This window comes from Phyllobates terribilis, unplaced genomic scaffold (genome assembly GCF_046119375.1).
Source record: "Phyllobates terribilis strain yellow unplaced genomic scaffold, ASM4611937v1 Scaffold_11__3_contigs__length_659146591, whole genome shotgun sequence".
NCBI classification, from domain to species: Eukaryota; Metazoa; Chordata; class Amphibia; order Anura; family Dendrobatidae; genus Phyllobates; species Phyllobates terribilis.
Genome location: NW_027362771.1, coordinates 226,773,842 through 226,845,930, shown reverse-complemented (window position 1 = coordinate 226,845,930; position 72,089 = coordinate 226,773,842).

The following is a 72,089-nucleotide window of genomic DNA, read 5'->3' as shown; positions in this document are numbered from 1 at the left end:
GCTCTGAAAAAATATTTGGCCTTCTAGCAGTGTGTGGGACTTTCTCTATTAGTCCATCTATACTGACCTCCATCAGGTTGCAAACTGAATATTTTTTTTTTCTGCATCTACCTCTGAAAAAATATTGGGCTTCTAGCTGTGTGTGGGACTTGTTCTATTAATCCATCTATACAGACCTCCATCAGGTTGCAAACTGAATATAATTTTTTTCTGCATCTACCTCTGAAAAAATATTTGGGCTTCTAGCTGTGTGTGGGACTTGTTCTATTAATCCATCTATACAGACCTCCATCAGGTTGCAAACTGAATATAATTTTTTTCTGCATCTACCTCTGAAAAAATATTTGGGCTTCTAGCTGTGTGTAGGACTTGTTCTATTAGTCCATCTATACTGACCTCCATCAGGTTGCAAACTGAATACAATTTTTTTCTGCATCTACCTCTGAAAAAATATTTGGGCTTCTAGCTGTGTGTGGGACTTGTTCTATTAATCCATCTATACAGACCTCCATCAGGTTGCAAACTGAATATAATTTTTTTCTGCATCTACCTCTGAAAAAATATTTGGGCTTCTAGCTGTGTGTAGGACTTGTTCTATTAGTCCATCTATACTGACCTCCATCAGGTTGCAAACTGAATACAATTTTTTTCTGCATCTACCTCTGAAAAAATATTTGGGCTTCTAGCTGTGTGTGGGACTTGTTCTATTAGTCCATCTATACTGACCTCCATCAGGTTGCAAATTGAATATAATTTTTTTCTGCATCTAACACAGCCAATAGTTTTGGCCTAATACCACAGTTTGGCCACTCAGCTCTGCTCGGTTCCCATCCATTGTTTTTTTGTGCAAACAACTCCAGAGTTGTGAATTAGTTAACCACCAAAATGAGTGGAAAAAGGCCTGCTGCTGGTGGAAAGGGGAATAGGCATGTTGGAAAGGGGAAAAAAGGTTGTGTCCGTGGGGTAGGTGTTAAAGCAACAGTAACATCTGCAGAAGAAAGACCATCTTCCAGCCAAACTAAAATGTCTACTTCTTTTAGCGGACAATGTGATAAGATCCCTTTCTTACGGCCACGCCAATCGCTACAAATTCCAGATGAGGCACAAAAACAGCAGGTGCTTCAACGGATATCAAGTGCTCCTTTAAATGGGCTCTCCTCCACATCAACTTCAACATCACAAATACTCCAGTCCTCAAAGGTGTCACCCCAATCGCACTTGCTTCCTCACAGCTCCCAAATCTCCAGCTGCCCGTCTGAGTATGAGGTAGAACAGATGGTTGAGTCTGCAGAGCTGTTTACTCATACTATAGCCTGGGAATCAGAGGTCGACTCCAGCGCTTCTGTGAATCCAGACAAGGAAATGATCTGCACTGATGCCCAGAATCTTTATGAGTCGGATCCAGGACCAGACGCAGAAGGTTCTGACCATAATGTAGACCCTCATTCCCAAACTGTAACTCCTGTTGGTGGAGACAATGAGGAAGACGATGATGAGACTCAAATACCTGATTGGAGCGAAAACTTTAGTTTTTTGTCAGGGCAGGAACAGGTTGGCTCTGAGGACGACGGGTGTGATAATGCACAGGGTGATGATGATGAGGTTGGAGATCCCACTTACTGTCAACCCACAGTCAGCCAAGAGATGAGGTCAGCAGAGGAGGTGGAGGAAGATGCTAGTGACGACGAGGTCAGGTTGCGCCATCTTGGACAGAGACGTAGTACTGGAAGCACGTCAACAACTGCATCCTCAAACACAACTCTGCCTCTCACCACAAGTCGTGGTGGCTCTTCAGGTCGCATGGGTGCTAAGCCTTGCATAGCCTGGGCATTTTTTCAGATCGATAAAGATGACCCAACTCGTGTTATCTGTAACATTTGTCAGCAAAAGCTAAGTAGAGGCCAAAAAATACATAGTTTGAGTACTTCATGCATGAACCGGCACATGGACATGAAGCATAAGTTGCAGTGGGAAGCTCAGTGTGCTACAATGCGGCCTAGCCGGCCGGGCCAACCACCGTCTGCCATATCTTGTGCATCCGCAGCCTCTTCATCCTCTGTGACTGGGGGGACAGCAGTCACACCTGTTTTGGGGCGCAGACCTGCCACCTCTTTACCCACAACAGCCAGCGTGATTGGCATGTCATCATTTTCTTTGGAGGTGGTAACACCAGCTAGTGTTGAGCGCTGTCCGACATCGATAGCACCACCTTTGGATCAAGGCAACCTAACATGTCCGCCTGCATCTTCCTCACAGACCGGCAGTTTGCCGGGGACACCCTTATCAACCCCGTCTAAGCACAATAGCCAGCCCTCGGTCCCTCAGATGTGGACAAGTAAAAGACCATTTCCTCCTAGCCATGAGAAAGCTAAGAGGTTGAATTTCACCATCTGCAAGCTCTTGGCTACAGAAATTCTGCCTTTCGCCTGGTGGACACAGAGGATTTTCGAGACCTTATGTCCGTCGCAGTGCCCCAGTACCAGATGCCCAGTCGGCACTACTTCTCAAAGAAAGGTGTGCCTGCGCTCCACCAGCATGTCGCACACAACATCACCGCTTCTTTGAGAAACTCTGTGTGTGACAGGGTGCATTTCACCACAGACACTTGGACGAGTAGGCATGGACAGGGGCGTTACATGTTGCTGACTGGGCACTGGGTAACTATGGTGACAGCAGGACAAGGGGCTGCTGTCCAAGTCTTGCCGTCCCCACGAGTTGTGCGTCAATCCTCTTTATGTCAAAGTTCCTCCACTGCTTCTTTCTCCTCAACCTCCTCTCGGTCTTCCACCTGCACCGAAAGCCTGTCTGGTCATGCCACAAGCTTTCTAACTGCGCAGAAGGGATCCTGCACACCTCCTTACTATGCTGGCAGTAGGGCTCAACGTCATCAGGCGGTTTTTACTTTGAAATGTCTGGGAAATGTGAGTCACACAGCTGAGGAGTTGTGGTCAGCTCTGGAGAACCAATTTCATGAATGGTTGTCTCCACTGGACCTGAAACCAGGGAAGGCCGTTTGCGACAATGCTGCAAACCTGGGTGCGGCCCTTCGCCGGGGCAATGTCACACACGTGCCTTGTATGGCTCACATGTTGAACCTGGTTGTCCAGCAATTTTTAGCCCACTATCCCAGACTAGATGGCCTTCTGCAGAGGGCACGGTCGCTGTGTGCTCACTTCCGCCGTTCACATCCCGCAGCTCAGTGACTTACATCTCTACAGAAGTCGTTGGGCCTGCCACTTCACCGGCTAAAATGCGATGTGCCTACCCGGTGGAATTCAACTCTGCACATGTTGCAGCGACTGTGGCAGCACCGACAAGCCCTGGTGCAATACGTTCTGACGTATAGCCTGGGCCAACGAGATCCAGAGGTGGGGCAAATCACGCTGGAGGAGTGGTCTCAGATCAGGGACCTATGCACCCTTCTGCACAGTTTTGAAATGGCGAGGAAGATGTTTAGTGCTGACGATGCCATTATCAGCATGACTATTCCGGTGATTTACATGCTGGAGCACATGTTAAACAGAATTCGGAGTCAGGTGGTGGCACAAGAGGAGGTGGAGGAAGTAGAGGAGGAGGAGTTGTATGCAGAAGGGCTAACATCTGCAAGGTCCAGACGGTCGGCAGCACCAAGGCGGCAGGCATGTGAGGGTGGGGGAGATGGTTTTACCAGGGCGCATGGTAGCAGCCAAACTAGTGAGGAAGGTGCAGGAGCCCAGGAAGAAGTGGAGGACGAACTGATGGAAGACTCATCAGATGAGGGAGACCTTGATCACATTTCTGTTGTGCGAGGTTGCGGGGAGAGGACAGAGGAAGGAAGCAAGATTGTTACCTCGCCACCAACACAACAGGGACTTGGTGCTCCTGGATGCGCAACACACATGAGTGCCTTCTTGCTGCACTACCTGCAACATGACCCTCGAATTGTGAGAATTAGAAATAATCCTGACTACTGGGTTGCCACACTGTTAGATCCCCGGTACAAAAGTAAATTTGCAGAAATTATTCCTGCCATAGAAAGGGATGCACGCATGCAGGAGTATCAGCAGACACTGTTGCAGAATCTTACATGTGCTTTTCCACAAAACAGCAGTGGTGCACGTAGTGAATCTCACAGTTCCAACTTGCCAACCATGGGACCGTCAAGTGTTCAGCACTCAAACCGTAACAGAACCACAGTATCTGCTGGCAACATCAATTTTGCGGAATCATTTCACCACTTTTTTAGCCCATCCTTTGCAAGGCCACAGGAGACAAGAAGTCTGACACATAGTCAACGCCTAGAGACGATGGTACAGGAGTATCTCCAAGTAAACATTGAAGCCATGACTGTGTCACTGGACCCTTGCTCTTTTTGGGCTTCCAATCTGGATAAATGGCCGGAGCTAGCCACTTACGCCTTGGAGATCTTGTCATGCCCCGCAGCCAGCGTTCTGTCTGAACGTGTGTTCAGCACTGCTGGTGGTGTGCTGACAGATAAGCGCACGCGGCTCTCCACTGATAATGTAGACAGACTCACGTTCATAAAGATGAACAAATCATGGATCCAAAATGACTTTTCTACCCCTGTGTCATCCTGGGGAGAGTAAAAGCTTGATAATTGGTTAAAATCACCCTACCAACCATTTTAAGCTTTCAAATTACTAATCATGTTTATCTGTATCTTGGCTGGAAAATAATTTGGGCTTTGTAGCAGTGTGCAGCACTGATTCTATTAGGACATCTATAATAAGCTCCACCAGATTTAAAATTACTAATCATGTTTATCTGTATCTTGACTGGAAAATAATTTGGGCTTTGTAGCAGTGTGCAGCACTGATCCTATTAGGCCATCTATACTAAGCTCCACCAGATTTAAAATTAATAATAATTTTTAGCTGCATCTAGCCCGGAAAATAATTTTGGGGCTCCGAGATGCGCAAGACACATAAGTGCCTTCTTGCTGCACTACCTGCAACATGACCCTCATATTGTCAGAATTCGAAGTAATCATGATTACTGGGTTTCCACACTTTTAGATCCCCCAAACTTTTCGATCAACCTTTTCATTTTAATAAAGACCAAAAAAATGGTCATTTTTGAAATTATAAGCATTAGCAGGTTATTAGAAACTGAAATCAAACAGTTTTCAACTCAAAACTTTATTCTAGGTGATGTTACATTTTCACATAGGACCCCTTGTTCGAAAGGAGCTTCTGAACTCTCTCGTCCATTGAATTTGTCAGGTTTTGGATGGTTTCTGCTTCAATTGTTTTGCATGAGGACAGAATACCCTCCCAGAGCTGTTGCTTAGATGTGAACTGCCTCCCGCCATCATAGACACTCCTTTTGATGATGCTCCAGAGGTTCTGAATGGGGTAGAGGTCAGGGGAGCATGGGGGTCACACCATAAGTTTGTCCCCTTTTATGCCCATATCAGCCAGAGATGCAGATGTTTTATGTGCAGCATGAGATGGTGCATTATCATGCAAAAAAATGATCTTGCTGTGAAATACACGGTTCTTCTTCTTGAACCATGGCAGGAAGTGCTGTTTGAGAAAATCCACATACATTATGGAGTTCATCTTTAGCGCCTTCAGGGATCCTAAAGGGGCCGACAATCTCTCTCCCCATGATTCCAGCCCAAAACATTACTCCACCTCCTCCTTGTTGGCGCTGTAGCCGTGTTTGCGTGGGGTGTCCATCAACCAGCCATCCTCCACTCCATCCATCTGGACCATCGAGCGCTGCACGGCACTCATCCGTGAACAAAACAGTTTTGAAATCAGTCTTCATGTAATGTTTGGCCCACTGGAGCCGTTTCTGCTTGTGTGAAGTGGATAGAGGAGGTCGACAGGATGGCGTATGCACAGCTGCAAACCTCTGAAGGACCCTGCATCTTGTTGTTCGGGGGACGTTGGAGGCACCAGCAGCTTCAAAAACTTGTCTGCTGCTATGACAAGGCTTTTTTGCCGCTGCTCTTTTAACCTGACGTAATTGCCTGTAGGAAAGAGTCCTCAATTTGCCCTTATCAGCACGCACACGTGTGTACTGTGAATCAGCTACATACTTATTGATTGCCAAGACACTTCATCATGATCATCGCACAATGTTGATTGTAGTCATGCCTTGACCTAAACACTCCACAATTTGTTGCTTCTCAGCAGCCGACACATCCTTTTTCTTTCCCATTTTGGCAGAAAATGTAGGCTGCTTAATAATGTGAGACAGCCTTCTTAAGTAGTCTTGCCTTTCATTGGACACACCTGCCAAACTAATTAGCACAAGTGTCTTCAATTGCTTACAGTGATATAAAGAGCCCTGACACACATCACCATCAATGAGTTTAACTGACAAACAAACAAATTCTTCCCTTATCACTCCTAAACACTTTTTGCATAATAATTTGGAAAACAGTGTACATGTGCTTTTCCACAAAACACCAGTGGTTCACGTAGTGAATCTTACAGTTCTAACTTGCCAACCGTGGTCTGTATGGAGTTGTTCAATAAAGGGCCCAAAATTAAGATAACATAGATGGGAGAGGTCTCTATGAATAGGAATTCCTAAGTATTTGATACCCTGTGAGGGCCAGGCAAAGGGAAAGTTGGACTGGATGGAATCCTATATGGATTTGGGGAGGGAGACATCGAGGGCCTCAGACTTCGCTGCATTGATTTTAAAATTTGACCATGTTACAAAGTGATCTATTTCAGCCATAACAGCATGGATGGATATATGTGATTGAGTGATATATACTAGGACATCATCAGCAAATAGAGAGCACTTGTACTCGGTGCCTCCCACCTCAATCCACCTAATATTGGGGTTATGGCGAATTGATGAGAGCAGGTGCTCCGTCACTAGGATGTATAAGAGAGGGGACAGAGGACATCACTGCCTTGTCCCATTGGTGATTGTGAAAGGTGATGAAAATGTTCTGATGCACCCCCTGGGCCTTGGGACACCCGGAGCCGGACCCTTTTTGGTGGATGCTGGTGGTTGTAGTCTTCGTGGCGGCGACCCGGTTCCGTGTCTCAGGGTGGTCAAACCAGTGGCGGAACTATTTATGTTTTTGATGTTTAAATGTCCGACTACGCCACCCGTGGATTGCGGTCAGAGTGAACCGCCGCTGCAGGGCAGACCGCTGAGGCTGGTGTTGTGGGTGCAGCAGAGCGTAGCATAACTCCCCACGGGAGGAGTATAGCCTCAGGGCAGTGTATGCGGAGGATGGGGGTGATGGTGCAGGGCAGCAGCAGTAGCGACACGGAGTCAGTGATGCAGTCCAGGGCCTTTACTCACAGTTCTTATTATCCAGACCACGTCTGCAGGTAACGGCTGCCCACGTCGTACTGTGCTCACCAGGTGAGGGGCTCAGACAACTCCCAGATAACTGTGGAGCGCTTCACAGGACCCCCTTTGTGTGTCCTTTGTCTGGCCTTTCTTACCAACCCTTCTGTCCGGCTGCCTCGGGCCTCCTCTTGGTAAACTTGGCGCCAGTTTCCCTGACCCTATGTGGTGCCTTCCTAGCGGGTGTAGCGAGGGGCTGCGCCACATAAAATGTCACAGCCTCCGGTTTCTAGCGGAGGGTCGTTTCCTGCCTCCACTAGTTTCGGGGACAGGTCTCCCCCTTTGGCCTGACCCCTCCACGCAGGTGGATTCGGGTGTGCGGTGGCGACTCGCCCGTCCGCACCCCTGGGATCCCTTCATTCCTCGTTCCTGGAGCCTTCTCCGCTCCTCTTCCTTACTTCTCCCTCTTCCAGGCCTGGGCCTCTGTTACTAGGCCCGCCTCCGGAGCAGAACTCATGCGGAGCCCCTGCTCCCTGCCACTTCTGCTCAGACTTCTCTGCACTGAACTAAGATGGTGCCCACCTTTTATACTCCCTTCTCAATGCACCCAGGAACTGCTTCCTCCCTGCTCCTGCACTACAGGGTTCCCCTTCCTCAGTGTTCCCTCCCCCCACTCCAGCCAGGGACAGGGACTGTCGTGCCCATCTCAGAGGCATATTGGTCGCCCTGCCCCACGGCAATGTGGTGTAATGCATGCAGGTGTCGGGTCCTGATCCACACTCCATCCTTACCTGAGAGTGAGATATCACACCTCTGGGTGAGCTGCAATACCTCTGTAGCAACCGAGCCCTCAGGGTGCTACAGTTCCATTTATCTTCAGCCTAGGTGACGTATTGTGATACAGGGCCGTGATTTTGGCTATAAAAGGGTCCCCTAGACCCCTACCCCAAGCTTTTTAAGAGAATCATATATGGCGTGCCAGGAGACTCTATGGAATGCTTTCTCAGCATCCAACGAGAGTATCTAATTAAAACATTTTAACTGCATCTAGCCCAGGAAATACTTTGTGCCTAGTAGCAGTGTCTGCTAGTCAGCGGATTATCCCGGCTGTTAAGCAAGCTACACCACCTGTAGTTTGGACACTTAATTTTTTCAAAGGAAATGCTTCGGGACCACGGGATACTCAGTGAAGAGCATCAGGAGGCACCCCAAGGCATAGGGGCTGGGACTGGCAGTAGGATGCCTTGTGGTGGACAGCCGAGCTCGATCCTTATAAAAGCTTTTTAACTGCAGCAGCTTTAGTTGACGCTACTGGAGCTGGAATTACGCGGCTGCTGGCATGAGACTTGCCCTCCAATAGATCCTTGTAAATGGATTTAAAGTGTATTCATTCAAATTAGAGAGACAATTTAAATTAAAAAGCTTAGAGCTGCCTCCACCACAGGGGGGCTCGCTCGACCCACCAGCGGACAGGCACTAGTATTGGGAGAGGGGGGCTGGCCGTCAGGGTTCACCGCGGCTCTGGCACAAACCCGGCGACACGGAGGTGGCACGGGCAGGAGCGGACTGAACGTGTCGGCTTCTCACTTTTTGGATTTTAGAAGGGCATGACATGACTATATCTGTGTCTCCCCCTCCTCTTACTCCTCCACCTCTTTTCTTTTCGCATGACTATATGTACTTGTCACTTTTCCATGTGTTAGTTGTGTCTTCTGAGCAGTTTGTCAGCTTTTGGACACCTTTGAAGGTGTTTTCTATGTGTTTCTATGTGTTTTTGTTTGCCTGCCATTGGTTTTAACGGTGTTCGAAGGTGTTCGACGAACAGTTCGACGAACAGTTCGGCGAACACACGGGTGTTCGACGAACCGAACCGAACTCGAACACTATGGGGGTGGCTCAACACTAAACATAACTCGAGGAAGTACATTTACACATCCTCTTACAGGCAAAAGGTTCCCAGTCAAGGGTTACTTAACATGTGAATCTTCATTCGTAGTGCATTTGATCAAGTGTCCATGCGGTCTAGGGTACGTTGGCGAAACAACACAGCACATCAGAGATAGGATCAGCAAACATAAATCCACTATTCGATGTAAGTACAATTTATTACCCATCCCTAACCATTTCCTTGCCCACCATCACTCTATCGCACAATTACGCTTCCTGGTAATTGATCATGTCCCACCAGGCAGGAGAGGGGGAAACAGGATCCAGAGGCTCAAAGAAAGGGAGGCCTTCTGGATCTTCACCTTAAAGACATTGGAACCTCATGGCCTTAGCAGGGAATATGAGGTTCACGTTTGAGATACCACCTTATTTGAAAGTTTATCAGTGATGATCCTTTGTTCTTCCTTATGTAAATACAAATACATAGGGCAATATGCATATTGCCCATTATTATCGCTTTGTTCTGTATTTCTTATATTATGTTTTTACTTTTTTCACAGACCCTACATATATGAACCGGATATATCCTTTGTGTCACCCTATATAATACTTTCTATGTTACACTGAATTGCTTATAATGTTTTGCGGATGCTATATTACATGTACTCTATATAATATATATTTCCCCTGCCTCTCCCCTCTCACATGGATATGTATGTGTGTCTATTTATCAATCATCCCCCCTGTCTTTCCCCTTCTCCCTGCATGTACCATCATATACTATCTGTATATGTTTCCCCAGCCTTTCCCCTCTTATGTATATGTTTATTCATTTTTTCTTTTTCTCCTTCCCCCAGGCATACATTAACATTTCCCCAATATGGTCCTCCCCTTCATCTTTATTACCCTCATCCATTTTTAGCTACCACTCACTTAGCTCCTAATGGCTTTCTTTAGGTTCACTCAGCTCCACAGTACGCATCCTGCGCACGCGCTGTTGTGTTTTTTTCCCTCTATGTATATCTCACCCATTGTGTCGCGCACATGCGCTGTCATGCGTTCCACGCAACCGGAATTTGCGTTCCACGAGACCGGTTGTTGCGTCATCGCACTCCGGAAGCAGGAAGTCACACAGCGCTATTTAAACACCGTCACCGCTCCTGACACCACACCACCACCGGCAGGATACACTTTCCAAGAGGCACATAGGTAAGAGCCTTCTGGGCTGATCATCTCTATCCCCTATGACCCCATGTAGACTTTGGTATTTACCCACTTTTTCTGGTCTCAGGTCTATTCCCATACCCCGTAGGCATACCTCCTCGGCCATTACCACTATTATTGCTTAAGGCAAGTATTTTCTTGCCTTGATACAGGTTATATCTGGGTACTGGTGACTCATTTTACCTTTGCTGTCTACCACAGCTACTATTGCCGGCTGACATTTTTCCCTTACCACAACAACGACTGGTTCTCTTTATTGTAATTTATCCTGAGCTTCTCTACAGTCACATGGATAGATCCCCAGATATTAAGCAGTACATAGCAACTAGGTATCTTGAAAATCTTTCACTTTACAACGGTCCGCTCCTTTTGTTTTGAGTGTATAACGCTCCCTTTTCTCTCTACTCCCGTTGTTCTCCCTAACACTTCCCCTTTTTTCTCCCTTCCCATCCTTTTCCTCCCCCTAGCCCCCTCCCCCCCCTTCTTTTTTTCCCCCTCGTCTTGTTCCATCAACTTGTACCTATTTTGGTATATATTACTCATTGTATTATCTACTATATTGTATCTCACTTATGTCTTTATTTTTGTTTATGCTCTGGTTTTTAAGCTCTTCTGAAGCCCCTGAGGAAAACCCCGTTGGGGTTGAAACGTTGGGCAACTGTATACTGACCACGATTTGAACCAGTTGATATTGGAGAAACAAAGCATCTACTATTTTATCACCTATATGAGACTTTTCTATATTATTTGGTGTGCCGGAATCTTTATCTACACGGATGCATGTGTTGTATTCCTGGCACCCTTCTTTTTCAATAGTTGAGCTTGGTCTTTATTAATTATTGGGTTTTTATGATTGACAGCTGTCACACACTAAACGAGGCATTTTTTTGCAAAGACTAGTTTTTGCATTGCCATATTTTGAGAGCTATAATTTTTCCTTATTTTGCCTGACAGAGTCATGTGATGGCTTGTTTTTTGCAGGACAAGTTGACGTTTTTATTGGTACCATTTTCGGGCATGTGACATTTTTTGATCGCTTTCTATACTGATTTTTAGAAGGCAGAATAAACAAAAACCAACAATTCAGGAATTTTTTTTTCTTTTTTTTTTATGCCGTTCTGCGTGTGGTAAAATTGATAAGGTAGCTTTATTCTTCGGGTCAGTATGTTTACAGCGGTGCCACATTTATATATTTTTTTATATTTTGGCGCTTTTACACAATAAAAACTATTTTATAGAAAAAAGAATTGTTTTTGCATCACTTTATTTTGAGAGCTATAACTTTTTTATTTTTCGGCCACTGGAGCTGTATGGCAGTTTGTTTTTTGTGGCACAAGATGACGTTTTCAGCGGTACCATTTTTATTTATATTCGTATTTTTGATCGCATTTTATTCCACACTTTGTTTGGCTGTATGATGATAAAACATAGTTTTATGTTTCGTTTTTTTTTTTTTTTTTTTACCGTGTTCACTAAAGGGGTTAACTAGTGGGACAGTTTTATAGGTCAGGTCGTTCCGGACGCGGCGATACCAAATATGTGTACTTTTATTGTTTTATTTTTTTTTCATAAGATTATTTATTTATGGGTACAATATATATATATATATATATTTTTTTTATTATGTTTTTCATTTTTTTTTATATTTTTACGATTTTTTTTTTTTCACTTTATGACATTTTTATGACTTTTACATTTTGTCCCACTATGGGACTTTCACTTTTTGCAGCCTGATCGGATGCTGAGCCATCCCTGTCCTATGTAGCCTGTCAGCGCTGCACAGGGAGAAGTTACTTTGGTCGTGCACTGCGCATGACCAAAGCAACTTCCTGCCTCCTGGTGACCCAGATGTTGTCATTTTGTCATCGGGTCACCATGGCAACATCTGGGACCGGACTTAGACGCCGCGGGACGCTGGCAGAGAAGGTAAGTATTACGCTTACCTCCTCTTGCCACCAGAATGCTGCGATCGATTTCGATCGCAGCATTTCGGGGGTTAATGTGCAGAGAGCAGTGCGGGACCACTCCTGGCATATAGCACCTGATTGTTACAGCTGACACCCGGCGGCGATCTCGCCCGGCGATATCGCTAGGGCGTACTAATACGTATCAGGCCTATAAGGCCCAGGGCACAGGTACGTATTAGTACGCCCTGGGCCAGAAAGGGGTTAAAGGGTAACCATATTTTCAAGTAACTTTTCAAAATAAGGTGTCCTGTGTACTGACATACGGAATAACACTATTTCTGGATATACACTGGCAATGAAAAGTTTGGGCACCCGTGGTCAAAATTACTGTTATCGTGAACTGTTAAGAAAGTTGAAGATGAAATGATCTCTAAAAGTAAAAGGGCTGAAGTTGAACATTACACATTTCCTATTTATTTTAGGCAAATATATATGTATGTATATATATATATATATATATATATATATATATATATATATGTATATATATATATATATATATACACTGCTCAAAAAAATAAGGGGAACACTCAAATAACACATCCTAGATCTGAATGAATGAAATATTCTCATTGAATACTTTGTTCTGTACAAAGTTGAATACGCTGACAACAAAATCACACAAAAATCATCAATGGAAATCAAATTTATTAACCAATGGAGGCCTGGATTTGGAGTCACCCCTAAAATTAAAGTGGAAAAACACACTACAGGCTGATCCAACTTTGATGTAATGTCCTTAAAACAAGTCAAAATGAGGCTCAGTATTGTGTGTCGTTTCCACGTGCCTGTATGACCTCCCTACAACGCCTGGGCATGCTCCTGATGAGGTTGTGGATGGTCTCTTGTGGGATCTCCTCCCAGACCTGGACTAAAGCATCCGCCAACTCCTGGACAGTCTGTGGTGCAGCGTGACGTTGGTAGATGGAGCGAGACATGATGTCCCAGATGTGCTCAATCGGATTCAGGTCTGGGGAACGGGCGGGCCAGTCCATAGCTTCAATGCCTTCATCTTGCAGGAACTGCTGACACACTCCAGCCACATGGGGTCTGGCATTGTCCTGTATTAGGAGGAACCCAGGGCCAACCGCACCAGCATATGGTCTCACAAGGGGTCTGAGAATCTCATCTCGGTACCTAATGGCAGTCAGGCTACCTCTGGCGAGCACATGGAGGGCTACACGCCCTCCAAAGAAATGCCACCCCACACCATTACTGACCCACTACCAAATAGATCATGCTGAAGGATGTTGCAGGCAGCAGATCACTCTCCATGGCATCTCCAGACTCTGTCACGTCTGTCACATGTGCTCAGTGTGAACCTGCTTTCATCTGTGAAGAGCACAGGGTGCCAGTGGCGACTTTGCCAATCCTGGTGTTCTGTGGCAAATGCCAAGCGTCCTGCACAGTGTTGAGCTGTGAGCACAACCCCCATCTGTGGACGTCGGGCCCTCATACCACCCTCATGGAGTCGATTTCTAACCATTTGTGCAGACACATGCACATTTGTGGCCTGCTGGAGGTCATTTTGCAGGGCTCTGGCAGTGCTCCTCCTGTTCCTCCTTGTACAAAGGCAGAGGTAACGGTCCTGCTGCTTGGTTGCTGCCCTCCTATGGCCCCCTCCAAGTCTCCTGGTGTACTGACCTGTCTCCTGGTAGCGCCTCCAGCCTCTGGCTACTGCGCTGACAGACACGGCAAACCTTCTTGCCATAGCTCACATTGATGTGCCATCCTGGATGAGCTGCACTTCCTGAGCAACTTCTGTGGGTTGTGGAGTCCGTCTCATGCTACCACGAGTGTGAAAGCACAACCAACATTTAAAAGTGACCAAAACATCAGCCAGAAAGCATTGGAACTGATTATTATTGAACATTAACAGCAAAATTCAAGGGGAGGCAATATGTGTGGGTTGCCTCTCCTGCCAAGTCCACAGTTCAAAATCATATATAGCAACTATAGTGGATTTAAAACTTAACTTTTACTATCAAAAATAAAAGATTTGGCAATCCTTAATATAAAATTGACAATACACATAACAAGTATATTAAAAGCTAGAAAATATGCCTTTGTCCCTGTATAGGATCATACCCTGACAATAGTCAAAAAAGTGGCAAAAAGGCATCAGTGAATATATGCTTTTTTCTTGCCATAATACAAATTATAAGTAAAAAAAAACGAGTGGCCATCATTACTTTAAGAAATGAAGGTCAGTCAGTCCGAAAAATTGGGCAAACTTTGAAAGTGTCCGTAAGTGCAGTTGCAAAAACCATCAAGCGCTACAAAGAAACTGGCTCACATGAGGACCGCCCCAGGAAAGGAAGACCAAGAGTCACTTCTGCTTCTGAGGATAAGTTTATCTGAGTCACCAGCCTCAGAAATCGCAGGTTAACAGCAGCTCAGATTAGAGACCAGGTCAATGCCACACAGAGTTCTAGCAGCAGGCACATCTCTACAACAACTGTTAAGAGGAGACTTTGTGCAGCAGGCCTTCATGGTAAAATAGCTGCTAGGAAACCACTGCTAAGGACAGGCAACAAGCAGAAGAGACTTGTTTGGGCTAAAGAACACAAGGGATGGACATTAGACCAGTGGAAATCTGTGCTTTGGTCTGATGAGTCCAAATTTGAGATCTTTGGTTCCAACCACCATGTCTTTGTGCGACGCTGAAAAGGTGAACGGATGGACTCTACATGCCTGGTTCCCACCGTGAAGCATGGAGGAGGAGGTTTTTTCAAAATTGAATGCAAACTGAACCAGCATGGCTACCACAGCATCTTGCAGCGGCATGCTATTCCATCCGTTTTGCGTTTAGTTGGACCATCATTTATTTTTCAACAGGACAATGACCCCAAACACACCTCCAGGCTGTGTAAGGGCTATTTGACCAAGAAGGAGAGTGATGGAGTGCTACGCCAGATGACCTGGCCTCCACAGTCACCAGATCTGAACCCAATCGAGATGGCTTGGGGTGAGCTGGACCGCAGAGTGAAGGCAAAAGGGCCAACAAGTGCTAAGCATCTCTGGGAACTCCTTCAAGATTGCTGGAAGACCATTTTCGGTGACTACCTCTTGAAGCTCATCAAGAGCATGCCAAGAGTGTGCAAAGCAGTTATCAAAGCAAAAGGTGGCTACTTTGAAGAACCTAGAATATAAGACATATTTTCAGTTGTCTCACACTTTTTTTGTTACGTACTGTATATAATTCCACATGTGTTAATTCATAGTTTTGATGCCTTCAGTGTGAATGTACAATTTTCATAGTCATGAAAATACAGAAAAATCTTTAAATGAGTGTGTCCAAACTTTTGGTCTGTCCTGTATATATATGACAATATATATTTTTTTGCCTATAATACAAAGGAACTGTGTCAGTTTAACTTTAGGCCTTTTAGAGATCATTTCATCTTGAACTTGCTTACCTGTTCACAATAACAGTAATTTTAACCAGGGGTGGCCAAACTTTTACAAACCACTGTATAGGCCCAAATTCATAATTGCCTTTGTGGCTGCTTTTTGTCTAGTTTTGCGCCTTTATATGCTTTCACCTACAGTGGGTACGGAAAGTATTCAGACCCCTTTAAATTGTTCACTCTTTGTTTCATTGCAGCCATTTATTAAATTCTAAAAAGTTCATTTTTTTTCTAATTAAAGTACACTCTGCACCCCATCTTGACTGGAAAAAACCCAGAAAGGTAGAAATTTTTGCAAATTTATTAAAAAAGAAAAACTGAAATATCACATGGTCATAAGTATTCAGACCCTTTGCTCAGACACTCATATTTAATGCTGTCCATTTCCTTGTGATCCTCCTGGAGATGGTTCTACTCCTTCATTGGAGTCCAGCTGTGTTTAATTAAACTGATAGGACTTGATTTGGAAAGACACACACATGCAGCTTACAGTGCATGTCAGACCAAATGAGAATCATGACCTCAAAGGAACTACCCAAGGAGCTCAGAAACAGAATTGTGGCAAGGCACACATCTGGCTAATGTTATAAAAGAATGTCTGCATTACTCAAGGTTCCTAAGAGCACAGTGGCCTCCATAATCCTTAAATGGAAGAAGTTTGGGACCACCAGAAGTCTTCCTAGACCTGGCCATCCAGCCAAACTGAGCAATCATGGGAGAAGAGACATAGTGAGAGAGGTAAAGAAGAACCCCAAGATCACTGTTGCTGAGCTTCAGAGATGCAGTAGGGAGATGGAAGAAAGCTCCACAAAGTTAACTATCACTGCAGCCCTCCAACAGTTGGGCCTTTATGGCAGAGTGGCCCGACGGATGCCTCTCCTCAATGCAAGACATATGAAAGCCCGCATAGAGTTTGCTCAAAAACACATGAAGGACTTCCAGACTATGAGAAATAATGTTCTCTGGTCTGATGAGACAAAGATAGAACTTTTTGGTGATAATTCTAAGCGGTATGTATGGAGAAAATGAGGCACTGCTTATCACCTGCCCAATACAATCCCAACAGTGAAACATGGTGATGGCAGCATCACACTATGTGGGTGTTTTTCAGCTGTAGGGACAGGACGACTGGTTGCAATTGAAGGAAACATGAATGCGGCCAAGTACAGAGATATCTAAGATGAAAACCTCTTCCAGAGTGCTCTGGACCTCAGACTTGGCCGAAGGTTTACCTTCCAACAAGACAATGACCTTAAGCACACAGCTAAAATAACAAAGGAGTGGCTTCAGAACAACTCTGTGACTATTCTTGACTGGCCCAGCCAGAGCCCTGACCTAAACCCAATTGAGCATCTCTGGAGAGACCTGAAAATGGCTGCCCACCAACGTTCACCATCCAACCTGACGGAACTGGAGAGGATCTGCAAGGAAGAATGGCAGAGGATTCCCAAATCCAGGTGTGAAAAACTTGTTGCATCAGTCCCAAGAAGATTCATGGCTATACTAGCTCAAAAGGGTGCTTCTACTCAATACTGAGCAAAGGGTCTGAATACTTATAACCATGTGATATTTCAGTTTTTCTTTTTGAATACATTTCCAAAAATTTCTACCTTTTTTCAGTCAAGATGGGGTGCAGAGTGTACTTTAATGAGAAAAAAATGAACTTTTTAGAATTTACCAAATGGCTACAATGAAACAAAGAGTGAAAAATTTAAAGGGGTCTGAATACTTTCCGTACCCACTGTAATTCATTATTCTATTTGTGCCTTTTTATGTCTATTTTATATGTGCTTGCCAATTTTTTTCAGTTTTCTGCTTTGTGGGTAGAGTTTAGAGGTTCCAGATGTTTTCACCTGATTCATCAATTGTGACATTTTAAAAAGTGGTGTCAAAATTTGGTGCAACTCCACTCCAGTACCCCCTTCCTGGTGTATTCTTTTAGCATGCCAGTATTTTGGCATTATATTTGCACCATTTTGTGCTATGTTCGAATACTGGCTCCAAAAAGTCACAAAAACAGTTCAAGACATAAAATAAGATAATTTTTGACTTTGTGCCAAGTTCATGAATCACATGCGCCATTTTTCAATAATTTGGTGTCAAAAAGGGCAACTAATGCCACAAGATGAAAAAGGAGAGTGATTTTAAAAAAAGGCAAATAATTAATCGCCTATATGTCTTGTATTCTGGATTTTCACCAGTTTTCCCCTCTGCAAGCCCTACATCTTAATTTACAATTGACTCTGAACAGGTGGGAGGAGAATAGCTGCTATGATGTGTCCCCTATTCAGCTCAGCACACAGAGATGGATTCCTGATTATCATTACTTTTTGAAAAAAAAGTGTGTGGGGGGTGATATTGAAATGCACTGGTGAGAAGAGAGTTATGGAGTTGCTCAGCTGAAAGGGTTGTGATTGTCACAACTCCAATAATTGCCCGTGAATACTACAGATGCTGCAGTCCCATCGGCAAATGAAGGTAAACCCTCTATTGCATATCGATTAATAGAAAAAGGAGATGTAACGTCTGTTTTTTAAAAAGAGCTCGGTGCGAGCACGAAACACGTAAAGATAAAAACTACGAAATTGCTATTTCACTCTGGAACTGCTTTCTTTATACAGCAGTGCAGTCTACTTTGAAATATCAAATCTCCTTTTTCTACTCATCATTACTTTTTAGCAAACAAAAAGAAGTAGCAGCAGCATGGAGGACGATAAACTGCAGTACTGAGCAGTGTGGATATGAATTAAGCTCTGCAGTGAAATAGAATACTTGTTAGAAAGCTGAGCATGAACTTTCTGTGTCTCCCTCTGTCTATTTTCTCACTGTGCTGCTCACTGCTCTCCCCTTTCCCTCTCCACAGTGAGGTAGCAGTCCACCTTGTCTGAGCAAGCTTTTTTTCAGCGTAGATAACAAGGTAAGTTGGCATGAATGGGAAAAATGGCTCATAAGTGGGGAAGGAACAAACAAATTTCTCTGATAATATATGCTTCTAAATATCTTTTATTAGCTTGAGCAATTGCTTTGTGCAAGATTTGTTAAAAGTACAGTTTCAGTTTCATTTTAAAGGAAAAATCATGTAAAGAATAAAAATCATGCTATACAAGGTCTTCTATTGAAGTATAGTTTCTACATTGTAGCAGCTTTGAGTGAGGTTCTATTCACTTTGTGGTGCATATGCCAAATATATATCAATAGGACCCTAAACCCTGACGTCTTCCAAAAGTATTTTACAAAAACAGATCAAAGGGAATCTATCACTTTACAGTAGTAGCTGGACCCACATGGTTTTCTGTCCCTTTGGACTATTTGAAAAGACCAACATTATTACAGACCAGTGATAGTTGGGGGCCCTGTGGGAGATTTTATATCGGGGTCCACAAGCTTCAAGTTATGCCACTGTGAGTAAACACAAAAATTAAAATTTGGTGGTACATAGTGCATCATTAAGGCCATCATTGAATTTAAAATTGACCCGCATTCAGGTCATACTGTATAAAGACAACTTTAATTTGTGACTTGTACTTAAAGGGAACCTGTTATGTGAAAAAAACGCTATTAACTTGCAGGATATGGGGTTAATCTGCAGGTTAATAGCATTCTGAACCTGTCCAACATCAGGACTTAGGCCCCCATTACTGGGAGGAAATGAACTTCATGCTCACGGCAGCATTCAGGTTTCAGTCAAGGGGGTGGTGCCGTTGCCAGTTTAGTCACTGTTCTGTGTATAGAGAGTGGCAACTGTAGCCTCGCCTCCGGCACTGACTGACAGCCGGCCCTAATGCTGTGCTGCTGTCAGTTAATTCGGGTAGGGGGCGCGGCTAAAGCTGTCGCTCTCTATACAGAGCAGTGACTGAGCGGTGCCAGTGCCACCCCCGTCACTGAAATCTGGAATCTACCAAAAATAATAAAGTTAATTTCCTCCCGGCTGTGGGGGTCCAAGTGCCGGCATCGGGCAAATTCAGAATGCTATTAACCTACAGATTAACCCCATATCTGCAGGTTAATATTATTTTTTCACATGGTTCCCTTTAAAGGAAGCAAGGTGGCTAAGTGGTTAGCTCTGTACACTTGGAGAGTTGGGGCCTTGAGTTCAAAGGTGGAAAGGGGGCTGATGGTTAGCACAGTAGTCTTGCAGTGGTGGGCTCCTGAGTTCAAATCCCACCAAGAAAACATTTACAAAGCTTTTGTATGTCCTACCCGTGTTTGCGTGGGTTTCCTCTCACACTCTAAAGACATCATTTAGATAGTGAGCCCCAATGGAGACAGTGATGATGATGTCTTTAAAGTGCTGTGGAATTAATGGTGTTATATAAGCGAGTAAAATGAATAAACCATATATTTACCATGACCTAAAATCATCACTGCTTTAAATACTGAACAGGCTTAAGGGAATATGTCATCAGAAAAATAGAAAATTGATTTTAACAATAGGTTATGTTAAAAGCATAAAAATATATATATTTTTTTTACTTTCTATGTTCATTGGCCACTATGCTTAATATTAGGTTGATGTTTTCTGTAGAGATCACTTTTCAGCAGTTTCATTATCATCTCAAGTAGGATTACAGTCAAAGATAAGACGTATATATAGATCACACAGGATCCATCATTCACAATAGATGACAATCACACATTCCCTCTTATTTCTGCACAATGACCCTTTGTACAGCATGACTAGAAAATGCTTCTATAGAAAAATGAGTGAGTCAGTTCCAAACTATTTATTGCTGTTGTCAATTTGACTTGCAATAAAGCATATCTTTAAAAGCTGTTAACAAAAGTTCAGGCAAAAAAATAAGTATCACTATTTAGTAACACTTTTATATTAAAAACAAAGGATCCACCATTCACAACAGATGATTTTCACAGCTCCCTTCTTCCTACTCCTCCTTGAACCTCTGCACAGATCATAGAGCATGTCTAGAAAATACTTCTATAGACTCTAGATATGATCCATGGTACAGTTGGACAGTTTATCTCCAAATCAGATAATTTGGCAGTCACCATAGTCATGTAATAAAAAATCTACAATCAGAGCATAAAATGGATTAGAAAAAATGATTATGTATCTCTATCTTATTCTAATTAATTAATTTAATCTATTATGGCTTTGGTAAATCTAAAACAAAAATTGTCATTATACTATTGAACTACATCAACCATCATTCATTTTTAGTGAATCTGTCACTAGATTCATGCTTCCCAATCACGAGCAGCATGAATTAGAGCCTAGCTGCATGGATGTAACCAGTTATATTTATCTCTAAAATGCTCCAGCATTTAAGTTAAAATACAGTTAGATTATCTGGCCATGGACTATAAGAAGAGAAGAGACTAGTCTGATGTCACCCCTGAATGACTTTTCCCACTGCGGCTCCAGATGACTGTCTGGTGTCTCTCATAGTGAGACATCTGTCAATCACCAGCAGCAGCGCTTGGAAAAGCCGGTTGGGGGCAGCGTCAGACTAGTCTAATCTATGGCTATGGTCCCTAACCATAGAGAGAAATTTGTCAATTACCTGCAATAGTGCTTGGAAAAAAACAGTTGGGGGCAGTCTCGTCTCTGGCTATGGTCCCTAACCATAGCGAGAGATATGTCAATCATCTGCAGCAGTGCTGGGAAAAGGCAGTTGAGGGCAGTGTCAGATTAGTCTTGTCTCTGCCTTTGGTCCCTAACCATAGCGAGAGATCTGTCAATCACCTGCAGCAGCCCTTGGAAAAGCCGGTTAGGGGTAGCGCCAGACTAATCTTGTCTCTGGCTATGGTGCCTGACCATAGAGAGATCTTTCAATCACCTGCAGCAGCACTGGGTAAAGCCGGTTGGGGCAGCGTCAGACTAATCTCATCTCTGGCTATAGTCCCTAACCATAGCGAGAGATCTGTCAATCACCTGCAGCAGCACTGGAAAAAGTTGGTTGTGTGCCACATCGGACTGGTCTTGTCCCTGGCTATGATGCCTAACCATAGCAAGAGATCTGTCAATCACCTGCAGCAGTGCTTAGGAAAGCAGGTTGGGGGAAGTGTCAGACTAGTGTCATCTCTGGCTATGGTCCCTGACTAGATATTCTAACTATATTTTCTCTGAAACCAAGTAATTGTGCAGCCAATCTCTGATTTATGCTGCTCATGGTTTGAGCAGCATGAATCAAGTGAGAGCTTCGCTTTAAAATTAAAACATTGTTGAGCTGGCATCAAATGAAGATTTATTAATGCAAATATGCATTTTACCTTTCATGAAGGAATTGACCTCCTATATATGACGGAGCCCATTAGACTAGTATTTTGATTTAATAATTCCTAGGTATGTTAAATGTAATATGCTTCTCTTGGAAATTCATTGTCTCAAAAATTTCATTTGAATGGTTCATTGCTTAAGTAATAATTACAGTGTGTGTTCCTATGGTAACAAATTCAAGTATGTAACAGCATTTCATGTACCTTTGCTCCACACGTTGTCAGATAATAATTTAGTGAGTTCTTCCCGTTGACTTGAAAAAGTGTGCATGCCAATGAAATAAAATGGTGTGCCTATTGTGCTATTATGCAATAAGTTCATTCCACACTTTTAAAACATACAAGTCAACTGGAAGCTAAGTTCAAAGAAAAGTCAGGAGATGTCATAATGCAAATTCCATAGCTATAATTAGAATGGATTTTAAGCTATCACGTGCTCTATTCAAAAGTTCTCATGAAATGACCAAATATACTCAAACAGCAATAGAAAAAAATGTTTATTCTCAGGGAAATAGAGCTTATTAAGTACTGCTTATTAACCACTTCGCACCAGAGCCTGTTTTTGCCTTCGTGACCGGGCCAATTTTTTCAATTCTGACCACTGTCACTTTATGAAGTAATTACTCTGGAACGCTTCAACGTATTCCCCTGATTCTGAGACTGTGCTTTCGTGACATATTGTACTTCATGATACTGGTAAAATTTCTTTGATATAACTTGCGTTTATTTGTGAAAAAATCGGAAATTTGGCAAAAATTTTGAAAATTTTGCAATTTTCTAACTTTGAATTTTCATGCCCTTAAATCAGAGAGATATCTCACACAAAATAGTTAATAAATAACATTTCCCACATATCTACTTTACATCAGCACAATTTTGGAACCAAAATTTTTTTTTGTTAGGGAGCTATAAGGGTTAAAAGTTGACCAGCAATTTCTCATTTTTCCAACAAAATTTACAAAAACATTTTTTTAGGGACCACATCATATTTGAAGTCACTTTGAGGGGTCTTTATGACAGAAAATACCAAAAAGTGACACCATTCTAAAAACTGCACCCCTCAAGGTGCTCAAAACCACATTCAAGAACTTTATTAATCCTTCAGGTGCTTCACAGGAATTTTTGGAATGTGGAAGAAAAAAATTAACATTTAACTTTTTTCACAAAAATGTTACTTTAGACCCAATTTTTTCTATTTTCACAGGGGTAACAGGAAAAAATGGACCCCAAATTATTTTTTGCAATTTCTCTTGAGCATGCTGATACCCCATATGTGAGGGAAAACCACTGTTTGGGCGCACTGAAGGGTTCGGAAGGGAAGGAGCGCCATTTGACTTTTTGAATATAAAATTTGTCTGAATAATTAGCAGACACCATGTTGCGTTTGGAGAGCTCCTGATGTGCCTAAACAGTGGAAACCCCCCACAAGTGACACCATTTTGGAAACTAGACCCCTTAGGGAACTTATCTAGATGTGTGGTGAGCACCTTGAACTCCCAGGTGCTTCACAGAAGTTTATAATATTGAGCTGTAAAAATAAAATTTTCACATTTTTCCCACAAAAACGTTTTTCATCCCTTAATTTTGCATTATCATAAGGGTAATAGGAAAAATTGCACCATGAAATTTGTTGTGCAATTTCTCCTGAACACGCTGATACCCCATATGTGGAGACAAACCACTGTTTGGGCGCACGGCAGGGTTTGAAAGGGAAGGAGCGCCATTTGACTTTTTGAATGTAAAATTTGTCTGAATAATTAGCGGACGCCATGTTGCGTTTGGAGAGCTTCTGAAGTGCCTAAACAGTGGAAACCCCCTACAAGTGACACCATTTTGGAAACTAGACCCCTTAGGGAACTTATCTAGATGTGTGGTGAGCACCTTGAACCCCAAGGTGCTTCACAGAAGTTTATAATATTGAGCTGTAAAAATAACATTTTCACATTTTTCCCACAAAAACGTTTTTCATCCCTTAATTTTGCATTATCATAAGGGTAATCGGAAAAATTGTACCATGAAATTTGTTTTGCAATTTCTCCTGAACACGCTGATACCCCATATGTGGAGGCAAACCACTGTTTGTGCGCACGGCACGGTTTGAAAGGGAAGGAGCGCCATTTGACTTTTTGAATGTAAAATTTGTTTGAATAATTAGCGGATGCCATGTTGCATTTGGGGAGCCCCTGATGTGCCTAAACAGTGTAAACCCCCCACAAGTGACACCATTTTGGAAACTAGACCCCTTAGGGAACTTATCTAGATGTGTGGTGAGCACCTTGAACCCCAAGGTGCTTCACAGAAGATTATAATATTGAGCTGTAAAAATAAAATTTTCTAATTTTTCCCACAAAACCGTTTTTCATCCCTTAATTTTGCATTATCATAAGGGTAATAGGATAAATTGCACCATGAAATTTGTTGTGCAATTTCTCCTGAGTACGCCGATACCCCATATGTGGGGGAAAACCACTGCTTTGGTGTACGGCAGGGTTCGGAAGAGAAAGGAGCGCTATGTTGGCTGGGATAGGTGGCAGACACCATGTCACATTTGAAGAGTCGCTGACATGCCGAAACAGCAGAAACCCCCACAAGTGACCCCATTTTGTAAACTACACCTCTCAAGGAATTCATCTAAGGAAGTAGTGAGTATTTTTTAATTTTTAAATTTATACCATTGGACAGTGAAAAAAGCATAATTATATCTTTACCACAAAAAAATGTTTTACCCTCAGATTTTACATTTTCACACAGGGCAATGGGTAAAAATGGTGCTGAAATGTGTCACACAATTTCTTCTAAAAGTGGCAATACCCCATATGTGGCTGTATCGTACCGCTCAGCCATACGGTGAGATCTGAATTTGACAATTGGAGAACAAATTATTGTAGAATAGGCATTTGGATTTGGGAGCACAAAATTTTCTGAATTTCTTTTGGGGGGCAAGGGCCATTTCGCTTTTCCAGAGCCTTTCTGCTACCAGTAACTTGGAAGTCCCTTATATTTTTAACAGATGACAGACCTGAGTGGGGACTAGCTTTTTTTGAGGACTGAGTTGAAGCTTTTATTGGGAACATTTTATGTAACATTTATCCGGCGCTCTAGGCTGAGCACTTACATCGGGGTTTCCATCTAAATTTCCAAGTGATATAATTCAGATGAAACCCCTGCGGGATCCATTCACTGTAATGAGGCAGCAGAGTTACTCTGGACTCCGTCTGGCCTCTGTTTAGCGGTGTCCTTTTTTTCAGAAGTGCACAAAACTGTGGCCAACCGCACTTTTATGCACGCCTAAAACAAATGACACCGTGGGATCCCAGGCTAGACGGCGTCCACAGTGGCCTATATCTGCCTCATTACAGGGAATCTTCCATCATGGGTTCTGGCTGAATCACATATTTCAGAGATTTACACGGAAACTCTGGTGTAAGTGCTCAGCGCAGAGCGCAGGATAAATGTGAGCAGAGCCTTAATGCGATCTTTCGGAGACATAATAAACAAATCAGTAGCAGGTGAAGAATTGGTTTTATTTATTTTTTACGCCGCTCCTCGTGCAGTATAAGTGATGAGATTACTTTATTCTTCGGGTCGGTGCGATTACAGAGATACCAGATTTATATCGGGTTTTTATGATTGACAGCTGTCACACACTAAAAGATGCTTTTTTTTGCAAAATCTAGTTTTTGCATCACCATATTTTGAGAGCTATAATTTTTCTATATTTCGGCCGACAGAGTCATATGATGGCTTGTTTTTTGCGGGACAAGTTGACATTTTTATTGGTACCATTTTTGGGTACGTGACATTTTTTGATCGCTTTCTATTCCGTTTTTTGGGAGGTAAAATTAACAAAAACCAACAATTCAGGAATTGTTCTTTGAGGTTTTTTTTTTATGCCGTTCTGCGTGTGGTAAAAGTGATCAGGCAGCGTTATTCTTCGGGTCAGTACATTTACAGCGATACTACACTTACTGTATTTTTTTTTATGTTTTGGCGCTTTTACACAATAAAACAAATTTCTAGAAAAAAATATTTTTTTTGCATTGCTTTATTCTGAGCAGTATAACTTTTTTATTTTTCGGCTGATGGAGCTGTATGGTGGCTTGTTTTTTGCAGAACAAGATGACGTTTTCAGCGGTACCATTTTTATTTCTATTTTGCTTTTTGATCGCATTTTTTTCCACTTTTTGTTTGGCGATATGATGAAAAAGCATATTTTTTTGCTCTGTTTTTTTATTTATTTTTATTACGGTGTGCACAGAAGGAGTTAATTAGTGTGACAATTTTATAGCTCGGGTTGTTTTGGACACGGCGATGCCAAATATGTGTTCTTTTTTTGGTTTTGTAAAAATATACGGATTTATTGGTTTAATATTTTATTTATTTATTTTTATTTATTTTGTGATTTTTTTTTTTAACAGTTTAAAAACTTTTTTTTTTACTTTTTTTTACATTTTTACTTAGTCCCTGTATGGGACACTAATTTTTATCTCATGTAATGTAATAGACATATATTACATTACATGAGATCTTCCCTGACTGTTTCAGTCAGAGTCTCCTGTCTGGCTCAGCTGCAGCTGAGCCAGACAGGACACCATATATGGCAGAGCTGGAGGCGGTCATGTGACCTCCAGCTGCCATAGCAACCCCAGGTCCTGGAAGGAATCGGAGGTCTTCGGAGAGGTAAGTAAGACGACCCCCTCTCCTCCTGCTGTCTCCTATATGCCGCGATCACTATAGATCGCAGCATATAGAAGACAGCAAAGGGTTAACATCACTGGGACCTGATCCAATCAGGTCCCGATGATGTTCCCTGTCAGAGCTAACGCTCTGCACCGGAATCGCAGCGCTTGCAGGACCCTGGGGGTCCTGAGCGCTGCGAGACCACCCACCGTTTTTAAACGTCCGCGCTGCACAGAGCCCAGGCAGCGCGGACGTTTATGTACAGTGGGCGGTCGGGAACCGGTTAAGGTTGCATGTTAGCATACCACTGATAGGTATAATATATTGCAATGCAAAAATATAAATAAAAAAAAACTAAGGAAAAAAAGCTTTTCACTATTAAAAAGTTTTATATTATAGTATGAAATATTAAAAAATAAAAAAAAAACATAATTGTTATTGTTGCATATGATGGCCAATATTAGAAAATGAACACGTTAATTAACCCTCATGATAAACAGTGAACCAAAAAATGCCTTTATGGCTGCTATTTATTTATCTCCAAAATGAAATAAAAAAAGTCGTATTTTCACAAAAATCTAACAAATTTAATTATACAACTACCTATATCCCACAAAAATATGGCCTCATATAAAGCTGTGTCTAGAACTAGTAAAAAAAGGTACAAGAATCGTAGAATACTGCAACACAAAACCAAAGATATTTTTAGAGTAATTTATATTGCAAAAGCAGTACATAAAAGCTGTATAAACCATAGTATCATTGTAATCACTGTAGGATTTTTCTTTTCCAATATTTTTATTGAAATTTTTAAATCAACATAGGGAAGAGAGGGGGGGATAGGGTAAGGGAAAGTTATAAGTGAGTGAGATTATTAATCTGGTGAGGGAAAGAGAAGGGGGAAGGGCAAGGGATATAGGGAGAACTTAATTTCTTACTGACAGACTATAACAATGAACAGTATTGTAGTATGCAACTAGAATATACAATTCAACTAAAACAATTACACACAAACTTTTGAAAAGTTAATTTACCCATGAGAGTACCAAAGAGTAGCAGAGATTCAGAAGTGATGAGGATGTTTAGATGCGTTTGGCAATGACGTGGCAATGACTTGAAAAGTTAGGGGAAATTCAAGGTCCAAGGATCCCATTTTTTTTAGGTATTTTGGAAGATAGTTGTTAGTTAAGGCATATCTAAGCTTTAAGGAACTGTGCAGGGAGAGCCTTTCGATAATATCACGTAATTTGGGTGGTGAATCTTTGCAAAGAAAAGCAATGGAGTTTTTGACAAGGAAGATGTGTATCAGAAGCTGTCTGTGAGCAATTTGTGGATAAATTCGTATCTTTTCATTGGATATTTTTGTGGTCAAAGAAAAGATCTGGCTCCAGAGTGACTTAATTTTTGGGCAACTCCAAAAGATATGAAAGAGAGTGCCCGGTTGACCACAGTTCCTCCAGCATAAGGGAGAACCGTCACTATCAAAGTGAGCGAGCCTGACGGGAGTGAAGGAACATCTGGCTGAGACTTTAAAAAAGGATTTGTGAAGGAGCATGGAGATGTTGGAAGAATATGAGTAGTCAATGCATTTTCCCATTGCTCAGGGATGAATGTTTTATTTACATCTGATTCCCATTTAAGCAGGTAAGGGGTGTTGTTGAAGGAATGATCATCGTTGAAAGTATTGTAAAGATGTCTTGTACTCCAGAAGATCCTGTGTCCACCATCATTAATTAGGTTGCATACAACCTCAGACAGAGCTTCTTTATTGGAAAAGATAGTGTTCGCATGTGTCACGGGTGTGTTAGATGTGAAAGACAGTCGCTCTGCAGTTGGCTGCAGAAGATCTCTTCGTTTAGCATTGCAGACACCTTCTTAAATCTGTCTTACTTTAGGACCCAGCGGTTACCTCTCTCCTGCTCTGACTGACACCCTGGCCTGGGTGTTTAAATACTTTCAGTTTGCTACATGGAGGCGACGGTGATATTCACATGTTCCTTTGTGAAGGCTTAGAGCTATTGCAGTCTGCTTACTTCTTCTCTGGTGCTTTGGAGGACGTTTGGTGTAATCTCTCAGGAGTCAGCATAAGCTAAGTTGCTTTCCCCTGTGTTTGTCTCCCTTCTTGTCTTTAGTTTGTGAGTGGGGACTGACCAGTGCTCATTCCCCCCTTCCCTATCCAGGGCCTAGCTCTAGGGAGATACAGGGCTTAGGTATCCTGTTTGGCGATTGGTAAGGAGCCAATACAGGGACGATAGGGGAGACAGGGCGATATTAGATCAACCTAGGAGGACTCCACTCCCCCTTTCCCTGCTGTCTGGGCTCCCTTCCCCTCATCCCTTTGTGGTGTACTTTGTCTTTCCTACACTGTGCATAATTAGGACACAGATGCTAAATGTATTCAGAAAACAGACAGATAGGGACCAGTTTGTATAGGGATCAAATGATTGAGGTGATAAACGTGCAGATGGGATCAAACATACCCAGGACAGAGAGAATGAAATTAGCAGGGATCAGTGGATACACAGCAGATATTGGATGCAGGAAACATACTGGGAGACAGATACAGTTTGGAAAAGATGGTCAGATATGCAGTGTGGGGTTTGCAGATTGGGTCAGATGACGTACTGGGAGACAGATAGATACAGTTTGGAAAAGATGGTTAGATATGCAGCATGGGGTTTGCAGATGGGGTCAGATGACATACCGGGAGACAGATAGATATAGTTTGGAAAAGACGGTCAGATAAGCAGCGTGGGATTTGCAGATTGGGTCAGATGACGTACCTGTGGGTGAAGCAGAACAGATTGTCAGATGAAGAGTGGTGGTGAGGGGGTTACATTTCTGGCATATTTCATTTTTAGACCCTTAAAAGTGACCCTTCATAGCCAGACTGGTCTGTGCCAGACCTGGTTCACTTGATTTAACAATTTATTGCAATAGCAGGAGTGCAGCTCATGTGGCACATTCCAGCTATTCCTCCTTGTATCTGTTATTGCCGTTATCATTATAAGAACTGTTAGTTTCCGGCATAAAATCCTCTGCCCTTCAATGAATCTGGTGTTTTGTTTCTGCCTACTCATCTACTGTACTGTATTTGCGTCCTGCCTGGTGGTATCATTGTGTCACCTCTTCAATGGGTCTCTTGACTCAAATTAACAGATTCATATGCATATATGAGACTTTTTCCATCAGGAGACCTGTGATCGGCCCAGAAATTGCAGTCCATGCGTGGTCTGTGAAATGGTGAAATGTGGAGTCAGTCTTAACATTATTAAATCCAGCTGGGGATACCATTCAGACATTTTTGGTTAATTTTGATACAATTCATATTTTAATGTTACCTATTATAAATAACTCATAAAGTCATATAAGGATTTTAGTAACAGTTATAGAAAAAGCTCTTTATGAGCTCAACCTTTTTCACTCTGATCAGTAATGTTATAATTTACACTGATATAGAAACATTTTGCTTTTAAAGGTCAAATATTTATCTGCAAGAAACAAATGGCATTGTATTGGCAGGTACCCTTTCAAATGAGGCTCGAGGCATTAACATTTAAAACTGTTGATTGCAGTGAAACATTGTTTTCCTCCTATCAAAATGTATAAACAAGCAGATAAAGCGAATGTACTAGATTTTCATTAAGTATATTTGCATAATACAGAATAAACCTCCAAGTACATTTAGCAAGCCCTGTGAGAAAGTTACAGAACGCAATGTCATATATCATACCAAGTGCTCTTCTTCTCACATGTATATACTGGAGAATATTGCCCTCCTAATTATTTACAGTAGCTTTGAAAGACATAAATGTAACTTGAACCTCAAGGGAATTGATGCATAATCTTCAACAGGGCTCCCCAACTGTCTAGTACTATTCTCCTCATATGAGGAGGAAAAACATCTAACTATTTCCCCCATATCTAGAGTTCAGTTATGGCTGCAACATCTAATTATGCTAATTTTAAGGCCATTTCCACCTTCCATTTTTTTCTTGGTCATTTGCTTCCTAATTTCAAAATTAAGTATTTTTCTAAATAATCTTCATTGCAAATAATCTATAATTTTGCCACTGTGGAGTCTGTGTAAGTCCTTCACCTAGCGGGCTATCAGTTCAGTATTCCTGGCAATAGCATTATACATTTTCCATCATCATAGTGAGAAACAGCAATTTATTCTTAAAAACTAGAGATATTATTTCCTTAATGCCTTGGATTCACAGATGTCCTTCAAATGTAACATTCAGGATCTGAAATATATCCAATCATGACAGTGTAACTATTTTGATATTTAAATGGATTGTCCAATACTAGGACCTTTCTAAATACTATATTCCCCTCTGTAAAATAAATATACCCTCCACTCAACTCCTGTACTGGCACCATTCCAGGGATGCCGGCTCTGGGACTCTCAGGGCTTGCGTGACAATATTATATCACAGGAGCCTTGCAGCCAATCAGTGGCAGGTATTGAGCTGTTGCAATTAGAGATGAGCGTTGTTCTACTCGAACTGTTCGCCAATCTCAAATTTGAGCTGTTTTGGGCGGTGTTCGAGCCGTTCGGCGAACACGAACAATTTGAGAAAAATTCGGCTGTTCGAGGTTATGTTCGATAACTGTTCGTGCACCAAAATCATAACTGGATTTTTTCTCAGTAATGATGAAAATTAATGTTAATACGCAGTTTGAGTGTACAGCGGGGTGGGGGGAGGGGCAGGGGATGGATCTCTGCAGGAACAATGAAGATCTCCATTTTTTTTTCTCTTTCCCGCATTTGCAGTGGGAAGGTGCAATCTGTCAGCCTATCAGCAGCGCACACACGGAGCAAAGTGCTTTTTTTCACACAAGCAAGGGCATGTGTCATTGGCAGTGTATGTCACATGTCCTTGCCCTATAAGACCAAGCCATTTTCCCCGTCGCCACCATTTTCTCACTGCTGCAGCTGCGTGTTAGACGGCACCGCTGTTGCTGTGTGCGCTATACCTTGTTAATTTCAAGCCAATTTTCGCACAAATCTACAGATAGCTTGGGAGTAGGGAATAGTTGTGATTGCAGTCCTTTTAAGGACTAGGTTACAGCATTTCCTATGACTTTTATCAGGGAGGTCTGTGCTCTTAAATAGATAGGTTGTGGGAGTAAAGACTAATTGTAATTGGAGTCCTTTTCAGGACTAGGTTACATGAGTTCCTATCAGTTTTTGCCAGGCAGGTCTGTGCCAGTGCTGTGCAAGTTTTTTTCACAGCATTTGGCTGAATCTAGCAAAGCTAATCCTTTTTGGCCTATTGCAGAGTGTGTTAGTCAGTGGAGTAGCCTATCTGTGTTGCAAGATATAACACCTGTGTATAGAATACCAATTTTTTTACTGCACCTAGTGAAGTAAAATCTTTTGGGCATAGCATCATTCTATTAGTCCATCTATACTGACCTCCATCAGGTTGCAAACTGAATATAATTTTTTTCTGCATCTAGCTCTGAAAAAATATTTGGGCTTCTAGCAGTGTGTGGGACTTGGTCTATTAGTCCATCTATACTGACCTCCATCAGGTTGCAAATTAAAAATAATTTTTTTCTTCATTTAGCTCTGAAAAAATATTTGGGCTTCTAGCAGTGTGTGGGACTTGTTCTATTAGTCCTTCTATACTGACCTCCAGCAGGTTGCAAATTGAATATAATTTTTTTCTGCATCTAGCTCTGAAAAAATAGTTGGGCTTCTAGCGGTGTGTGGGACTTGGTCTATTAGTCCATCTATACTGACCTCCATCAGGTTGCAAATTAAAAATAATTTTTTTCTGCATCTAGCTCTGAAAAAATATTTGGGCTTCTAGCAGTGTGTGGGACTTGGTCTATTAGTCCATCCATACTGACCTCCATCAGGTTGCAAATTAAAAATAATTTTTTTCTGCATCTAGCTCTGAAAAAATATTTGGGCTTCTAGCAGTGTGTGGGACTTGGTCTATTAGTCCATCTATACTGACCTCCATCAGGTTGCAAATTAAAAATAATTTTTTTCTGCATCTAGCTCTGAAAAAATATTTGGGCTTCTAGCAGTGTGTGGGACTTGGTCTATTAGTCCATCTATACTGACCTCCATCAGGTTGCAAATTAAAAATAATTTTTTTCTTCATTTAGCTCTGAAAAAATATTTGGGCTTCTAGCAGTGTGTGGGACTTGTTCTATTAGTCCTTCTATACTGACCTCCAGCAGGTTGCAAATTGAATATAATTTTTTTCTGCATCTAGCTCTGAAAAAATAGTTGGGCTTCTAGCGGTGTGTGGGACTTGGTCTATTAGTCCATCTATACTGACCTCCATCAGGTTGCAAATTAAAAATAATTTTTTTCTGCATCTAGCTCTGAAAAAATATTTGGGCTTCTAGCAGTGTGTGGGACTTGGTCTATTAGTCCATCTATACTGACCTCCATCAGGTTGCAAATTAAAAATAATTTTTTTCTGCATCTAGCTCTGAAAAAATATTTGGGCTTCTAGCAGTGTGTGGGACTTGGTCTATTAGTCCATCTATACTGACCTCCATCAGGTTGCAAATTAAAAATAATTTTTTTCTTCATTTAGCTCTGAAAAAATATTTGGGCTTCTAGCAGTGTGTGGGACTTGTTCTATTAGTCCTTCTATACTGACCTCCAGCAGGTTGCAAATTGAATATAATTTTTTTCTGCATCTAGCTCTGAAAAAATAGTTGGGCTTCTAGCGGTGTGTGGGACTTGGTCTATTAGTCCATCTATACTGACCTCCATCAGGTTGCAAATTAAAAATAATTTTTTTCTGCATCTAGCTCTGAAAAAATATTTGGGCTTCTAGCAGTGTGTGGGACTTGGTCTATTAGTCCATCTATACTGACCTCCATCAGGTTGCAAATTCAAAATAATTTTTTTCTGCATCTAACCCAGCCAATAGTTTTGGCCTAATACCACAGTTTGGCCACTCAGCTCTGCTCGGTTACCATCCATTGTTTTTTTGTGCAAACAACTCCAGAGTTGTGAATTAGTTAACCACCAAAATGAGTGGAAAAAGGCCTGCTGCTGGTGGAAAGGGGAATAGGCGTGTTGGGAAGGGGAAAAAAGGTTGTGTCCGTGGGGTAGGTTTTAAAGCAACAGTAACATCTACAGAAGAAAGACCATCTTCCAGCCAAACTAAAATGTCTACTTCTTTTAGCGGACAATGTGATAAGATCCCTTTCTTACGGCCACGCCAATCGCTACAAATTCCAGATGAGGCACAAAAACAGCAGGTGCTTCAACGGATATCAAGTGCTCCTTTAAGTGGGCTCTCCTCCACATCAACTTCAACATCACAAATACTCCAGTCCTCAAAGGTGTCACCCAAATCGCACTTGCTTCCTCACAGCTCCCAAATCTCCAGCTGCCCGTCTGAGTATGAGGTAGAACAGATGGTTGAGTCTGCAGAGCTGTTTACTCATACTATAGCCTGGGAATCAGAGGTCGGCTCCAGCGCTTCTGTGAATCCAGACAAGGAAATGATCTGCACTGATGCCCAGAATCTTTATGAGTCGGATCCAGGACCAGACGCAGAAGGTTCTGACCATAATGTAGACCCTCATTCCCAAACTGTAACTCCTGTTGGTGGAGACAATGAGGAAGACGATGATAAGACTCAAATACCTGATTGGAGCGACAACTTTAGTTTTTTGTCAGGGCAGGAACAGGTTGGCTCTGAGGACGACGGGTGTGATAACGCACAGGGTGATGATGATGAGGTCGGAGATCCCACTTACTGTCAACCCACAGTCAGCCAAGAGATGAGGTCAGCAGAGGAGGTGGAGGAAGATGCTAGTGACGACGAGGTCAGGTTGCGCCTTCCTGGACAGAGACGTAGTACTTGAAGCACGTCAACAACTGCATCCTCAAACACAACTCTGCCTCTCACCACAAGTCGTGGTGGCTCTTCAGGTCGCATGGGTGCTAAGCCTTGCATAGCCTGGGCATTTTTTCAGATCGATAAAGATGACCCAACTCGTGTTATCTGTAACATTTGTCAGCAAAAGCTAAGTAGAGGCCAAAAAATACATAGTTTGAGTACTTCATGCATGAACCGGCACATGGACATGAAGCATAAGTTGCAGTGGGAAGCTCAGTGTGCTACAATGCGGCCTAGCCGGCCGGGCCAATCACCGTCTGCCATATCTTGTGCATCCGCGGCCTCTTCATCCTCTGTGACTGGGGGGACAGCAGTCACACCTGTTTTGGGGCGCAGACCTGCCACCTCTTTACCCGCAACAGCCAGCGTGATTGGCAGGTCATCATTTTCTTTGGAGGTGGTAACACCAGCTGGTGTTGAGCGCTGTCCGGCATCGATAGCACCACCTTTGGATCAAGGCAACCTAACATGTCCGCCTGCATCTTCCTCACAGACCGGCAGATTGCCGGGGACACCCTTATCAACCCCGTCTAAGCACAATAGCCAGCCCTCGGTCCCTCAGATGTGGACAAGTAAAAGACCATTTCCTCCTAGCCATGAGAAAGCTAAGAGGTTGAATTTCACCATCTGCAAGCTCTTGGCTACAGAAATGCTGCCTTTCCGCCTGGTGGACACAGAGGATTTTCGAGACCTTATGTCCGTCGCAGTGCCCCAGTACCAGATGCCCAGTCGGCACTACTTCTCAAAGAAAGGTGTGCCTGCGCTCCACCAGCATGTCGCACACAACATCACCGCTTCTTTGAGAAACTCTGTGTGTGACAGGGTGCATTTCACCACAGACACTTGGACGAGTAGGCATGGACAGGGGCGTTACATGTCGCTGACTGGGCACTGGGTAACTATGGTGACAGCAGGACAAGGGGCTGCTGTCCAAGTCTTGCCGTCCCCACGAGTTGTGCGTCAATCCTCTTTATGTCAAAGTTCCTCCACTGCTTCTGCCTCCTCAACCTCCTCTCGGTCTTCCACCTGCACCCAAAGCCTGTCTGGTCATGCCACAAGCTTTCTAACTGCGCAGAAGGGATCCTGCACACCTCCTTACTATGCTGGCAGTAGGGCTCAACGTCATCAGGCGGTTTTTACATTGAAATGTCTGGGAAATGTGAGTCACACAGCTGAGGAGTTGTGGTCAGCTCTGGAGAACCAATTTCATGAATGGTTGTCTCCACTGGACCTGAAACCAGGGAAGGCCATGTGCGACAATGCTGCAAACCTGGGTGCGGCCCTTCGCCGGGGCAATGTCACACACGTGCCTTGTATGGCTCACGTGTTGAACCTGGTTGTCCAGCAATTTTTAGCCCACTATCCCAGACTAGATGGCCTTCTGCAGAGGGCACGGTCACTGTGTGCTCACTTCCGCCATTCGCATCCCGCAGCTCAGCGACTTACATCTCTACAGAAGTCGTTGGGCCTGCCACTTCACCGGCTAAAATGCGATGTGCCTACCCGGTGGAATTCAACTCTGCACATGTTGCAGCGACTGTGGCAGCACCGACAAGCCCTGGTGCAATACGTTCTGACGTATAGCCTGGGCCAACGAGATTCAGAGGTGGGGCAAATCACGCTGGAGGAGTGGTCTCAGATCAGGGACCTATGCACCCTTCTGCACAGTTTTGAAATGGCGACGAAGATGTTTAGTGCTGATGATGCCATTATCAGCATGACTATTCCGGTGATTTACATGCTGGAGCACATGTTAAACAGAATTCGGAGTCAGGTGGTGGCACAAGAGGAGGTGGAGGAAGTAGAGGAGGAGGAGTTGTATGCGGAAGGGCTAACATCTGCAAGGTCCAGACGGTCGGCAGCACCAAGGCGGCAGGCATGTGAGGGTGGGGGAGATGGTTTTACCAGGGCACATGGTAGCAGCCAAACTAGTGAGGAAGGTGCAGGAGCCCAGGAAGAAGTGGAGGACGAACTGATGGAAGACTCATCAGATGAGGGAGACCTTGATCACATTTCTGTTGTGCGAGGTTGGGGGGAGAGGACAGAGGAAGGAAGCATGATTGTTACCTCGCCACCAACACAACAGGGACTTGGTGCTCCTGGATGCGCAACACACATGAGTGCCTTCTTGCTGCACTACCTGCAACATGACCCTCGAATTGTGAGAATTAGAAATAATCCTGACTACTGGGTTGCCACACTGTTAGATCCCCGGTACAAAAGTAAATTTGCAGAAATTATTCCTGCCATAGAAAGGGATGCACGCATGCAGGAGTATCAGCAGAGACTGTTGCAGAATCTTACATGTGCTTTTCCACAAAATACCAGTGGTGCACGTAGTGAATCTCACAGTTCCAACTTGCCAACCGTGGGACCGTCAAGTGTTCAGCACTCAAACCGTAACAGAACCACAGTATCTGCTGGTAACATCAATTTTGCGGAATCATTTCACCACTTTTTTAGCCCATCCTTTGCAAGGCCACAGGAGACAAGAAGTCTGACACATAGTCAACGCCTAGAGACGATGGTACAGGAGTATCTCCAAGTAAACATTGAAGCCACGACTGTGTCACTGGACCCTTGCTCTTTTTGGGCTTCCAATCTGGATAAATGGCCGGAGCTAGCCACTTACGCCTTGGAGATCTTGTCATGCCCCGCAGCCAGCGTTCTGTCTGAACGTGTGTTCAGCGCTGCTGGTGGTGTGCTGACAGATAAGCGCACGCGGCTCTCCACTGATAATGTAGACAGACTCACGTTCATAAAGATGAACAAATCATGGATCCGAAACGACTTTTCTACCCCTGTGTCATCCTGGGGAGAGTAAAAGCTTGATGATTGGTTAAAATCACCCTACCAACCGTTTTAAGCTTTCAAATTACTAATCATGTTTATCTGTATCTTGACTGGAAAATAATTTGGGCTTTGTAGCAGTGTGCAGCACTGATCCTATTAGGCCATCTATACTAAAGCTTCACCAGATTTAAAATTAAAAATAATTTTTAGCTGCATCTAGCCCGGAAAATAATTTTGGGGCTCCGAGATGCGCAAGGCACATAAGTGCCTTCTTGCTGCACTACCTGCAGCATGACCCTCATATTGTCAGAATTCGAAGTAATCATGACTACTGGGTTGCCACACTCTTAGATCCCCCAAACTTTTCGATCAACCTTTTCATTTTAATAAAGACCAAAAAAATGGTCATTTTTGAAATTATAAGCATTAGCAGGTTGTTAGAAACTGAAATCAAACAGTTTTCAACTCAAAACTTTATTCTAGGTGATGTTACATTTTCACATAGGACCCCTTGTTCGAAAGGAGCTTCTGAACTCTCTCGTCCATTGAATTTGTCAGGTTTTGGATGGTTTCTGCTTCAATTGTTTTGCATGAGGACAGAATACCCTCCCAGAGCTGTTGCTTAGATGTGAACTGCCTCCCGCCATCATAGACACTCCTTTTAATGATGCTCCAAAGGTTCTGAATGGGGTAGAGGTCAGGGGAGCATGGGGGTCACACCATAAGTTTGTCCCCTTTTATGCCCATATCAGCCAGAGATGCAGATGTTTTATGTGCAGCATGAGATGGTGCATTATCATGCAGAAAAATGATCTTGCTGTGAAATACACGGTTCTTCTTCTTGAACCATGGCAGGAAGTGCTGTTTGAGAAAATCCACATACATTATGGAGTTCATCTTTAGCGCCTTCAGGGATCCTAAAGGGGCCGACAATCTCTCTCCCCATGATTCCAGCCCAAAACATTACTCCACCTCCTCCTTGTTGGCGCTGTAGCCGTGTTTGCGTGGGGTGTCCATCAACCAGCCATCCTCCACTCCATCCATCTGGACCATCGAGCGCTGCACGGCACTCATCCGTGAACAAAACAGTTTTGAAATCAGTCTTCATGTAATGTTTGGCCCACTGGAGCCGTTTCTGCTTGTGTGAAGTGGATAGAGGAGGTCGACAGGATGGCGCATGCACAGCTGCAAACCTCTGAAGGACCCTGCATCTTGTTGTTCGGGGGACGTTGGAGGCACAAGCAGCTTCAAAAACTTGTCTGCTGCTATGACAAGGCTTTTTTGCCGCTGCTCTTTCAACCTGACGTAATTGCCTGTAGGAAAGAGTCCTCAATTTGCCCTTATCAGCACGCACACGTGTGTACTGTGAATCAGCTACATACTTCTTGATTGCCAAGACACTTCATCCTGATCATCGCACAATGTTGATTGTAGTCATGCCTTGACCTAAACACTCCACAATTTGTTGCTTCTCAGCAGCCGACACATCCTTTTTCTTTCCCATTTTGGCAGAAAATGTAGGCTGCTTAATAATGTGAGAGAGCCTTCTTAAGTAGTCTTGCCTTTCATTGGACACACCTGCCAAACTAATTAGCACAGGTGTCTGCAATTGCTTACAGTGATATAAAGAGCCCTGACACACATCACCATCAATGAGTTTAACTGACAAACAAACAAATTCTTCCCTTATCACTCCTAAACACTTTTTGTATAATAATTTGGAACGCAGTGTACATGTGCTTTTCCACAAAACACCAGTGGTTCACGTAGTGAATCTTACAGTTCTAACTTGCCAACCGTGGTCTGTATGGAGTTGTTCAATAAAGGGCCCAAAATTAAGATAACATAGATGGGAGAGGTCTCTATGAATAGGAATTCCTAAGTATTTGATACCCTGTGAGGGCCAGGCAAAGGGAAAGTTGGACTGGATGGAATCCTATATGGATTTGGGGAGGGAGACATCGAGGGCCTCAGACTTCGCTGCATTGATTTTAAAATTTTACCATGTAACAAAGTGATCTATTTCAGCCATAACAGCATGGATGGATATATGTGATTGAGTGATATATACTAGGACATCATCAGCAAATAGAGAGCACTTGTACTCGGTGCCTCCCACCTCAATCCACCTAATATTGGGGTTATGGCGAATTGATGAGAGCAGGTGCTCCGTCACTAGGATGTATAAGAGAGGGGACAGAGGACATCACTGCCTTGTCCCATTGGTGATTGTGAAAATGTTCTGACGCACCCCCTGGGCCTTGGGACACCCGGAGCCGGACCCTTTTTGGTGGATGCTGGTGGTTGTAGTCTTCGTGGCGGCGACCCAGTTCCGTGGCTCAGGGCGGTCAAACCAGTGGCGGAACTATTTATGTGGTTTTCATGTTTAAATGTCCGACTACGCCACCAGTGGATTGCGGTCAGAGTGAACCGCCGCTACACGGCAGACCACTGAGGCTGGTGTTGTGGGTGCAGCAGAGCGTAGCATAACTCCCCACGGGAGGAGTATAGCCTCAGGGCAGTGTATGCGGAGGATGGGGGTGATGGTGCAGGGCAGCAGCAGTAACGACACGGAGTCAGTGATGCAGTTCAGGGCCTTTACTCACAGTTCTTATTATCCAGACCACGTCTGCAGGTAACGGCTGCCCACGTCGTACTGTGCTCACCAGGTGAGGGGCTCAGACAACTCCCAGATAACTTTGGAGCACTTCACAGGACCCCCTTTGTGTGTCCTTTGTCTGGCCTTTCTTACCAACACTTCTGTCCGGCTGCCTCGGGCCTCCTCTTGGTAAACTTGGCGCCAGTTTCCCTGACCCTATGTGGTGCCTTCCTAGCGGGTGTAGCGAGGGGCTGCGCCACATAAAATGTCAGAGCCTCCGGTTTCTAGCTGAGGGTCGTTTCCTGCCTCCACTAGTTCGGGGACCGGTCTCCCCCTTTGGCCTGACCCCTCCACGCAGGTGGATTCGGGCGTGCGGTGGCGACTCGCCCGTCCGCACCCCTGGGATCCCTTCATTCCTCGTTCCTGGAGCCTTCTCCGCTCCTCTTCCTTCCTTCTCCCTCTTCCAGGCCTGGGCCTCTGTTACTAGGCCCGCCTCCGGAGCAGAGCTCATGCAGAGCCCCTGCTCCCTGCCACTTCTGCTCAGACTTCTCTGCACTGAACTAAGATGGTGCCCACCTTTTATACTCCCTTCTCAATGCACCCAGGAACTGCTTCCTCCCTGCTCCTGCACTACAGGGTTCCCCTTCCTCAATGTTCCCTCCCCCCACTCCAGCCAGGGACAGGGACTGTCGTGCCCATCTCAGGGGCATATTGGTCGCCCTGCCCCACGGCAATGTGGTGTAATGCATGCAGGTGTCGGGTCCTGATCCACACTCCATCCTTACCTGAGAGTGAGATATCACACCTCTGGGTGAGGTGCAATACGTCTGTAGCAACCGAGCCCTCAGGGTGCTACAGTTCCATTTATCTTCAGCCTAGGTGACGTATTGCGATACAGGGCCGTGATTTTGGCTATAAAAGGGTCCCCTAGACCCCTACCCCAAGCTTTTTAAGAGAATCATATATGGCGTGCCAGGAGACTCTATGGAATGCTTTCTCAGCATCCAACGAGAGTATCTAATTACAAATTTTTAACTGCATCTAGCCCAGGAAATACTTTGTGCCTAGTAGCAGTGTCTGCTAGTGAGCGGATTATCCCGGCTGTTAAGCAAGCTGCACCACCTGTAGTTTAGACACTTAATTTTTTCAAAGGAAATGCTTCGGGACCATGGGATACTTAGTGAAGAGCATCAGGAGGCACCCCAAGGCATAGGGGCTGGGACTGGCAGTAGGATGCCTTGCGGTGGACAGCCGAGCTCGATCCTTATAAAAGCTTTTTAACTGCAGCAGCTTTAGTGGACGCTACTGGAGCTGGAATTACCGCGGCTGCTGGCATGAGACTTGCCCTCCAATAGATCCTTGTAAATGGATTTAAAGTGTATTCATTCAAATTAGAGAGACAATTTAAATTAAAAAGCTTAGAGCTGCCTCCACCACAGGGGGGCTCGCTCGACCCACCAGCGGACAGGCACCAGTATTGGGAGAGGGGGGCTGGCCGTCAGGGTTCACCGCGGCTCTGGCACAAACCCGGCGACACGGAGGTGGCACGGGCAGGAGCGGACTGGCCGTGTCGGCTTCTCACTTTTTGGATTTTAGAAGGGCATGACATGCCTATATCTGTGTCTCCCCCTCCTTTTACTCCTCCACCTCTTTTATTTTCGCATGACTATATGTACTTGTCACTTTTCCATGTGTTAGTTATGTCTTCTGAGCAGTTTGTCAGCTTTTGGACACCTTTGAAGGTGTTTTCTATGTGTTTCTATGTGTTTTTGTTTGCCTGCCATTGGTTTTAACGGTGTTCGAAGGTGTTCGACGAACAGTTCGACGAACAGTTCGGCGAACACACGGGTGTTCGACGAACCGAACCGAACTCGAACACTACGGGGGTGGCTCAACACTAGTTGCAATCTCACTTCCTTCAGATGAACAAACATCTGAAGGTGGTGTGAGTAATGCTGCTGATTGGCTGCATGGCTCATGTGGCATAAAAATGTTACACGAGCCCCGGGAGAACTGGCACCAACATCGCAGGTATGTAGAAGACAGATAAAATATTTGGTCTATTTTTTACATTTTATTGATACATCTCACTCTTAAAGACTTTCCTGACAAGACTATATTGACGGAATTCTTATACTTCCTTTATTATCTGCAGCAGGATGTATGTGCTTTATAGCTGCTGCAAAAAACTTAAGTCAATTGACAGAGAAAGGTCATAAGACTATTAATGTCAACGAAAAATGATGAGGCACAGTCTAATGTACTATAGAGTAGGAACAGACAGTGTAGATAAATATAGACCCTCATCTGTGTCCACAGTGTAAAATATTCCTATTTAACATTATCTTGAACTCCAGTCATTGGCATTGGTGCTCATAAGTCGCAATACATCTCCAACAGGGCACCCAACTATCGTGGATCTTTAATAGTATTAGTCGTATCATGTGGTCCAAGGGGACTTTTTGAGCTCCCCTAGGCACTAGAGCCCAGGTGTGATGGCCAGCCCTGCACCAACTCCAGTAAATTTCAATACAGCCTAAAGGCAGAACCATATCTGAGACACTTAAAGGGAATCTGTTAGCAGGATTTCACACCCTAAACTATTTATATTTGCATGTAGCTCTTTCAAAGACAAGTCCAACAATACCTCTACAAGGCCGATCCGTTCCTCCATTACTGAGAAATGAGTGTTTGAAGAGGCTGTAGATCCAAAGGCTCTATCACTCCAGCTAAATTCCCCGCCCAGCACCGCCTTCTTCTACTTGACTGATGACTCCTTTGCCTGAAGTCACACAGCTATCAGTCAAGCAGAAGGAGGCGGTGTTGGACGAGGAATTGAGCTGGAGTGATAGTCTTCAGATCTACAACTTCATTTGCATGCCAATTCAAACACTGATTTCTCAGTAAGGGATGAATAGACTAGCCATGTAAATGTATTGCTGGACTTGTCTTTGAACAAGCTACATGTGCATATAAATTGTTAGGGGGTTGAAATCCTGCTGACAGATTCCCTTTAACTACTTTCAGTCTATCTACCTATGCATCCTTTGTGCCAAACATTAAATATTTAAAAATAGGCCTTTTCATTTGTAATCTTGCCTGACGAAGGAGCCTCTGTGCTCTGAAAGCTTGCTTATGTACTGTATATATATATATATATATTTCTGGTTAGCCAATAAAGGCATCACTCCTAGAATACTTTTGTCATTTTTGGCATAAAAGTATTTACATTGATTTTTCTGGCTAACACGGTACCACAATATAACTTTGTATTGTTCATCTTAAAAATAGGCCTAAATGACATACAGTATATAAACTTCTTACTCAAGCCTCTGTCCATTATTTTGATATATGTAGCTATGGCTATAAAAAGAGAGTTCAAATGAATGTCAGCCAACATATAAAACTCTTATTGATTAAGTTACAAATGTAGACCTTAATAAGCCATAAATCAAATAAACCAACTAATCTAAATCAGAAGCAACACTATGCAAATTACATCTGGCATGACCATTACTGAATTCAACTGTGTCAAGCTTAAATTAAGGCAAGCTTATTTATTGCTTTTTCTATCATTTGAAATATTCAGTTTTTGATATAAAAGCATGAACAATTAATAAACATTTTAGATTATGACGGGGACCTGTGGCCTAGTATAGTGTTAGATAAGACTTTATATGTCGCTCACAATAAAACAGAAATCCACATTCGCTGTGTAATTCTTAATAGTTTACTGAAAGATGCAGTCAGTCCCCTTTCTCCACACTCCAGTTCAGTCAATATTCCCTTGATAAATGAAAGCCTGAAATGTGTTAGCAAAGCAGGCAGCCTGTCTCACATTAGCAATGACAAATGAAGATCACTTTCACCTCACCAAGTTCAAAATTGAAAACAAACTACACTTTGGCGGATAAAGTATACAGTATTGGACTATAATCATTTTCATTTCTGGATTAGGATATAAACAATTGATGTTATTGCAGTACTTATTAATCGATATACGAGTCCACAGGCCCGAGAAGAGTTTTTCATTTTCGCTATGCTTACAAAGCTGAGAGTTGAAATATAGGACAAGCAAGGAAATGCTTTTCAGCACTTAACAAAGGGCCTTTACACATATATACAAGGACAAATTACAAAAGGATGTAGAAGGCAATAACGTTTTTGGATGCTGGTTAGACAAGATTAGTAAAGGCTACAAAAAGTTCTATAGCTCTACAGAGCAACTCAATTTTGTTTGAGCTGTATATGGAAGGACAGCAAATTGTAATAAATGCTATATACAGATAATCACAATAAATGCTATATACAGATAATCACATCGGCAATCTTAGGCAGTTTTTTTGACAACGGTAATGAGGTCACATTTTAGTGTCGATATTATGGCAGTACCTGAACCACTAGCGGTTATACCAAACTAAATTTAGGTAACCATATAAGAGATATCTAACAAGAAGGTCACTGAAAAGGAAATCAAATCAAAACACATCACAGAAAAAAGATGCCGTATTTACCAATAACTTGTTAGAATATCAATAAACTGAAGCATATAGACAGGCCAAAGTGATATGTGGTAGAGGTCCTTGTGGGGTATACTTACATTGTGTGAGACAGTGAACCTGTAGGCTGTTAGTCTGCATGGTGCACTACACGTATCTGTGTAACTTACACCTTATACAAGCCTTAAAGGAGTTGTTTGGCCTTAGGCTACAAATCTGCAGTCATTCTAGGTGACTGCAGACTTTTGAATCCTCACATCATGTGCAATGTGCAGTGAATTGCGCATTGTGAGGATACTCCGTTGAACCCGCTGGAGTAAGGCCGAACAAACCATTTAGCCTGTAATAAGAAACCAGCACTGCTCATGGCTGATGCTGATAAAAAAGACACTCATACAACTACCCCTTCTCATGGATAATAGATGTGTGAGAGGTTGTTTATCAGTATTTTGCACCTATACTAACTCCACCACGTCTCACTTGGGCCTGTCTGCATCCTGCAGTAAATTGGTACTGTAGCCAGTTATTGATAAGTATGGCTGCTTTTTTATGAGACATCATAACATCTAGTCTTAACCCACTAATTCAGAAAGAATTGAAAATTAGAAAAAAATTGGTACAAAATGCAGGATATGAGTCATATAATAGCAGGGAATGGTGTTAGTCCTCATGTACACACTTGACACACACTGAAAAGCTACAGTGATTTTTGAAAGTATTCACCCCCTTGGTATTTTTTGTGTTTTCCTACCTCACAACTTGGAATTTCACTGTTTGTTTTTCTTGAGGGTTTGCATCAGTTCATGTAAAGAACATGCCTAAAACTGCGAACATTTGTTTTTACTTTTATTGTAAAGCAAACAACAAATAGGACAACATAACTGTAAATTTCAGTGGGCATAACTATTCACCCCCCTGAAGTCAGTACTTTGTAGAGCCTCCTTTGTGGTAATTACAGCTGCAAGCCACTTTGGATAACTCTCTATGAGCATTCCACATTTACCACTGGGATTTTTGCCCATCCCTTAAGGCAATACTGCTCCATCTCCTTCAAGTTAGATGGTTTCCGCTGGTGAACAGCAATCTTCAAGTCTGAGCACAGATTCTCATTTGGATTAAAGTCTGGGCTTTAACTAGGCCACTGCAAAACATTCACACATTTCTCCTTAACCCCTTTACCCCCCAAGGTGGTTTGCACGTTAATGACCAGGCCAATTTTTACAATTCTGACCACTGTCACTTTATGAGGTAATTACTCTGGGACGCTTCAACGGATCCCCCTGATTCTGAGACTGTTTTTTCGTGACATATTGTACTTCATGATTGTGGTAAAATTTCATCGATATCACTTGCATTTATTTGTGAAAAAAATGGAAATTTGGCAAAAAATTTGAAAATTTTACAATTTTCAAACTTTGAATTTTCATGCCCTTAAATCAGAGAGATATGTCACACAAAATAGTTAATAAATAACATTTACCACATGTCTACTTTACATCAGCACAATTTTGGAACCAAAATTTTTTTTTGTTAGGGAGTTATAAGGGTTAAAAGTTGACCAGTGATTTCTCATTTTTACAACAAAATTTACAAAACTATTTTTTTAGGGACCACATCACATTTTAAGTGACTTTGAGGGGCCTTTATGACAGAAAATACCCAAAAGTGACACCGTTCTAAAAATTGCACCCCTCAAGGTACTCAAAAACACATTCAAGAAGTTTATTAACCCTTCACGTGCTTCAATTGATTGAATGTGAAAGTAAAAAATGAACATTTAACTTTTTTTTCACTAAAATTTTATTTTAGACCCCAATTTTTTATTTTCACAAGGGTACCAGGAGAAATTGGACCCAAAAAGTTGTTGTGCAATTTCTACTAAGTACGCCGATACCTCATATGTGGGGGAAAGCCATTGTTTGGGCGCACGGCAGGGCTCAAAAGGGAAGGAGCGCCAATTGACGTTTTCAATGCAAAACTTGATGGAATTCACAGTGGACCCCATGTCGCGTTTGGAGAGCCCCTGATGTGCCTAAACAGTGGAAATCCCCAAAAAGTGACCCCATTTTGAAAACTATACCCCTCAGGGAACTTATTTAGATGTGTGGTGAGAACTTTTAACCCCCAAGTGTTTTGCAAAGGTTTATGACGTAGAGCCGTGAAAAAAAAAATCATTTTTAGCCGCAATATTTTTATTTTCACGAGGGTATTAGGAGAAATTGGACCCCAAATGTTGTTGTGCAATTTCTCCTGAGTATGCTGATACCTCATATGTGGGAGAAAGTCATTGTTTGGGTGCATGGCAGGGCTCAGAAGGGAAGGAGCACCATTTGACGGTTTCAATGCAAAACTTGCTGGAATTCACAGCGGACCCCATGTCGTGTTTGGAGAGCCCCTGATGTGCCTAAACAGGGGAAACCCCCCACAATTGACCACATTTTGGAAACAAGACCCCTCAGGAAATTTATTTATATGTGTGGCGAGCACTTTGAAACCCCAATTGTTTTGCAAAGGTTTATGACGTAGAGCAATGTAAAAAAAAATCTTTTTTTTCCACAAAAACAATCTTTTAGCAATAATATTTTTATTTTCACGATGGTACTAGGAGAAATTGGACCCCAAATGTTGTTTTGCAATTTCTCCTGAATACGCTGATACCTCATATGTGGGGGAAAGCCATTGTTTGGGCACACGGCAGGGCTCGGAAGGGAAGGAGCGCCATTTGACGTTTTCAATGCAAAACTCGCTGGAATTGACAGCGGACCCAATGTCGCATTTAGAGAGCCCCTGATGTGCCTAAACAGTGGAATCCCCCCACAAGTGACCCAATTTTGGAAACTAGACCCCTCAGGGAACTTCTTCAGATGTGTGGAGAGCACTTTTGAAAAAGTTTATGACGTAGAGCCGTGAAAAAAAAAATCTATTTTTTTTCCACAAAAACGATCTTTTAGGCGCAATATTTTTATTTTCACAAGGGCACTAGGAGAAATTGGACCCTAAAAGTTGTTGTGCAATTTCTCCTAAGTACGTTGATACCCCATGTGTTGGAGAAAACTACGGTTTGGGCGCATGTCAGGGCTCGGAAGGGAAGGAGTGACGCTTTGGAATGCAGACTTTGATGGAACGGTCTGCGGGCATCATGTCACGTTCCCAGAGCTCCTGATGTGCCTAAACAGTGGAAATGCCCAACAAGTGCCCCCTTTTTGGAAGTGATAGCTGATTTTTGAATCTTATAATGTAGCGTCATACGTCAGTTGTGTAAGTCAACCTGAAGAACACTACACAACTTACGTAAGACAACCTGACGGACACTACGTCAGTTGTGTAGTGTTCATCAGGTTGTCATATGTCAGAAATTAATTTAGTAGTCAATTGAAGTATGGTAGCTTTTGAAGCAGTCTTTTATGCACAGGCTAGGTTTGTCGGGGCAGGTGTCACATTGGTAAATGGTGTCCTTGCATATTCCCCTTTTATAACACACTCTGCACTTCTTTTGCGACTTACCTTTTTTTTCGCTGTGAGGCCTTGATAACTGTCTCCTGAAAGTGAAGATACAGCGTAGAAGTCTGGCCTGCACATTGTGACAGAAGGAAAACGTTGTGCATTGCCATCTGAACGATGTGCACGGCCAGCTTCTTATACCATACCTTGGCCTTTCTCAAAGCACTGTACGGCTGGAGGACTTGATCAGAGAGATCAACTCTCCCCATGTACTTGTTGTACCCCACTATACAGTCTGGTTTGGCGACCTATGTAGTGGAACCTTGTACAGTGCTGAGGGTGCTGCCATCACCATGTATGGTGATCAAGAAAAGGACATCCCTCTTGTCCTTGTACTTGACCACCAGCAGGTGGTGGCTACATTGGGCTCTGCTCTCACCCCTTCTGAGCAGCTGCTCAATTAGCGTCTTTGGGAGGCCTCTCTGATTTTTGCGAACAGTACCGCAGGCTGCAGTACGTCGCTCAGAGATGGACTTGAAGAGAGTGACACTGGTATAAAAGTTATCCACGTATAGATGATAACCTTTATCCAGCAGTAGGTGCACCAAGTCCCACACAATTTTCTGACTCACTCCCAGAACAGAGGGGCATTCAGGAGGTTCAATCGGGGATTCCTTCCCTTCATAAACTCTAAACTTGTGAGTGTACCCTGAGGTACTCTCACAAAGTTTATACAGCTTGATTCTGTACATGGCCCTCTTACTGGGCAGATACTGCCGGAATCCAAACCGCCCTTTAAAAGCGATTAAGGACTCATGCATGCAGATGTCCCTTTGGGGCACGTAAACTTCAGCAAACTTGTTGTTGAAGTGTTCGATGACAGGCCGAACTTTGAAAACACGATCAAAGTCCGGGTCATCGCGTGCAGGACACCTTGCACTATCGTTGTAATGCAAGAACTTGTGGATGACCTGAAAACGTCTCCAGATCATGACCATTCGGAACACTGGAGTGTATACAAAACGTCAACACTCCAGTATTGCCAAAGTTCTGGCTTATTCAGGATCCCTATAAGAAATACCAGGCCCCAAAACTTCATCATTTCTACTGTGTCTACAGGAGACCAGTTAGAAAATGATGAAGAGGGGTTTTTTTCCAAAAATTGATGAGCGTATAAATCAGTTTGGCCCACCATGAGGATTACGAAATCCTCAGAGAAAAAGACTTTGAAAAAGTCTATTTCTGTGAGGCCGGTGGTGTCAAACTTGATTCCTGATTCCGCCACGAATCCAGTCCAGCAGCACCTGACGAGGAAGAGGAAGAGGAGGAAGAAGAGGAGGAGGAGGAAGAAGATGAGGAGGAGGAAAAAAAAAGAAATGTGGGATCCTCGCCCTCGCTGTCAAAAAGCATATGCCTCCTCCGCTGAATAGCGAGTTTGGGATGAGCGGGACATTTTTTGTTATGTACAGTACAGACCAAAAGTTTGGACACACCTTCTCAATTAAAGATTTTTCTGTATTTTCATGACTTTGAAAATTGTACATTCGCACTGAAGGCATCAAAACTATGAATTAACACATGTGGAATTATATACTTAACAAAAAGTGTGAAACAACTGAAAATATGTCTTATATTCTAGGTTCTTCAAAGTAGCCACCTTTTGCTTTGATGACTGCTTTGCACACTCTTGGCAGTCTCTTGATGAGCTTCAAGAGGTAGTCACCGGAAATGGTTTTCACTTCACAGGTGTGCCCTGTCAGGTTTAATAAGTGGGATTTCTTGCCTTATAAATGGGGTTGGGACCATCAGTTGTGTTGTGCAGAAGTCAGGTGGATACACAGCTGATAGTCCTACTGAATAGACTGTTAGAATTTGTATTATGGCAAGAAAAAAGCAGCTAAGTAAATAAAAACGAGTGGCCATCAATACTTTAAGAAATGAAGGTCAGACAGTGCGAAAAATTGGGCAAACTTTGAAAGTGTCCCCAAGTGCAGTTGCAAATACCAAGAAAGCTACAAAGAAACTGTCTCACATGAGGATCGTCCCTGGAAAGGAAGACCAAGAGTCACCTCTGCTTCTGAGGATAAGTTTATCTGAGTCACCAGCCTCAGAAATCGCAGGTTAACAGCAGCTCAGATTAGAGACCAGATCAATGCCACACAGAGTTCTAGTAGCAGACACATCTCTACAACAACTGTTAAGAGGAGACTTTGTGCAGCAGGCCTTCATGGTAAAATAGCTGCTAGGAAACCACTGCTAAGGACAGGCAACAAGTAGAAGAGACTTGTTTGGGCTAAAGAACACAAGGAATGGACATTAGACCAGTGGAAATCTGTGCTTTGGTCTGATCAGTCCAAATTTGAGATCTTTGGTTCCAACCACCGTGTCTTTGTGCGACTTATTAAAGGTGAACGGATGGACTCTACATGCCTGGTTCCCACCGTGAAGCATGGAGGAGGAGGTGTGATGGTGTGGGGGTGCTTTGCTGGTGACACTGTTGGGGATTTATTCAAAATTGAAGGCATACTGAACCAGCATGGCTACCACAGCATCTTGCAGGGGAATGCTATTCCATCCAGTTTGCGTTTAGTTGGACCATCATTTATTTTTCAACAGGATAATGACCCCAAACACACCTCCAGGCTGTGTAAGGGCTATTTGACCAAGAAGGAGAGTGATGGGGTGCTACGCAAGATGACCTGGCCTCCACAGTCACCAGACCTGAACCCAATTGAGATGGTTTGGGGTGAGCTGGACTGCAGAGTGGAGGCAGAAGGGCCAACAAGTGCTAAGCATCTCTGGGAACTCCTTCAAGATTGTTGGAAGACCATTTCCAAAGACTACCTCTTGAATAGTGTTGAGCCACCCCCGTAGTGTTCGGGTTCGGTTCGGTTCGTCGAACACCGGGATGTTCGAGGAACTGTTCGTCGAACTGTTCGTTGAACACCTCAGAATACCGTCGAACACCGTTAAAACCAATGGCAGGCAAACAAAAACACATAGAAACACATAGAAAACACATTCAAAGGTGTCCAAAAGCTGACAAACTGCTCAGAAGATGCTCTCTTTAAAAACGCCGGTCGGCAATTCAGCAGCGGCATACACCGGTACCCGACAATTTAGACAAGAAAGAATAGAGCATCACACATAGATTAGATAGATAGAAACATGTCAGTCACATATATAAGAAGTACAGTGACAGTGGTGGTTACTGTACTTGTCATTTAGTGTAAAGGATTTATTAAAAAAAATATTAGTGTTTTCATGCACCGTCTCTTTAAAAAAGTCGGCCGGCAATTCAGCATCGGTACCCGACAATTTAGAACAGAAAGATAGAGCTTCACACATAGATTAGATAGATAGAAACATGTCAGTCACATATATAATAAGTACAGTGACAGTGTTGTTTACTGTACTTGTCATTTAGTGTAAAGGATTTATTTAAAAAAATGATAGTGTTTTCATGCACCGTCTCTTTAAAAAAGCCGGCCGGCAATTCAGCATCGGTACCCGACAATTTAGAACAGAAAGATAGAGCTTCACACATAGATTAGATAGATAGAAACATGTCAGTCATATATATAAGAAGTACAGTGATAGTGTTGGTTACTGTACTTGTCATTTAGTGTTAAAATAAAGGATTTATTAAAAAAAAAATTGGCGTGGGGTTCCCCGTAATTTTAGTCTCTAGCGGAGGTTAAGCAGATGGCTGGGGCAGATGTTTGAAGCCTGGGAAGGGGGTAATACCCATGGAGCTTCCCAGGCTACTAATATCAGCCCCCAGCTGAATACCTAGCCTTTACTAGCTATTAAAATGGGGGACCCCCCCCCCAAAAAAATGACATGGGGTCCCCCCTATTTTAATAGCTAGCAAAGGCTAGGCAGACAGCTGGGGGCTGATATTAATAGCCCAGGAAGGGTGCCATGAATATTGGCCCCCTCCCAGGCTAGAAACACCAGCCGTCAGCCGTCCCAGAAATGGCGCATTCATAGGATGCGCCAATTCTGGCACTTAGCCTCGCTCTTCCCACTGCCCTGTAGCGGTGGCAGTGGGGTAATAGGGCTGGGGTTGATGTCAGCTTATAATGCCAGCTGACATCAAGCCCAGGTTAGTAATGGAGAGGCGTCTATAAGACACCCCCATTACTAACCCCATAGTCAAAGTTAAAAAAAAACACAAACTCCCAGAATAAAGTCCTTTAATTGAAATAAACACACAATTCTTTATTGTTCTAAATTAAACCATACTTACCATCACGCCCATTCCAGCTGAAGCCAACGATCTCCTGCAATACAAGAAAAATAATAAAGCAAAATCATCCTTACCTTTTGATGGTTCCCAGGACAGCTCCAGCTCTGCTACATCGAGATGACAGGCTGGACCGCAGCAGAAAGCTTCCATCCAGCCTGTCATCCCGCAGACACTGAGAAGCGCAGGCATGCTTGCGCTCCTCAGTGTCTGGCTGGGACGGCGTAAAGATGAGCCGAGTTCATGTCCAATGAAATAAAAAAATAAATAAAATCAATAAAAAAATTGACGTGGGGCTTTGCACTATATTTGTGTCCAGCCAGGTATAGCAGGCAGGAACGGGCTGCCCCCAACCACCAGCTGCCTATTTGTACCTGGCCGGACACAACAATATAGAGAAACCCTTTTTTTCTTAATTATTTCATGAATGTCATGAAATAATTAAAAAAAAAAAATACGTGGGGCTTCGCCCTATTTTTGTGTCCAGCCAGGTACAACTAGGCAGCTGGGGGCTGGAATCCGCAGCGCAGGGAGGCCCAAGCTTTCTGGGCCCCGCCCCGCTGCAAATTGCAGTCCGCAGCCACCCCGGAAAATGGCGCGTTCATAGAAGCGCCATCTTCTGGCACTGTACCCAACTCATCCAGGGCCCTGGTGCGGTGGCTCACTGGGTAATAAAGGGGTTAGGGCCAGCATGGCATTATCAGCAGGCCCTAAGCCCGAAATTCATGGGGTCACGCCAATATTAGACATGACCACCATAAATTTCTAGTAAAGTATTTAAAAAAAACACAACACCCAGAAAAAAGTCCTTTAATTGAAATAAACACACAATTCTTTATTGTTCTAAATTAAACCATACTTACCATCACGCCCATTCCAGCTGAAGCCAATGTCTTCTGCAGTAAAAATAAAATAATAAAGCAACATCATCCTTACCTTTCCATGGTTCCCACGACGGCTTCAGATCTGCTACATTCACATAACAGAACGCTGCCATCCAGCTTGCCATGCCGCACACACTGAGAAGCGCAGGCATGCTTGCGCTCCTCAGTGTCTGTCTGTGACGGCATAAAGATGAGCCGAGTTCATGTCCAATGAACTCGGCTCACCTCAGGCATGTCACTGACAGCGTAGGAAAATTCTCCTGCACTCAGCGCTTCAGCGTGAGAATTCTCCCACGCTGTCAGTGACGTGCATGAGGTGAGCTCATGTCCAAAGAACTCAGCTCACTTCGTGCACGTCACTGACAGCGTGGGAAAATTCTCCTGCACTCAGCGCTTCAGCGTGAGAATTTTCCCACGCTGTCAGTGACGTGCATGAGGTGAGTTCATGTCCAATGATCTCAGCTCACCTCATGCACGTCACTGTCAGCGTGGGAGAATTCTCACGCTGAAGCGCTGAGTGCAGGAGAATTTTCCCACGCTGTCAGTGACGTGCCTGAGGTGAGCCGAGTTGATTGGACATGAACTCGGCTCATCTTTATGCCGTCACAGCCAGACACTGAGGAGCGCAAGCATGCCTGCGCTTCTCAGTGTGTGTGGCATGGCAAGCTGGATGGCAGCGTTCTGCTGCGATCCAGCCTGTTATGTGAATGTAGCAGAGCTGAAGCCGTCGTGGGAACCATGGAGAGGTAAGGATGATGTTGCTTTATTATTTTATTTTTATTGCAGAAGACATTGGCTTCAGATGGAATGGGCGTGATGGTAAGTATGGTTTAATTTAGAACAATAAAGAATTGTGTCTTTATTTCAATTAAAGGACTTTATTCTGGGTGTTTGTGTTTTTTTTTAACTTTGACTATGGGGTTAGAAATGGGGGTGTCTTATAGACGCCTCTCCATTACTAATCTGGGCTTGATGTCAGCTGGCATTATAAGCTGACATCAACCCCAGCCCTATTACCCCACTGCCACCGCTACAGGGCAGTGGGAAGAGCGAGGCTAAGTGCCAGAATTGGCACATCCTATGGATGCGCCATTTCTGGGGCGGCTGACGGCTGGTGTTTCTAGCCTAGGAGGGGGCCAATATTCATGGCACCCTTCCTGTGCTATTAATATCAGCCCCCAGCTGTCTGTCTAGCCTTTGCTAGCTATTAAAATAGGGGGGACCCCACGTCATTTTTTTTGGGGGGTCCCCCATTTTAATAGCTAGTAAAGGCTAGGTATTCAGCTGGGGGCTGATATTAGAAGCCTGGGAAGCTCCGTGGGTATTACCCCCTTCCCAGGCTTCAAACATCTGCCCCAGCCGTCTGCTTAACCTCCGCTAGAGCCTAAAATTATGGGGAACCCCACGCCAATTTTTTTTTAAATAAATCCTTTATTTTAACACTAAATGACATGTACAGTAATCAACACTGTCACTGTACTTCATATATTTGTGACTGACATGTTTCTATCTATCTAATCTATGTGTGATTCTCTATTCCTTCTATTCTAAATTGTCGGGTACCGCTGCTGAAATGCCAAGAGACGGTGCATGAAAGCACTATTATTTTTCTTAATAAATCCTTTACACTAAATGACAAGTACAGAAACCAACACTGTCACTGTACTTCTTATATGTGTGACTGACATGTTTCTATCTATCTAATCTATGTGTGATACTCTATTCTTTCTGTTCTAAATTGTCGGGTACCGGTGTATGCCGCTGCTGAATTGCCGGCTTTTCATGTTTCACTGTGAGCACTGTTCCCATCGATTTGGGCTACCACTGTAATGCCACAACCACCATGGCTGTGGCATTACAGTGAGTGGCAGACAATCCCTGCATGATTGGTGCTCTAAATAGCGCCAGACATGCAGGACACGCTTTTGGTGCACGAACAGTTATCGAACATAACCTCGAACAGCCAAATTTTTTGCAAATAGTTCGGGTTCGTCAAACAACTCGAACACCGCCCAAAACAGCTCGAATTTGAGATTGGCGAACAGTAGTGTTGAGCGAACATGCTCAACACTGCTCGGTACTCGCCCGAGCATCACGCTACTCAGGATGTTCGGCGAGCACCGAGCATTTCCGGGTTACTCGGGCGGGAGCTCGGGTCTCCGCCCTGCATGTGTGGCGCTCTTTACAGAGCCAATGAACATGCAGGGATTGCCAGCCAGTCATTGTAATGCTGCAGCCATGTTGGTTGTGGGCATTACAGTGATTGGCTGGCCGCACAGCGTCACCTCGAGTATTTAAGACCGGGCGCCGCCATCTTGGACACAGTCGCTGCGGATTAGACAGTGTAGGGACAGCGCTGCTGATTTAGGGAGAGATATAAACTGCGAAATAGTTAGTGTAGGGTCTGTAAAGGCTGCCAGAACAAACAAACAGTCCTTTTCAGGACTAATATCCATCCCAGATACCAGGCAGGCAGGCTGTATAGGAGACACAGTGGTTATACCAGCAAACGCTGCATTACAGTCCTGTGTGCTCCTGTTGCTGAAATTGCTGGACTTAGCACCAGGTGTCGGGGGCCAGGAAAAATCCTTTTTTTTTCATCTAAATCCTCCGTTTTTTTTTCCTCCTTCACACTGTACAAATACCCGTCTTATTAACCTTTTGGTGTGTCCCCCCCCCCCCCAAAAAAAAGCGTGTCTCTGATGTTTCAGACACAAATATAACTGTTGAAAATAGTCTGGTGTAGGCTAGAGAAACAGAAGTGTTGTTTTGCACTTCCACGGTTCAAACCTCTGTATTATCCATTTTGGGCCATTTGTATCTAAAAAAAAAATAGAGTTTGAGTGTGTTGCTCACTGTTCAGCCGCAAATATCTCTATTTAAAAAAGTCTGGTATACCCCAGTAAACAATAACTGTGGCTTTGCCATCCCACGGTAAAAAATCTCTATTATTCAGCTTTTGGTAGTTTTTTCCGTAAAGAAAAACAGTAGTGTCTCCTGACTGTTGTGACACAAAAATATATCTGATGAAAATAGTCTTGTGTAGGCCCGACATCCCAGTGTGGTTTCGCAGTTCCACGGGTCAAATCGCTGTACTATCCAGTTTTGGGCCTTTGGTATCTAAAAAAAAAGCAGTTTGAGTGTGTCGCTCACTGTTCAGCCACAAATATCTCTATTTAAAAAAGTGTGGTATACCCCAGTAAACAATAACTGTGGTTTTGCCATCCCACAGTAAAAAATCTCTATTATTCAGCTTTTGGTAGTTTTTTCCGTAAAGAAAAACAGTAGTGTCTCCTGACTGTTGTGGCACAAAAATATATCTGTTGAAAATAGTCTTGTGTAGGCCCGACATCCCAGTGTGGTTTCACAGTTCCATGGGTCAAATCGCTGTACTATCCAGTTTTGGGCTTTTGGTATCTAAAAAAAAAGCAGTTTGAGTGTGTCACTCACTGTTCAGTCGCAAATATCTCTATTTAAAAAAGTGTGGTATACCCCAGTAAACAATAACTGTGGTTTTGCCATCCCACGGTAAAAAATCTCTATTATTCAGGTTTTGGTATATTTTCCGTAAAGAAAAACAGTAGTGTCTCCTGACTGTTGTGACACAAAAATATATCTGTTGAAAATAGTCTTGTGTAGGCCCGACATCCCAGTGTGGTTTCGCAGTTCCACGGGTCAAATCGCTGTACTATCCAGTTTTGGGCCTTTGGTATCTAAAAAAAAAGCAGTTTGAGTGTGTCGATCACTGTTCAGCTGCAAATATCTCTATTTAAAAAAGTGTGGTATACCCCAGTAAACAATAGCTGTGGTTTTCCTCTTCCATGGTTCTAATCTACTCTTTACTACCCTTTTTCCATTGATAGTGCAAGTGTAAGCTATTTTACTTCATTTACAATGGGCAAGGCGCGTGGCAAGGGACGTGGAAGTGGACGTTCTGGTGATGGTTCGTGCAGAGGACGGGGCCGTGGCCAAGGTGAAAATGTGCCACAACCAACAGCCACATCTTCTCGCTCCCACTTCTTGACCGAATTACTAGGGAAGCACAGAACAACACCAGTATTGAGAACTGATCAGTGTGAACAGGTTATTAATTGGATAGCAGATAATACTTCCAGTTACCTGGGCACCACCACCTCCGGTCTGTCTTCCACATGGTCAACTCTTAGTAGCCGTGAGTCTCGACCGCATACTCCTCCTCACCCTGATGCTCCTTCTTCCCACCATGCCGAGTGTCGTCAGACAGCAAGTGATCCCACACTTGGACACTCTGAATAGCTGTTCACTGGTCCATTTCTATATTTGGGCCCCTCGCCTGATACGCTTGAAGTGGTGGAAGAGGAGATCTCATGTTGCGATGCCCAAATATTTGAACAGCCACGGCCACAGGAAGTCGACGTTGGCAATCTGTCACAAGAGGTGGACGATGACGAGACACAATTGCCAGGAAGTGAGGAGGAGGATCGTGGTGCGCAAGTGGAAGAGGAGGAGGTGGTGGATGATCTAGTAACTGACCCAACGTGGAAGGAGGACATGCAGAGTGAGGCCAGCAGCACACAGGGGGAGGGAGGCAGAGTACCCCAACAGGCAGGAAGAAGCCGTGTGGTGGCCACAGACAGAAGGCAGGCAACCGTTCCCCGCAACACCAACACGAGGGTCGTTGCCAGTACAAGCGGTAGGTCTTCCAGAGTATGGAATTTTTTTAAAGACTCTGCTGATAACCCCAAAAAGGCCATATGTTCCACCTGCCATGCCAGCATCAGCAGGGGTGACAAAACTACCAGCCTGACCACCACCAGCATGATCAGGCACATGGCAGCAAAGCACCCGACTTTGTGGGGCGAAACCCAGGGTCCACGACCAGTGTCAGCGGGTGTCACCACTGCTTCTTCCACTGTTGTGCGTGCAATAGAACCACCTGTTGTGTGTGCAAGGCAATCACCTGTCCATACTGCATGTAAAGATGCCCCCTCCTCTCAGTCTTCACTTGTTATGGCAGTTTCTGAAGAAACAGGATCAACGGCCACGTCCACGTCCCACCCCAGCGTTCAATTGTCCATATCCCAGACCTTTGAACGAAAGCGGAAATTCACAGCTAACGCCCCGCAGGCCACAGTCCTAAATTCGCACATTTCACGACTGCTTGCATTGGAAATGCTGCCTTTTAGGCTGGTGGAGACGGATTCCATCCGCAATCTTATGGTGGTGGCAGTCCCTCGGTACTCGGTCCCCAGCCGACACTATTTTGCCCAGTGTGCCATCCCCGCACTACACAAGAACGTGTCCCATAAGGTGATACACCTCACACTGCTTGTGAGTTGTGGACAGCTGTGAAAGAGCAGGCAGATCTGTGGCTGAGACCGCTGAACCTACATCCCGGCATGGTCATGTGTGACAATGGCCGTAACCGGGTGGCAGCTCTGAGGCGAGATGAGATCACACACGTACCATGCCTGGCTCATGTGCTTAACCTCATGGTTCAGCGGTTTCTTAAATTGTACCCGAGTTGCCAGATCTGCTCGTGAAAGTACGCCGCCTGTCAGCTCATTTTCGCAAGTCGGCTACAGCCTCCGCCGCCCTTGCTGTGTTGCAGCAGCGTTTGCAGCTTCCGGCACACCGACTGGTGTGTGATGTCCCCACACGTTGGAACTCTACCCTCCACATGTTGCAAAGGATTTGTGAGCAGAAGAGAGCAGCTGTGGAGTACCAGCTGCAACAAGGCCGTCGATATTCAGGTCAGACTCCACACATAAGACCTCAGGAGTGGACCTGGATGTCTGAGATATGTACCATCCTGACAAACTTTGAGGAGGCCACCAAAATGGTGAGTGGCGATGACGCCATCATTAGTGTCAGTATCCCACTTGTCTGTCTTTTGCAACGCTCTCTGCAGAGAATTAAAGAGGAGGCATTGCAGCCAGAGTATGATGAGATGGATCAAGAAGCCGTAGCGGGCGATTACACACAGCCCAGCCTCATCTCATCCCAACGTGCATTGGGGGACAATGAGGGAGAGGAGGAGGAGGAGGAGGAAGAACAGGAGCTGCTATCATGCGTTGTAGACGGTAGTACCTGTACAAGTGTCATACCGTCGGTTCAGCGTGGGTGGCCTGAGGACAGGGGGGAGGAGGAAGAGGAGGAGGAGGAGAGCATGGTCAGTCGTCATCTTGGTGAGGACATGGAAATCTTGCCCGTTACCAGTCTGTCACGCATGGCTGACTTTATGTTACGCTGCCTTAACCGTGACCCTCGCGTTGTCAAAATGTTGGGTGACAGTCATTACTGGTTAGTGACACTTGTAGACCCCCGCTACAAGGAGAACTTTCACTCTCTTATTCCTGAGGTGGAGAGGTCTACAAAAATGGGGCAGTACCAGAAGGCCCTTGCTGTAGAACTCTTAAAAAAATTCCCATCTGAACACGCTAGCGGCAGAGGTCACAGTTCGTTGCCCAACCAAGGCGTACAGGCGAGAGAGATGCAACTCCAATCCAGCAGAGGCAGGGGAACACTGTCAATGTTCTGGGACAGTTTTCTGACACCCGCCAGGCTTACAGGCCCTGAGGCGCGGGGTACTCTCACAAGGAGGGAAAGTTTCAAAAGATGGTGAGGGAGTACCTTGCCGACCGTACCAGCGTCCCGTGATTCCTCTGTGCCTTTTAATTATTGGGTATCCAAGCTGGACACTTGGAATGAACTCGCTCTGTACGACTTGGAGGTCCTGGCCTGCCCTGCCGCTAGCGTGTTATCGGAGCGTGTTTTTAGTGCCGCTGGGGGAATTATAACTGATAAGCGCACTCGCCTGTCAACTGACAATGCTGACAAGCTGACCCTTATCAAAATGAACAAGGGCTGGATTGGGCCAGACTTCTCATCACCACCACATGACAGCAGAGTAACATAAAGTCAAATCCACTGTGTTATTTCGGGAGGTGTATTCACATGCACCGCTTCACACCCACACATGGGTATACGCTTCCTCGTTTCAGCTGTTTATCTTCTTCTCCTTATCCTCAGAGGAGTATAGCCTCAGGGCAGTGAGTGTGGATGATGGGGGTGATGGTGCACGAGCGCAGCAGGAACGACTCAGAGTCTTTGCAGTGCAGTTCAGGGTCTTTACTGATGATTATAAGGTAGACCCTCCCGGGAGTACTGGCTAGCATAAGAGGCCTGGTCAGTCTGTGAGCAAGCAGGAGTTCCCCTGGCCAGGTGGAGTTGTAGGCCTTCCCGTCTGTCTGCACTCTTCCTGGCTACCTTGCTGTAAGAGAGTAGAAGTAGCCCACGTCCCTGAGTGTACCGTGTAGTGCTCACCCGTATGGCTGGTGACTTGGGGCCTTCTGTTAGCCTCCGCTCCACGACGGCGGTGCTGGTCCCTTGCTTGTGACTGAGCCTCCGGGCTTCTATGGCCAGAGGACCTGAAATCCCCTGCCGGCTGGTTTCTGCTGCTTGATATATAAGTCCTCACAGCCTCCAACTCCTGTGTCCGGTTCCTATTGTCTTCTACCAGGGCGAGCTCTGCTCAGCTTCCAGCCCCTGGTCTTTAGCTCCTAGCTCCTACAGAGCTCCTTGCTGTTACTTTCCCTTGCTCTCACTCTGACTCTGACTGTTCTCTGTTCTCTGACTCACTCAACCCCGCCCCAGATCCAGTTTATAAGGGCAGAATTCTCCCCTCCCAGGACTGGGGCAGGAGGATGTTGCATGTTTAAGGGATCCTGACCAGGAAACCTCCCACTTGCTCTCCGACGTAATATCTCTATTACTGTGGTGACCAGACCCCTGGGGTGCCACACATGGCTCTTGTAAGGGGCATTGCAGTTCCTCATAATTTTTGGAAAGCCTTCCATTCACTGGTTAGGCCAACAGTGCACAGGAAACCCAGTTGCTATAAATGGAAAAAAGGTTTAGTTAACGCCCTCTGACCTCCATGTCATTTCCAAGGGGCATTGGAGTGCCTCGAAATTTTTGGTAGGCATTGCACTGACTGTATGCCCTATAACTGTGTAGCCGAACCGCTCCTTTTGTTACAGAAACATATTCTACAAGACATATCTGGTTGACTGGCCTGATATTGATGTGAATGGTCCCTGTTCCTCCTGCTCTTTCTCCTTTGCCACTACCTCATCCATCATTTATCACCTGAAGCTTTGTTTTAACGGGAGTCATAGAACTTGGATAGTAGCAGGAAAACATCCAGCAATCCTCGGAGGAGGAAGGATATGCGCCAAAACGCTGACCACCTCAGGCCTAGCCGCTACTACATACATGCGCTTGCATTGCAACAAAACAAAGCAGATGCTAACTTCTATCATCCTCATCATGCTCCTCACCTTGGCACTCTCAACTCCCCTGATGGAGAAGCCAGGGCCCACCGGAGGAGTCTGATAGTCCGGTGGGCTCGGCCAATGCTGCCCTAAAGCAGGCCAGGCTAAGAAAAGTGTGGGAAAGGTTACCGGGACAAATAGGGGTGGCTGGGCACTGAGTATGGACACCCGGCCACCCCCTGGAGGCTGGGGAGCAAGCGGGGACACCCGGCCACCAGGCGGCTGGGGACTGAGTATGGATACCAGGCCGCCGACACAGCCATGGCATGGTGGCCAGATTCCGCCTCCACATGCCTAAAAGGCCCAATTTAAAGTGCAAGCCAGCAGTATGGTATTGCAGCCTGGGGGTGGGTGGGTGGCAGGCTGCATACTTGCGCTTGCATTGCAAGGAATGGGAGAGGTACAATTGAACACTGCCCTGGGACAAGGACTTGAATGGGGATAGTTGCAAGTCTGCAACGACAGGTGCAAGGTGGGAGGCATCTTCGCATGTACCATGAACAGGGGCTTGGCATGCACACACTACAGCAGAATAGGCTCTCCTTCCCACTAAATGCACTGGGGAGGGCACAGGTAATGTTTTGGTATACGCGCTTAATCTTATGTATAAGGCACACCAGGACAAATAGGGGCGGCTGGGGACTGAGTATGGATACCTCGCTGCCGAAGCAGCCATGAGGTAGTGGCCAGCTTCAGCCTCCTCCAAACTAAAAGGCCCCATTTCAAGTGCAAGCTAGCAGTATGGAATTGCAGTCTGGGGGTGGGTGGGTGGCAGGCTGCACACTTACACTTGCATTAAAAGAAAACATAGCAGATGCTAACTTCTGTCATCATCATCATGCTCCTCACCTTGGCACTCTCAACTCCACCGATGGAAAAGTCAGGGCCCACCGGAGGAGTCTGGTTCTCTGGTGGGCTCGTCCAATGCTGCCTAAAGCAGGCTGGGCTAAGAAAAGTGTGTGGGGGGATGTTCCAAGGAGAAATAGGGGCGGCTGGGGACCATTTATGGACACCCGGCTGCCCCCAGGCGGCTGGGGACCGTGTGTGGACACCCGGCCGCGGGGCGGCTGGGGACCGAGTATGGACACCCGGCCGCTGGGCGGCTGGGGACTGAGTATGGATTCTTGAAATTGAAATTGGGCCTTTTAGGCATGTGGAGGCGGAATCTGGCCACCACAGCCATGACGTGGTGGCCAGATTCCGCCTCCACATGCCTAAAAGGCCCAATTTCAAGTTTAAGCAAGCAAGCAGTATGGTATTGCAGCCTGGGGGTGGGTGGGTGGCAGGCTGCATACTTGCGCTTGTATTGCAAGGAATGGGGGAGGTACAATTGAACACTGCCCTGGGACTAGAACTTGCATGGGGATAGTTGCAAGTCTGCATCTTCTGATGCGGCAAGGATCACTTATGATGGGCACACTTTTAGACAGTGACCTGGGAGTCAGAGATGCTTCAAGGGGTCTTCCCCATGCTGTTCCCATGTCTTTTCAGCACTTTATGCATGTGTCACACAGCACATGGCCAGATAAGGTTGTAAAATGTTAAAATGACATTTCCCAGTGAATGCATTTGTCATAGTTGAAAGCAATACAAAAGTGCAAAAACGCATAAAAAATGCTACTTGTGAACATAGCCAAAGGTGTGGAGGAGTATTTTTGTTTTTGGTCATTTATTTTAACTTATACACAAGTCTTTTCCCTGGAAAGGATGTTCCTTAACATATTTCACAGGAAAAAAGTTTCACTTTAGTTTTTGAACGTTTTATTGTGAGCCCGTAAAAGTGGCTTAATACATCTGACCACGTTGTTGACAGCAGTGACCTGGGGGTCAGAAATGCTTCCTGGGGCGATCCCCATGCTGTCCCCATGTCATTTGAGCACTGTCACTATCGTTTTGGGCACTTGTTAGGCTTTTAAAAGACTGCCAGGGGTGCCACCGCAAAAATGCTCGAGTCTCCCATAGACTAACATTGGGTTCTTTGCTCGGGTCGAGCACCCGAGTATCACGGCGAGCTCGGCCCGAGCTCCGAGCACCCGAGCATTTTAGTACTCGCTCAACACTAGCGAACAGTTCTAGTCGAACACCGCTCATCTCTACTTTTGAAGCTCATCAAGAGAATGCCAAGAGTGTGCAAAGCAGTCATCAAAGCAAAAGGTGGCTACTTTGAAGAACCTAGAATATAAGACATATTTTCAGTAGTTTCACACTTTTTTGTTAAGTATATAATTCCACATATGTTAATTCATAGTTTTGATGCCTTCAGTGTGAATGTACAATTTTCATAGTCATAAAAATACAGAAAAATCTATAAATGAGAAGGTGTGTCCAAACTTTTGGTCTATACTGTATGTGGTGCGTGTGTGTCAGTACTTTATTTAGCGTGTGTGGAAAAAGGAAATACTGTATGTGGTGCAACAAGCGAGCACGAGTGTGGATTGGTGAACTATGTCACCGATCTACACTCGGCGGCTGCTGGATGTGCTCATGGATGTGTGGGGAGTGGGAAGATCAGAGATGGACTTACCAAAGTCTTCTCTGTTCTTCTTTCAGCAGCAGGCTCTGGAGCAGGATCAGCAGCAGGACCGGCGCAGGAGACCGAGAGCCCGGCACAGAAGACAGGGAGCCCGGAGCAGGAGTGGGAGACCGGGAGGTCGGAACAGAAGACGGAGTCCGGAGCAGGAGATGGAGACCGGAGCAGGAGACCATTACTGGAGTTGGAGACCAGAACCAAGAAAATTAACAGGGACACTGGAGTGAGGGGGATTGGGGTGGGAAGGGGGGTAAAAAGACGGGGGAGTGGGGAGAGGGGGATTGGGGTAGATGAGGGGAGATTAGAGATGGACTTACCAACCGATCAGCAGGATCAGCAGCAGGACCGGAACAGAAGACCCAGACAGGAGACCGGGAGCCTGGAGTAGGAGACCGGGAGCCTGGCGCTGGAGACCGGGAGCCTGGCGCTGGAGACTGGGAGCCCGGAGCAGGCAACCGGGACCGGAGCTGGAGACCGCTGCAGGAAGCACAAAAAAAAATGGTGGTAAGAGGGGTAAAAAGAGGTGGGAGGGGGGATTGGAGTGGATGACTTACCAAAGTCTTCTCTGTTCTTCAGCAGAATCATCAGCAGGATCAGCAGCAGGCTCTGGAGCAGGAACCACAGCAGATCAGGAGCAGGAGACCCACGACGCCGGAGCAGAAGATCCAGAAGCAGCAGCAGCGACTGGAGCAGGTGAGAAGATGGTCTTGTGGTGTCACAGAATATTCTGTGGCACTACAAGGCCCAGTTACAGATAGATCAGATGTGACCGCTCTTTAGAAATCCTCACCAAGTGTGAGGGTCTGCAGGGTGGTCACAGGGGGATGACAGGATGGTGACAAGCCGGTCACCACCCAGACACCTCCCGGTCAGGTAATCTGATTGGAGCGATCGATGATGACATCGATCGCTCCAATCAGAGTACCTGAATACAGGTGACCGGGCGGTCACTTCCCTGTGACTCCCTGTGGTGCATGCTCTGCCCCAGCCATCTGATTGGTAACATTGATCGCACCAATCAGACATGACTGGGGCAGAGCACGCACCACATTGGGTCACAGGGTCACCTGTATTCAGGTACTCTGATTGGAGCAATCGATGTCATCATCAATCGCTCCAATCACAGCAGTCTGGGGGCTTTATAGTCATTAGAGGGGGTCATCGGGCGGTGACAGGCAGGTCACAAGCCGGTCACTGCCCCAAGTGGCGATCGCACCGATCCTATCGCTTTGGGTCCAGGGCTGGGGTGTCCTAGCAACAGCCTAGGATCGGTACTCTTAGGAGCACCGATCCTAGGCTGCAGATCACTGTTTCCGGCAATCAGATTGCCGGAAACAGTGACAAATGCTGTGATTGGCTGTGCAGATTTGAACAGCCAATCACAGCGATCACTGGTGCAGGGGAGCGGCGACACCCTCCGGGACTGACGGCGCCATCTACCCAGAGGTAAGATAGCGCCGGAAATTTAATGCGATCACCACGACTTCGGTAGCGGTGCAGCATTAAAGATAGGGTGTACTAATACATATCAGGCTCTTAAGTCCCACCTTTCTTCATTGGCAGCTTACCAGCATGTTTACATACAAGCATTAGCACTTTAGAGGTCTTTTTGGAACCACATGGGGTACTTATGTATATTTATTAATTATCATATACCTATGTGATTGTTCACTCTCCTATGTCCTTTTTGGCAGGGTGGTTTGGAGGTGTCTTAGCCTGATCTTGGGCTATTTGACATGTTGTTTGTGGATTTCATTTGTTTTTAATTGTTTGTGTTGTGGCTCGCTTCTATAAGTAAAAATAAAATTATATTTTTTTGTATTGAGATCCCGTTATGTTGCATCCTTTCTCTCTTTTTTGTACATGTTTGTTTATGCAAATGGTTGATCTCTACTAAGCATATTACACCCAATGGTGCCCACCTCCGTTTTCTTTTTTGCTAGGCTCTTAAGTCCCAGGACGCAGATACGTATTAGTACGCCCTGGGCTTTAAAGGGGTTAAACCACTCGAGTGTTGCTTTACCAGTATGCTTTGGGGAGGTGAACCTCCTTCCCAGTCTCAAATCACTGACAGACTGAAACAGGTTTTGCTCAAGAATATCCCTGTGTTTCACTCCATTCATTTTCTCCTCAACTAGGACAATTTTCCATGTCCCTGTTGCCGAAAACATCCCCACAGCATGATGCTGCCACCACCATTTTTCACTGTTGGGATGGTGTTCTTGGGGAGATGAACTATAGTTCAATTTTGGTCTTATCTGACCACAGAACTTCCTCCATCATTTGGGGGGTCTCCCACGTGTCTTTTAGCAAACTCAAAACAAGCCTTACAATTTTTTTGTGTAAGTAAATGTTTTTTCTGTCCACTCTTCCATAAAGGCCAACTCTATGGAGTATACGCTTGGGAACTCTTCAGCTCCTTCAGGGTTACCTTTGGTCTCTTTGCTGCTTCTCTGATTAATGGCCTTCTTGCCCAGGCTGAGAGTTTTGGTGGGCAGGCCTCTCTTGGCAGGTTGGTTGTGGTACCATGTTAATTCCATTTGATGACAATGGATTTGATGGTGCTCTGGGGAATAATCATAGATTTGGTATTTTTTTTATAACCCAACCCTGACTTGTACTTCTCAACAACTGTGTCTCTGACTTGTTTGGCGATCTCCTCGGTCTTCATGGTGTTGTTAGTAGAGATGAGCGTTGTTCTACTCGAACTGTTCGCCAATCTCAAATTCGAGCTGTTTTGGGCGGTGTTCGAGCCGTTCGGCGAACACGAACAATTTGAGAAAAATTCGGCTGTTCGAGGTTATGTTCGATAACTGTTCGTGCACCAAAATCATAACTGGATTTTTTCTCAGTAATGATGAAAATTAATATTAATACGCAGTTTGAGTGTACAGCGGGGTGGGGGGAGGGGCAGGGGATGGATCTCTGCAGGAACAATGAAGATCTCCATTTTTTTTTCTCTTTCCCGCATTTGCAGTGGGGAGGTGCAATCTGTCAGCCTATCAGCAGCGCACACACGGAGCGAAGTGCTTTTTTTCACACAAGCAAGGGCATGTGTCATTGGCAGTGTATGTCACATGTCCTTGCCCTATAAGACCAAGCCATTTTCCCCGTCGCCACCATTTTCTCACTGCTGCAGCTGCGTGTTAGACGGCACCGCTGTTGCTGTGTGCGCTATACCTTGTTAATTTCAAGCCAATTTTCGCACAAATATACAGATAGCTTGGGAGTAGGGAATAGTTGTGATTGCAGTCCTTTTAAGGACTAGGTTACAGCATTTCCTACGACTTTTATCAGGGAGGTCTGTGCTCTTAAATAGATAGGTTGTGGGAGTAAAGACTAATTGTAATTGGAGTCCTTTTCAGGACTAGGTTACATGAGTTCCTATCAGTTTTTGCCAGGCAGGTCTGTGCCAGTGCTGTGCAAGTTTTTTTCACAGCATTTGGCTGAATCTAGCAAAGCTAATCCTTTTTGGCCTATTGCAGAGTGTGTTAGTCATTGGAGTAGCCTATCTGTGTTGCAAGATATAACACCTGTGTATAGAATACCAATTTTTTTACTGCACCTAGTGAAGTAAAATCTTTTGGGCATAGCATCATTCTATTAGTCCATCTATACTGACCTCCATCAGGTTGCAAACTGAATATAATTTTTTTCTGCATCTAGCTCTGAAAAAATATTTGGGCTTCTAGCAGTGTGTGGGACTTGGTCTATTAGTCCATCTATACTGACCTCCATCAGGTTGCAAATTAAAAATAATTTTTTTCTTCATTTAGCTCTGAAAAAATATTTGGGCTTCTAGCAGTGTGTGGGACTTGTTCTATTAGTCCTTCTATACTGACCTCCAGCAGGTTGCAAATTGAATATAATTTTTTTCTGCATCTAGCTCTGAAAAAATAGTTGGGCTTCTAGCGGTGTGTGGGACTTGGTCTATTAGTCCATCTATACTGACCTCCATCAGGTTGCAAATTAAAAATAATTTTTTTCTGCATCTAGCTCTGAAAAAATATTTGGGCTTCTAGCAGTGTGTGGGACTTGGTCTATTAGTCCATCTATACTGACCTCCATCAGGTTGCAAATTAAAAATATTTTTTTTCTGCATCTAGCTCTGAAAAAATATTTGGGCTTCTAGCGGTGTGTGGGACTTGGTCTATTAGTCCATCTATACTGACCTCCATCAGGTTGCAAATTAAAAATAATTTTTTTCTGCATCTAGCTCTGAAAAAATATTTGGGCTTCTAGCAGTGTGTGGGACTTGGTCTATTAGTCCATCTATACTGACCTCCATCAGGTTGCAAATTAAAAATAATTTTTTTCTTCATTTAGCTCTGAAAAAATATTTGGGCTTCTAGCAGTGTGTGGGACTTGTTCTATTAGTCCTTCTATACTGACCTCCAGCAGGTTGCAAATTGAATATAATTTTTTTCTGCATCTAGCTCTGAAAAAATAGTTGGGCTTCTAGCGGTGTGTGGGACTTGGTCTATTAGTCCATCTATACTGACCTCCATCAGGTTGCAAATTAAAAATAATTTTTTTCTGCATCTAGCTCTGAAAAAATATTTGGGCTTCTAGCAGTGTGTGGGACTTGGTCTATTAGTCCATCTATACTGACCTCCATCAGGTTGCAAATTAAAAATATTTTTTTTCTGCATCTAGCTCTGAAAAAATATTTGGGCTTCTAGCGGTGTGTGGGACTTGGTCTATTAGTCCATCTATACTGACCTCCATCAGGTTGCAAATTAAAAATAATTTTTTTCTGCATCTAGCTCTGAAAAAATATTTGGGCTTCTAGCAGTGTGTGGGACTATTTGTATTAGTCCATCTATACTGACCTCCATCAGGTTGGAAATTCAAAATAATTTTTTTCTGCATCTAACCCAGCCAATAGTTTTGGCCTAATACCACAGTTTGGCCACTCAGCTCTGCTCGGTTACCATCCATTGTTTTTTTGTGCAAACAACTCCAGAGTTGTGAATTAGTTAACCACCAAAATGAGTGGAAAAAGGCCTGCTGCTGGTGGAAAGGGGAATAGGCGTGTTGGGAAGGGGAAAAAAGGTTGTGTCCGTGGGGTAGGTGTTAAAGCAACAGTAACATCTGCAGAAGAAAGACCATCTTCCAGCCAAACTAAAATGTCTACTTCTTTTAGCGGACAATGTGATAAGATCCCTTTCTTACGGCCACGCCAATCGCTACAAATTCCAGATGAGGCACAAAAACAGCAGGTGCTTCAACGGATATCAAGTGCTCCTTTAAGTGGGCTCTCCTCCACATCAACTTCAACATCACAAATACTCCAGTCCTCAAAGGTGTCACCCAAATCGCACTTGCTTCCTCACAGCTCCCAAATCTCCAGCTGCCCATCTGAGTATGAGGTAGAACAGATGGTTGAGTCTGCAGAGCTGTTTACTCATACTATAGCCTGGGAATCAGAGGTCGACTCCAGCGCTTCTGTGAATCCAGACGAGGAAATGATCTGCACTGATGCCCAGAATCTTTATGAGTCGGATCCAGGACCAGACGCAGAAGGTTCTGACCATAATGTAGACCCTCATTCCCAAACTGTAACTCCTGTTGGTGGAGACAATGAGGAAGACGATGATAAGACTCAAATACCTGATTGGAGCGACAACTTTAGTTTTTTGTCAGGGCAGGAACAGGTTGGCTCTGAGGACGACGGGTGTGATAACGCACAGGGTGATGATGATGAGGTCGGAGATCCCACTTACTGTCAACCCACAGTCAGCCAAGAGATGAGGTCAGCAGAGGAGGTGGAGGAAGATGCTAGTGACGACGAGGTCAGGTTGCGCCTTCCTGGACAGAGACGTAGTACTGGAAGCACGTCAACAACTGCATCCTCAAACACAACTCTGCCCCTCACCACAAGTCGTGGTGGCTCTTCAGGTCGCATGGGTGCTAAGCCTTGCATAGCCTGGGCATTTTTTCAGATCGATAAAGATGACCCAACTCGTGTTATCTGTAACATTTGTCAGCAAAAGCTAAGTAGAGGCCAAAAAATACATAGTTTGAGTACTTCATGCATGAACCGGCACATGGACATGAAGCATAAGTTGCAGTGGGAAGCTCAGTGTGCTACAATGCGGCCTAGCCGGCCGGGCCAATCACCGTCTGCCATATCTTGTACATCCGCGGCCTCTTCATCCTCTGTGACTGGGGGGACAGCAGTCACACCTGTTTTGGGGCGCAGACCTGCCACCTCTTTACCCGCAACAGCCAGCGTGATTGGCAGGTCATCATTTTCTTTGGAGGTGGTAACACCAGCTGGTGTTGAGCGCTGTCCGACATCGATAGCACCACCTTTGGATCAAGGCAACCTAACATGTCCGCCTGCATCTTCCTCACAGACCGGCAGTTTGCCGGGGACACCCTTATCAACCCCGTCTAAGCACAATAGCCAGCCCTCGGTCCCTCAGATGTGGACAAGTAAAAGACCATTTCCTCCTAGCCATGAGAAAGCTAAGAGGTTGAATTTCACCATCTGCAAGCTCTTGGCTACAGAAATGCTGCCTTTCCGCCTGGTGGACACAGAGGATTTTCGAGACCTTATGTCCGTCGCAGTGCCCCAGTACCAGATGCCCAGTCGGCACTACTTCTCAAAGAAAGGTGTGCCTGCGCTCCACCAGCATGTCGCACACAACATCACCGCTTCTTTGAGAAACTCTGTGTGTGACAGGGTGCATTTCACCACAGACACTTGGACGAGTAGGCATGGACAGGGGCGTTACATGTCGCTGACTGGGCACTGGGTAACTATGGTGACAGCAGGACAAGGGGCTGCTGTCCAAGTCTTGCCGTCCCCACGAGTTGTGCGTCAATCCTCTTTATGTCAAAGTTCCTCCACTGCTTCTGCCTCCTCAACCTCCTCTCGGTCTTCCACCTGCACCCAAAGCCTGTCTGGTCATGCCACAAGCTTTCTAACTGCGCAGAAGGGATCCTGCACACCTCCTTACTATGCTGGCAGTAGGGCTCAAAGTCATCAGGCGGTTTTTACATTGAAATGTCTGGGAAATGTGAGTCACACAGCTGAGGAGTTGTGGTCAGCTCTGGAGAACCAATTTCATGAATGGTTGTCTCCACTGGACCTGAAACCAGGGAAGGCCGTGTGTGACAATGCTGCAAACCTGGGTGCGGCCCTTCGCCGGGGCAATGTCACACACGTACCTTGTATGGCTCACGTGTTGAACCTGGTTGTCCAGCAATTTTTAGCCCACTATCCCAGACTAGATGGCCTTCTGCAGAGGGCACGGTCGCTGTGTGCTCACTTCCGCCGTTCGCATCCCGCAGCTCAGCGACTTACATCTCTACAGAAGTCGTTGGGCCTGCCACTTCACCGGCTAAAATGCGATGTGCCTACCCGGTGGAATTCAACTCTGCACATGTTGCAGCGACTGTGGCAGCACCAACAAGCCCTGGTGCAATACGTTCTGACTTATAGCCTGGGCCAACGAGATTCAGAGGTGGGGCAAATCACGCTGGAGGAGTGGTCTCAGATCAGGGACCTATGCACCCTTCTGCACAGTTTTGAAATGGCGACGAAGATGTTTAGTGCTGACGATGCCATTATCAGCATGACTATTCCGGTGATTTACATGCTGGAGCACATGTTAAACAGAATTCGGAGTCAGGTGGTGGCACAAGAGGAGGTGGAGGAAGTAGAGGAGGAGGAGTTGTATGCGGAAGGGCTAACATCTGCAAGGTCCAGACGGTCGGCAGCACCAAGGCGGCAGGCATGTGAGGGTGGGGGAGATGGTTTTACCAGGGCGCATGGTAGCAGCCAAACTAGTGAGGAAGGTGCAGGAGCCCAGGAAGAAGTGGAGGACGAACTGATGGAAGACTCATCAGATGAGGGAGACCTTGATCACATTTCTGTTGTGCGAGGTTGGGGGGAGAGGACAGAGGAAGGAAGCATGATTGTTACCTCGCCACCAACACAACAGGGACTTGGTGCTCCTGGATGCGCAACACACATGAGTGCCTTCTTGCTGCACTACCTGCAACATGACCCTCGAATTGTGAGAATTAGAAATAATCCTGACTACTGGGTTGCCACACTGTTAGATCCCCGGTACAAAAGTAAATTTGCAGAAATTATTCCTGCCATAGAAAGGGATGCACGCATGCAGGAGTATCAGCAGAGACTGTTGCAGAATCTTACATGTGCTTTTCCACAAAATACCAGTGGTGCACGTAGTGAATCT